Source organism: Stegodyphus dumicola, chromosome 1, assembly GCF_044657685.1.
Source record: "Stegodyphus dumicola isolate Sdum_Otavi_A_Nest chromosome 1, ASM4465768v1".
Lineage (NCBI taxonomy): Eukaryota > Metazoa > Arthropoda > Arachnida > Araneae > Eresidae > Stegodyphus > Stegodyphus dumicola.
The window spans coordinates 143,031,896-143,103,984 of NC_140768.1; the positions used below are offsets into that span (position 1 = coordinate 143,031,896).

Below are 72,089 nucleotides of genomic sequence, written 5' to 3' on the forward strand. Positions count from 1 at the left end.
TGAATTGGCCATTTCGCGCTGGCATGAAATTAATGTTATTATAATTACAACTTTTATTTTTCTTATTGTTAATATAAAATGTTATTGCCACTAGGACATTTTTCGGCATGCATTTAAATCTTCATGTATAAAATCTCCACCATCAAGTCTTCGAATATAGCTGTTATGGTTCTGCATTTCAGGGTTCAGCAAATATACCAAAATATCAAAGGAGAAGAATTATTCCGTTTAAAAAGAGCTGAGTTCGAGAAAGAACTGGGGACAGACGAAGGCCTCCGACTCTTCAATCAAATCGCATTGCAGAAGAACTTCTGTGGGGTACGTAACAGGGAAAATAGTTTCTGATTTCTTCAATTTCATTCCATTCAAAATAGCATTGTGCAAATTTAGCTGAGTTATTTTCGTAATATTGAAATCTTGCCACTTTACAAATATATTCAACGATTTTTACTTGATTGCAATTCATAATTAATGGCTAAATCAACAAATCCCAGATAAGGGTACCTTAGCAGTCTTTCATTTTCACCTTTATCTACTATCTCTCAAAGCAATCGAGCAATCCTCGATAAGGGACACCAACTTAACCACGGCTGGCTAAGTACCAACTCACGGCTCATGCCAAAGGAATCAGTTACCTTTATCCACCATATCTCAAAACAATCGAGTAATCCTGAATAAGGAACAACAACATAACCACTCCCGGCTAACGAGCAGCTTACGACTAATGACTAGTGAACCAATTTTAGGCTACAGCTATCTTAATATTAGATTGTTTTCATTAATGTCATCTTCCGCCTCTCAAATTAAACTAGCAAGTATTAGATAAGTAACAGCTTTTAGCTAAACAGCAGTCCAAAAATCCCAAGCTAATTGGCACCTCTTGGCTAGATCCCATTTAGACGCACCATGGAAGCAGACTTTCCTTACTGTTACTGTCCTCATCTACTATCAATAAAAGAAATCTACAAAATCCTGCAACAGTAGCTAACCGTTGTCAATCTATCAAATCTCGGATAAGGGGACCTTGGCAGTAGACTTCCCTTTATCATTGCTGCCCTAGTCCACCATGTCTCAAACTAATCTAACAACTCCTGGCCATTGCTCTTGGTTAAAAAGCAGCCCAGCAACTCCGACCTACTTAGCGAATCTTGGGAAACACTTTGCCTCAATTACTTGTTAAAGTCCCTTGGCAAGAGACTTTCCTTTTTTTTCTTGTCATCATCTCATGGATCAACAGCGACTCTCGATCAGCTAACCAAATTCCGGTTGAGAGTACCCCAAAAACAAACAATCCTTAGCATTCTTCTTCCACATCTCTTACCTCTCAGGGCTATACCACAATTTTTACTCAATTGAACAAATTCTGGTGAAGAGTATCATGGCAACAACTTTTCTTTATCATTTTTATCCTCATCTAATATAATTCGTTTTGCTTCTTAATAAGGTGTTGCTGAATATATGGATTGAGGTTGGGGACCTTGGAAGCCAAGCATGACAAAGTGGTGCATCAGCCTGCGATCCTTACCAAAAGATGTGCGCAACCTCAATCCATATATTTAGCAGCTCCTTATTAAGAAGCAAAACTTGGTGTGTTAGTTTGTTGTTGTCTGAAGCAAAATTAAACTAACAGTGGGAGCAGAAACTCTTGGTTAGCAGTCACTGTACTAAATCCTGCCTAAGAATACCTCAGACGTATAGAAGGTGCATACGTCCGAAATGTTAACATAAAAAATAAACACTGAAATTTCAAATGTTAACATTTAAGAAAATTAATAATTCACTGAATACTGCATGTAGAGGGATAAAGATTGGCACACGAGCATGAAATGCCACGACGTTTTATTGAAGCATTAAAAAATAATTATAAACTTTTGGATAACAGCCAGACTTCTAAATCCTGACCAAGAGTCTCTTTCAATAATAAACTTTCTTAATCCTTGTTGCCCTCATCCACCATCTTTGAAAGCAATCTAGACGCTCCTGGCAAAGTAAAAACTCTTTTTTAAGGGGTAATCCAATTACTCTGTCTAAGCAGCAACTTTTGACAATCGACTTTTCTTATCACTATTGTGTAGTTCTATCATTTTTCAGAGGCATCTTGCAACTCCTAGCTGAAGTATTTATAAAAAACTATCTTGTAACTCTTATTTAAGTTCATCACTTTTCTAAGAGGAAGTTCACCCAAATCCTGCTACGAGTAGGTTGGCAGCAAATTTTTTTTTATTATCCTTGTTCTCATCTTCCAGTCTTTCCAAGTAATCTAGATGCTCCTGGCTATGCAATGGCACTTGGTTGAGGAACAACCCAAACTGTTGCCTCAGTATTAATTCTTAGCTAACCGGCAGTCAATTAAATTCTCGCTAAATGCTTTTTGGGCAACAACCTTTTTTAATCAGAGTTATCCTTATTAACCATCTCTCAATGTAATCCATCAAAAGCTAGCTAAATGGAAGAGTTTGGTTAAAGATTTGCACAACATCTGTCGGCAAGTAGCAATTTTTGTTTAACATTCAGTATATCAGATCCGGTACCATAGAAATAGACTTTCTTTACCATTGCTGTTCACAACCTACCTCCACCAGCGGCTGAGCGGTAAAATTGCCGAACAGTTGTAGTTCTATCCGGGGTTCGAATCCCGTCGAAGGGGTTGGCTGCATGGGCGCTTTCGTGGTTGCCCCATATGTAACGTGCATACGAGCCAGTTTCCCTTAGAAAGTCCTCTACAAAGGTATCCTAAACTTAGGCAGATGGCCCTGGAGTGCTTTGCCGTAATTCAGTAAACCAAACCAAACCAGAACCTACAATCTTCCAAAACGTTCGAAGTCAGACCACTAATTCATGGCGAAAAGTTGGCAACAGACATTCCTTAGCATGGCTGCCCTCATTTATCATATCTCAAAACAATATAGGAATTCATGGCCGAGTAACAGATTTTGATTAAGGCGCAATCTAACATTTCATAGCTAAGTAGCATATCTTGTATAATAGCCAGTCCATCAACTACTGACTATGAGTACTTACGCAGCGGACTGTATTTAACGTTATTATCCACGTTCTTCATTGCTCAAGATAAGTAACAGCTCTTGATTAAAGGGAACCTTCGAATCCTGGCTAAGAAGCAGTTCTTAGCTAACTGTACTTAGCTAACAGTATTTCGGCAGAAGGCCTTTCTTAACGTTGTTGCTTTAATCTCCAGCTTTCAAATAGAACATGAAGACCTAGTTCAAAAACAGCTCTTGGTTAAAGAAAGAACAACCAGCCAGCCACACTTCATCAACCGTATTAGCTGGAGAGGATTGGCCGGCCAGTATCGCACCAACCCATGACTGGACGTTTTCAATGGGTGACAGATCTGTAGACGGTGCAGCCCAGGGCAGCAATTGAATACCCTGTGTATACTATAAGGTCAGAATACGGCGTGCAACTTGTAATCTTGCATATCTTGTTGGAAGATGGCGTTTGGCAGGCCTCAAAGGTGGGATACAGCAACTTGACGTAACATGTCAGAAATGTACCGATCTGTGTTTAAATTACCGTCGATCCGAACTACAGATGTGCTTCTCGTGCTCCCAATAGCTGTACAAATCATTACACCAGGTGCAGGGCCCCCTATGCCAATATCGAATGCAAACAAGCGACGTGCGGTCTCCTCAGAGCCTCCACACCCGCATACGGCCATCAAAATACTGCACGCAGAAGCGGAACTCTTCTGAAAGGGCGACATTGTGCCACTCTTGTATCCAGCTTTGTCGTTCAGCGCACCAGAATTGCCGTCTCTCTCTATGCTACATTGTCAAGGAAAGCGGAAGAAATGGTCGCTGTGCTGATGGTTCACGCTGCTACAAACGTCGACGCACCATACGAGCGGATACTGGGCGTGATGGAAACATGCTCATTTCCTGACTAATGGTCCGTGATGTGGTTATACGGTTTTGCAGGGCTGACCTTACAATATGTCTGCTCTCTCGGGTGTTCGTCATGGGAGGACATTGAGATCCTGCTTGCTGTTCAATATGACCCTCAGCAAGTCATTGATTTCATATTCGCCTGACAGTGATTTAAAATCGACCAGTACGATATCACTAAACGATAATCCATACTCTCGATAAGCAACTATCATGCGTCTATCGAATTCTGATACTTGCTGGTAAGCATTTCTTATTATTCGAGGTATAATAATATATTTTGAGCAAACTCGGACCTTACAAAGCGCTTTCCGAATGAGAAATCCACTATACAGCTTTTCTTTTATGCGTTCGTTTTCTCCTTCCTGTATTGTCTAAATACGCTGAAATACTAATCATTTGCATATCCCAACCTCTTCTTTATTTCATGTGATTTTGGCTTTCGTCAGATCATTCCTTCCTGGTGTTGCAATTTTAATGTCTAGCAAAGTACATTACCAGCACATTTTGATAATGCTTATTGGCCTGAATTATCATTTCTCAAAGCAATCAAATAACTATTGGCTATAAAGCAATTCTTGGCTAACAACCAGTTCATAAAATGTTAATTAACAGTGCTTTGACACTGAATGTCTTTGTTATGTTTTCTCATCTGTCAAAGACCCAGCAATTTTTGGCTAAATTATAATAACAATCTAGAAACTAAGGCCCAATCCATATTTTTTTATTTTGACTAGAGTTTTAGAATATCCTGGCTAGGAAGAATACCTGCCTTCAGGCTCAACACATGTTCATGGCTTTGATCACAGAAAAGTTCAAACCACCAAGATTTTAATTAAATGCATTGAAAACTATATATTGTTTACCTATCACAGCTTTATGACCAAGAGAAATAAAACTAAATATTAAAGTCATAAAGTTGCTAACAATGATGGATTTTACAAGGCCTGGATAAAAATGACTGAGAATATTTTTACAGTTTCGAAAAGACTTACCAAGTGTAAACACTGAATAATCCCTCGATATAATCGTCTACCATGTCTACCACATTCTGCCAAGTTATTAGTAGGAGCCGTACATTATCAACACTTCTGTTGGTGTCCCACAGCGACGTCCCTGTCGCAGGGAGGTCGCTGTGGTAGACTTTTGATTTGGCTAAGAGATCAGTCACATGAATTCATATGGGATGACAATGGCTTGTGTTCGAGTACCTACCATCGTCATCACCGCATGAGATCCGTAACAGCTCTCGCATTATGACAAGATGCCTTGTCATAGAAGATGACAGGATTCTTCAAGTGAGAAATCATATGCGTTCAGAACTTACAAGGAGAAAGAGACGACACTTGTGGTAATGTATACAAATCCTCCATGAAAATGCCTGGCGTAATACTGCGAGCGCCTTCACGTATTCCCTGCAATGTTGGCAATGGAAAATAAACCGAATGCATCCCATACGAATCCATGCAATTATGATCTCGCTAAAACGAAAGAACTACTACGAAGGCTCTATTACAACAGTAGAGAAGCTTTAAGGAGCCCGCTATAGGACCATCGACAAAAGTGGACATCCTGATAACATAAAATGGAAGTGCTTCCAGTAACTAGCAGAAAATGGTAGACATTTAGGCGATTATATTGAGGGATTCCAAATGTGTAACCAGTAACTTCACCGGTAATAAAATATTTTCGACACTATCGACGTGTTATTACTACTATTTATCCAATCCTTATGAATACAAATTATCAGAACCAAACTTAATCGAACTGCAGTCACTTCTATTATTTCTGCCTGAATGCTAATTTTTAGGTATAATAATTTTTAGGGTTTGGGCATGTTTCGTTGCCTTTAGAATTAGTGTTTATGGAAAATAATATGTATTACTATAAAAACATAAATATTCTTAATGAGGACCTGAATATATCTTTAGAAAACTTAGTATCAATTACACTCAAGTTCTAGCAAGATAACGATCCTCAACACAGCTCTTGTGATTATTATAAAAATTACCAAAATTCGTAAATATTCTTCTAATTTAATTCATACCGAACCTGCAAAGAGTTAATTGAAGAAAAGAATAAATAAGATAATTATTCGAAAGTTCTGCTAAAAGCAAATCTTACGTAGGAAACAAATGGAACATTCTTCATAAAAAAATTAGTTTAATCCATGCCAAAGCGGGTGAAAAGCATCATTTTAGCTAAAGGATACCCAATGAAATGTTTCATTTTCTGTTATTTTCATGTTTTTTTTTAATTATTTTTATTTATTTTTTTTTAATTATAGAGTCATGTATTCTTTGGTAACATAAACTAACGAGACCTAGAAGATTAAGCCAGGAATTATCCGAGGGTCTTAAGGACGACAAACTCCAAAGAAGGGTGTTACGAACCTTTTTATGAACTAAATATAATTTCACAGTTGGCCCAACTTAAGCGTACACTAAAGACGACACTTCTGGCTTAACTCAAGCAGGTAACGATGAACTTAAAAATCAAATGAAAGTTTAGCCTCACGGCTCACAGGATAACTTAACGCGCAGGAAGGCTCTGATTCGTAAAAGTCGGAATAAACAAATCTAATTGGCTAGAAGCTTTCAACGCCACGTAATCTAATTGCTGGTAATTCAAGTTAGCAACGTGGCCTTCAAGCAAGCATAACACGCTCTAGAATCACCTTCCAAAACATTCCCTTAAACACTTCTTCCTACCTTGTTTAAACACACGCAAGCTAACTTATTAACATTCTGCCAAGATAACGTGGGTTGGAAGCGAGAATCAAAGGAAAGTTGAAAATAAACTGTTAGATAAATTAAATGAATCCCCACAAAACATAAACTGTGTGTTTAAAGTTTCCGAATACTTAGTTCATTTTCAGAATTTTTTTAATAAACTTTAAAAAAAAAACGTTTTCAATAACTTCTTTCAAAAAAATCAGATTTTAAATTTGATGATCAATAGTATATAAGAAAAAAAATATAGTAATTTTTTTATAGCGATATTTTTAAATAAAACTGAAAAACGCAAGTGTCCAAAAAGAAAAGTGAGTCACTGCATTTGGTATCAATTCTAAAGTTCTTTCGCTATCCAAAAGGCAAACGTCACCAGGATTGCCCAAATAACGCTAATAATTGCCAAAGACAAAATCGTACCCTCGACCGAAGATTAACTTTTAAAAAATTGCAAGTTGAACTCTCATTTGAATTTTCTGATTTCAGTTCAAAACTCTCACTTCGAAGGAACTCAATTCCGTTCTGGAAGCTCGGAGGAAGAAAATTGATCCAGACGACGATTTTGCGGACAGACGAGATTCCGCTGACAGCTTTGCAACATCCATTGGATCCAACTAAATATCTTTTGCTTTTCTGGTGTTGGTTGCTGCGAAAGAGGACTTACCAGACAGACTCTATGAAGAAGAAACTGCTGCCATTTCTTGATGCATTACTTGAGTTATTTTTGACCCTTTTGTGATAAAGTATATGTAAACTAAAGCATGTATAAAGAAAAGGTATGTGTAAAGTAAAGTATGTATTTTGTATCAGTTCAAGACACTTGTGGTTTATATAAGTCAAATAAAAGTAAATTATTGAATGCCCTTTTTAAAAACGAAATTTCTAGCTTCACTTACATACTTTAAATTTTCTTAGGCTTTAATAACAGCAGTATTTTTTAATATAAGATAACGATTCTTCTATTTGTTCATTGATTTACAAAACACAAAGGTCATACATTAGAATACGTATACTTTGAAAAAAAAAAAATAAAAATATCTGAAGACTTTCAGATTAAAAACATAAAATCTGAAAGTAACATAAAATCTGAAGGCAGTAATATAAAATCTGAAAGCCTTCAGATTTTATGTTACGCCTAAAGGGGCTTTATTTAACGTTTTGTGCGCTACCTATATTTATTGAATATAATGTTCTTCGCACTTAAACCATAAAATTCAATTCAACAGCAATATCATAAAATAAATTAAAAACAGCATATCTTTAGATTTTCCGATACACAGTCTCGCGAGCAGGAGGTAAAAATATTTCTTCCTATTTTTTTTTTTTTTTTTTTTTTTTGTGCATACGGTGTTACCAATGCTCGCTTTGAAATCGTTGAGTTTGCTAATCTAAATTTACGTTTTACGAAATACATAATAGCATAAATACGAAATTCCAAATTTTGACTTCCAGATGCTTCCATTCGAATGGAGGACTATGATATTCAAAATTTCATGTCTCTAGGCATCGTTGTTTTTTCACAGTGCGAGAAACATACATACATTCATGCAGACTCTTCATTATTTAATTTCTTTAAATACACTCTTAGACAAAAAAAAAAAAAAAAAAAAAAATAATAATAATAATAATAATAATAATAATAACAACAACAAAATCTGAAATGTTTCTGATTTTTAAATTACGTCCAAAGGGGCGTTTTTTAACATTTTGTGTGTTACCTTTCTTTATTAAATATCATGTTCCTCGCACTTAAACCATAAGATCCAGTGCAACAGCAATATCGCAAAATAGTTTTAAAACGAGCATATCTTTAGAATTTCCGATACAGAGACTCACGCGCTGGAGATAAAAATGATTTTTCTGCACAACGTTGCCATTCCTCGCTTTGAAATCCTTGAGTTTGTTAATCAAAAATTCGTCAAAGTTTTAAAAAATAGGAAATCGATCATAAAACAAATTTCAAATTTCAAATTTGGTCTTCCACATGCTCATATTCGTTGGAGGATTACGTTATTTAAAATTCGATGACTCTATGTACCGTTGTTTTATCACAATACGAGAAATATACATACATTTATGCAGATTTTTCATTATTTAATTTCTTCAAATATAATGCAGGACTCTAACATTTTGTGGCAACAGTTTGAAAAGTGAACCGACATTTATGAGTCCGACGCAAAATGCCAAAACGAAACTAATAGTCCTTCGGGATTCAAATCCCTTTGGACTAAAAAAAAAAAAAAAAAAAAACGACGCATCACGACACACCGAGAAGCTATAAAGCAAATTACACACAAATTGATATGCATACAGGTTTCGACGGAAAATGCAAAACTTTACATTTTGGCTACCAATGAATGAACGATTGTCGCTATAGCGTATCTGATCCACGCAACTGGCAGGATATTTGAGAGGAGAAATTACGATTCCAGGTCATAAATTCTTCACGAATTTCATTCCCTGATTTCTGACAGACAGTAACTATGCCTCGCAAACAGGTGCGTGAACGATAAGCGCAGATGTCAGAATTTGAGAGAGGTCGTGTAGTTGGGCCAAAGAAGCCAGTTGGTCCTTATCGGCGAATAGCTCGACATTTGAGCAGGAGCGATGCCACTATTAGACGACGTTGGCAGGAATAGGTGAACCATAGCCGCACACAGCGTCAAGAAGGAGGCGGTGGGCCTAGAGAAACGACAGAACTTGAAGACCGAGCAATCGTCAGAGCGGCACTCACAGCCAAAGATGAATCATTATCATCGACTGTACATACAACTAGTGCTTCAGTGACTGTAAGGATCATTCATAGACGGCTCACAGAAAGGGGGCTGAGGTCACTGCGCCCCTTGCGCCGACTACCATTGACTTCTGTACAACGTCAAGCCCGCATGCAGTGGTGTCGGGCTCATTCGAACTGGAATGTCACTGACTGGAGTAGAATAGTCTTCAGTGATGAGTCCCACTTTGAGCTGAGCCCCGATGACCAGAGAAGGCGAGTCTGGAGACGCCCTGGACAGCGGTGTGATACCAACCTGACTGTCTTCCGGCAGAAAGGCCGACAACTAGGAGTGATGGTCTGGGGTGCCATTTCATTTTATAGTAGGACCCCTTTGGTTGTCATCCGTCGCAACATTACAGTGACAGCGGTACGTCGACGAAGTTCTAAGGCCCGTTGTGTTGCCCTTCATGTCACTCTACCCTGGGCTTACATTTCAGCAAGATAAAGCCCGCCCCCACACTGCACATGTTTCTATTGCTTGTCTTAGTGCTTGCCGAACATTACCTTGGCCAGCAAGGTCGCCGGATCTGTCTCCTATTGAGTACGTTTGGAGCATTATAGGCAGGGCCCTCCAACCAGCTCGGGATGTTAACGATCTAAAACGCCAGTTGGACAGAATTTGGCACGATATCTCTCAGGAGGACATCCGCAACCTCTATCAATTGATGCCAAGCCGAATAACTGCTTGCATAAGGGTCAGAGATGGACAAACGCGTTACTGACTTTTTCACTTTTTGAAGCTCTATCACTTCAATAAATCATCCAATTTTTTTCAAATTGTAATCATTTGTTTTTCTGTACATGTACATCACTTCTACCAATTTTCGTCCCATTCGGATAATTCCTTCTTGGTGCACCTTTTTTTTTTTTTTTTTCTTTAAAATTATATAATGCAGGGCTTTAATATTTGGTGGCAACATTTTGAAAAGTGAACCGATGCAAAATGTCGAAATGAAATTAACAGCCCTTCTGGGCAAATTGCCACAGTGGGCTAAAAAAAAAATATACCGTATATACCCGCGTATAAGTTGAGATATTTTGGAAAAAAAAAAAAAAAAAAAAAAAAAAAAAAAGACTTCATAGTGGGGGGTCAACTTATACTCGGGGCCATAAAAAATTAAAAGAATCGGAAGTTCAAAAATTTCTTTATATAATGCAGTTGTTTTCTTCCCGCACTCAAATTGGACGACTTATCAAATAAGTCACTTACTTGAAGTAATTTCATGACTTAAATTATGTGACGAACTAATCACAGAGTTTCATACTTTAACTAGAGTAAGTTTCACGCCAACACGCCAAGAAAAGAGAAATGCAGATAGTTTTTACGTACGTATAATAATTTTACGTACGTATAATAATAATAAGCCCTTCAAAGTAAATGTTAGAAAATATTGGGCAGAGTGGATTAGTTCCGGTCGACCAACATTTACAAAGGGAGGCAACATTAAAAAGCCCGATATTACATTAATTGCTCAGTGGGTTAAAGATGCTTGGAACGAAATACCCTCTGAAATGATTATAAAATCATTTAAAAAATGTTGTATTAGCAACAAACTAGACGGCACGGAAGATGATACTGTTTTTGAAAGTGAAAATGACGACGAAGGCTCTAGTAGTGATTGTAACAATACAGAGTTCGAGACTGAAAATATGTATGATGACGAGCCAATGACGGCAGAAGAGTTCTATGAAATGTTTGGCGAATCTGACCATGAATCGGACGTTGAAGGATTTTGATTTTGTTTATTTACCAAGTTTTTTTTATCGTATATTTACTTTTTTTTTCTCAGATGGTTTTGAATAAATGTAGTACTTAAAAAAATTTTTTCGAATTTTCTCGATCGATTTCGGAAGTGGGGGGTCGACTTATACGCGGGTTTCTTATTTTCTACGAATTCTTTATGTCGAAGTGGGGGGGGGTCGACTTATACGCGGTATCTACTTATACGCGGGTATATACGGTACTTTGCACTTCACTGTAGTGCCTCTGAATATGACCTGAAATTTTAAAAGTATTGTGTAAATATACAGTAATGTTTAACACAGCATAAGCATTAAATATTAATGATGGTACTACTTTTCCTCTAGAAGAGATACATATAGGCTCTTAAACAATGCAGGCTTGTATCACAACTCAGGTATCTTTAATGAACCTATTTAAAAATATTTTGGAGACTTAATGAAAAAAAAAATTATTTCTTTTATGGATAAAAACACATTGCATTAGATTACGGCAAAATGCTTATGTGGATGGATATTTCCAATGGCTCATATTCACACAGAAAAAAACACAAAAACTCCCATGTAATCAAGACTGAATCCACGATAAATTACCAGCATTCCGTAGTTTTTACCACTCACCTGCTGGTTGGCTCACTTGTTAAAACAGATCTACTTCATATTATTTTATAAATCAGGAAATTGTTTCAAATGCTTAGTTTCAAGATCTTCTAGGCATTATTAAAAAATATAAAACACAAATTTTAATAATATTCTATAATATTATTAATTTTAATACTATTCTTTCAATTTACATAATGTACTTTTCTTAGCTGTGAATACCTTTCACACTGTTAAATATTTGCATAATCGCCTGTAGTAACGGCAACCGCCGGCAATAAAAGGAGGTGCTTTCCTTTATGGCACCGCAGTTCATTTTAGTTCGAGCCAGAGTTGACCTGCCCGGAGGAGAAGCCAGGGGATGAGAGATTCCGGTTCCCGTCTGGTTCCAGTCCTGTTCCGGTCCTGATCCAGTCCTATTTCAGTTCCAGTCCGGCCGTTTAAGTCCAAAACACGTAGGAGCGGAAGTCTGAATCCAGTGAATGGAGATATATGCCGAAAGGGCTAGATGGATTCTGTCTTTTAAAGGAAAGTGTTCTTCACCGTGCCGGCATAGCTGTTACTTTAAAGCACTTTGAAAGTTTTCCGCCCAAGATGTTAAGTTTTCGTTTATGATGTTAAGTTTTCATCAGTGTTGAAGTTCCAGTTAAATAAATCTTTAAGTTTTAAACAAGGTTTTTGTGTTCTTCAGAAAATTTTAGATTCGAAGTCAGATATATCATATAGGATTTAGTGGAAAAATCAACACTTGGCGCCAAGCGACAGGATATTGTCTGCAAGGTAAGCGACTTTTTTATTTTGAATCATGGAAGCCTTAAAGTTAGCACGAACTCAATACAGAAGATTATTTAGTAAAGCGTGTAATGAATTTGACAATGAAGAAACTAAATTTAATCAAGAAGAAAAATTAATTAAAATAAAAGTTATTGCCGAGAAAGCTAAAGTTTTGTTTGATATTGAAATGAAAATACGAGAATTAATGTTTAAAGAAATTACAGATGAGACTTTACTTATTAAGGAAATGGATGAATCTGAATTATATTTTGATAGGTGGAGACTTATGGAAAGTAAGCTAAAAGATCTTAGTTCTGGTACCTCGAATGTAACTTTAATTGATCCATCCTTTGTTCAGAATAAAATGTTACATTATCCGAAGATTAAATTGCCTATCTTTGACGGCAACGTGAAGAAATGGCTAGGATTTTGGGGGCAATTCCAAAAGATTGATAAAGATCCTACATTAGATAATAATGATAAATTTGCTTATTTGGCACAGGCTATGGAGAAGAATTCTCCCGCAGAGGAAATAGTTAAAAGCTTTCCGCCAACTGGCGATAGTTACAAGAGCGCAATCGAAGCATTGCAAACGCGTTTTGGTAACAAAGAATTACTAACGGAGATTTATATTCGTGATTTGCTAGCCCTTGTTATTCAAAAACAAGGTACACACTCTTTGCGGAAACTATACGATGAACTCGAATCTAATCTAAGAGCCTTGGAGATATTGGGAATAAATAGAGGCAAATATTGCGCGATATTATATCCATTGGTAGAATCAGCATTGCCGAATAAAGTCTTAAAAACGTGGGAGAGATTTAGGTTTTCGCGTAGAGGATCAGAAAGTTTAATCGGCGAAAACGCCGAGTTAAGAGAAAGGGAATCTGACCTTGAGCGTCTTTTATGTTTCTTGCGCGGTGAAGTTGAAAGTGAGGAAAAAATTTCTTTAGCAGCTAAATCTTTCAATGTTTTCGATCGATTGGCTCACGGTAATAAGAAAGGAAATTCGGGTTTAAAGATAAGAGAACCTCACTTAAAACATACGGCCGCTGAACTGTTTACTTCTTCTCATGAAGCTAGAAAAGGCTGCATATTTTGTTCCAGTATAAATCATGGTTCTGCGGAATGTTTTCAGGCGCGTAACTTATCGTTGTCGGAAAGAGAAGTTTTGGTCCAAAGGACACGCTCTTGTTATCTGTGTCTGAAATCTGGACATTCTGTCAGGAGGTGTAGATTAAAAACAGTTTGTTTTACATGCGGCAAAAGGCATCATATTTTTCTATGTAAGGGCCATTCACAAATGAGTGAGACAAGGGCAACGGAACAGCCTCCAAATCAGGCTGAAACACTCGCCAACATTTCTTCTAGGTCTCCTAAAGTTTTGCTGCAAACAATAAGAGTAATAATTAAAGGAGATAAAAAATCTCGTTCGGCTCGAGCTGTAATTGATACTGGTTCTCAAAGCGCAGCTCAAGATATGGGTTATAGGTATACGGTAAAGGAATACCTTAGCCACGCATTATTTGGCGGTACGACGACCAGTTTGTGTGAACATAAAGTTTACAAAATTCATTTATCTAGTACGTCTGGCTCGTACAGTTGTAATTTTGATACGTTGAGTCAGCCTGTTATTTGTAATAATATACCTTCTATTGGACAAGGAATATGGCTTAAAGAGCTTGCTGACTGTGGAATAAGTCTAACAGATCGTTTAGAAGGACCTATAGAAATTTTAATAGGAGCCGATGTTGCAGGACGATTATTAACGGGGAATCGTAAACAAGTTTCAAACGGTCTTGTAGCTATTGAAACAAAGTTAGGATGGACGGTTATGGGAAAAACCGGGGAGTTGAATAGTGAAGGTTCAACATTCTTAGTTACTTCAATGTTGAATAAAGAGGCTTGTATTTCTAATTTATGGGCCCTCGACTCGCTTGGTATTACGGACCCATCCGAACAAAAGAGTAAATTGGAATTGTATGAGGCTACCAGGCAACATTTTCTTGATACTGTAAAAATAGAAGATGACCGCTTTGTAGTGTCTTTGCCTTGGTTGGAAGGGCACCCTCCCCTGTCGGATAATTTTGAGTTATCCCTTAAAAGGTTGCACGGTACGATTAGGCAACTTGAAGTGGATAATCTTCGCCAAGAGTATGAAAATATATTCCAAGAATGGCTCAAAGAGGGCATAATAGAGGAAGTACCCGTAAATGAATTGGATTTACCCAATCATTATTTGCCACATAGACATGTTGTTAAGGAACATAGTACTACGAAGTTACGGCCAGTATTTGACGCTTCGTCTAAAGCAAAGGGTTCTCCGAGTCTCAACGATTGTCTTGAAAAGGGATTAAACCTTATTGTATTTATTCCTACAATCTTAAATAGATTTCGCCAAGAAAAAATAGGGGTGATTTCTGATATTCGTAAGGCCTTTCTACAAATTGGCCTGAATTCTAGTGACAGAAACTTCCTCCGATTTCTTTGGATAAAGGGTGAAGATGGCTTGAAGCATTTTCGTCATTGTCGAGTCGTATTTGGTGTAACCAGTCATTATTTCCATTTCATGTAAGTCCATTTTTACTTGGAGCTGTTATTCAATATCACCTAAATTCAATTTTGGAGAAAAATAATGCAGATGTAAAATATCCTTCCAACATTATTGTTAAATTAATGAATAGTTTCTATGTTGATAACTGTGTAACAAGTGTCGGAAGTGAAGATGAATTACAACGCTTCATGAAAGTATCTTCAGATGTTATGGCAGAACAAAAATTTGAATTGCGGGGTTGGGAATATACCGACTGTAGTTTAGAAACAGAAACTATTGCGAATGTATTAGGTTTGTTATGGGAAAGACAAGGCGATACTCTTCAAATAAATGTTGCTAATTTACAAAATCTTTGTTTCGAGAAAATTACGAAAAGAAGTATTTTGGCAATGGCCCATAAAGTATTTGATCCCATCGGTATAACATGTCCAGTCCTTATATTACCTAAGATGTTATTACAGCGTACATGGGAAACAAAAGTAAAATGGGACGAAGAAGTTAACACTGAAATTAAAAGTAAATTTTTGAAATGGGTAAAAGACATTTTTCTTTCGAAAAACATTAAAATTCCAAGGTGGATACGATATCAGCCAAAACAGTGTTCAATCCATGTTTTTTGTGACGCCAGTCAAGCAGCGTATGCGGCAGTAGTTTTTATTCGTGTAGAAGAACCTGAATCAGTTAAAGTCCAGTTGCTTCAGGCTAGGTCTAGAGTTTCCCCTTGGGGTAAAAAGGAAACGACTATTGTAAGATTAGAATTGTTAGCAGCAACTATTGCATCTCGTCTTGCTGCAGACGTTCTAAAAGACTTTGAGGCCAGAAGTACATTTTTCTGGACAGATTCAACTACTGTCCTTGCATGGATAAAAAGGGAAGAATTATGGGGGACATTTGTACAAAATAGAGTACAGGAAATAAGGTTTTTGACACGTGTGGAGGATGGGAGGCATATACCTGGTCACATTAACCCTGCAGATCTTCCAAGTAGAGGGTGTTCAGTTCGCCAACTCTCCCGGTCAAAATGGTGGGAGGGTCCGAGCTGGCTTTTAAAATCCCAAGAAAATTGGCCGAGTGCCGAATTTATAACTGATGAAGCGGAAATAGCCAGCGAGAAAAAAGAGGCAGTGGTTTCATCTCTAGTGTCTACTGAAAGGTTTAAATTGAGTGGGCGATTTTCTAGCTATCGAAAAACAGTTAGAGTTGTTTGTTGGATTCAACGATTTTTCTTTAATTGCAGAAATAAGAAAAAAAGGAAAGGTGAACTCACTGTTGATGAAATTGATTTTGCAGAAAAGGTTGTTATTCGCTTGATTTAATCGGAATCGTCTCAGGATATAGAAGACGCACCTTACGAACTCTTAGTCCATTTTATGATGCGGGAATTCTAAGAATTAAAACTGGTGCGTTTCGAAGAGATGACACGTTAGAGTTTAGAACACCTATAGTATTACCAGGAGAACATCCATTAGTTAGGAATTTAATTATGGAAGAACATAAAAAGAAAGGACATGCAGGTGTACAATATATACTGAATACTTTAAGGGAAAGGTTTTGGTTGTTATCTGGCAGAAGAACTGTGCGTTCTGTTTTGAGTAAATGCATTACTTGCAAGAGATATTCTGCTGTACCTGTTGACCATATATCAGCCCCACCGCAAATAGAGCGAGTAAATGATTCAGCAGTATTTCAAGTAACGGGTATAGACCTTTGTGGTCCTTTATTGCTGAGAAACAAAGGAAAGGCATGGATTTGTGTTTTTACATGCGCCGTTTATAGAGCGGTTCATTTGGAGTTGCTGACTTCTCTATCTACAGAAGTGTTTCTTCAGGCTTTTCATCGGTTCGTGTCGCAAAATGATGTACCCGTGAAGCTGCAGAATGAAAAACAAGATTCGTTGTCTGAACTTAAACTCAACATAGATGATAAATCTGTCAGGCCTGTAACACGATCTGGTAGAACTGTAACTCCGCCGGACAGACTGGCATTTTAAAGCTCTTTGGCATTGTTTTACTTTGATGTGAAAGTTCACTTTTTTTTTTCCTTAGGTGGAAGGATGTTAAATATTTGCATAATCGCCTGTAGTAACGGCAACCGCCGGCAATAAAAGGAGGTGCTTTCCTTAGTGGCACCGCAGTTCATTTTAGTTCGAGCCAGAGTTAACCTGCCCGGAGGAGAAGCCAGGGGATGAGAGATTCCGGTTCCCGTCTGGTTCCAGTCCTGTTCCGGTCCTGATCCAGTCCTATTTCAGTTCCAGTCCGGCCGTTTAAGTCCAAAACACGTAGGAGCGGAAGTCTGAATCCAGCGAATGGAGATATATGCCGAAAGGGCTAGATGGATTATGTCTTTTAAAGGAAAGTGTTCTTCACCGTGCCGGTATAGCTGTTTGAATGTTTTCCGCCCAAGATGTTAAGTTTTCGTTTATGATGTTAAGTTTTCATCAGTGTTGAAGTTCCAGTTAAATAAACCTTTAAGTTTTAGACAAGGTTTTTGTGTTCTTCAGAAAATTTTAGATTCGAAGTCAGATGTATCACATAGGATTTAGTGGAAAAATCAACACACACTGTTAGCGTAAACTAAATACTGAAAAAGCTAAGAAGAAAGGCATATGCGAAAGAAACAAATCTGCAATAAAACACATAATCTTCACAACACTATAAGGTATTTTCTCTCTCCTTTCTCGATGCCATTGTGGTGTAACTGCAGCACACTCAGCACATATTCGGAGGTCCAGTTTCGAGACCCGGCAAAGGCATTGCTTATTTTTTACATTTCCTCCAATCAAAAATCCTATTGATTCTCCACATAAATTACATGTTACTCAATATTTATGTTGCGGAAAAAACTGGTGGTAAAAAAAAAAGACTTTTCTGCACTTAAATTTTTGGGAAAGTCAAAATTTATATAGCTAAGTCTATTTTTACATGAATTTAACACAAAATCAAAATAAATACTTCATTGTCTTTTTATGACTATCATTTTTATTTAACAGGCGTGCACCAAGCCAATTTCGAAGACCCTTTTCTTTCCGCTCTGAATTCTAAGAAAAGCAATTTTTACCCTTAAGCATACCTGCCAACCTCTAAAGATAAAAATTCAGAAGATTTCTCCAAAATTCAGAAGAACACGAAGAATTAATATCATGCTTTGATATTAAAAAAATAACGATTTATACAAATAGAAAAAAGAAAATTTTACTTATATCAGTAAATCTCAATTAAGTAGTAACTAAAAAATTTATTAGGAAACATAAAACGAGAACTTAATGTTACACAAAAAAGTTATTGCAATGAATTTAGAGTGCATTTTTTGGCCTTAGCCAAAAATTCTTTGGAAAATTTCTGGTCATAACAATTAGTTTCCTCATAACATTTAGCAATTAAAATGTTTTCTAGAGTTTTTGGTGAATTTGAAGATCGAAACATAGTTTTGTTTTTCTTCACAACACTGAAGACTCTCTCGCACTCAGCATTACTGTGTGGAATTACGAGAATAGCACATAAAACTCTTGCTAGTCTATCATATTTTGGTGTTACATCAGCTCTTTTTATTCTTTTTAAGGTACCAACGAGGACATCAAGTCTATCTTCTCCAGAACTGGCAAAGTCTTCAAACTGTGCAGCAGAAAATTGGTTCTGTAGTTCATCTAAAGCATTATTATGGCATTCATTTTCTTTAATTGTTAACAAAAATGGAAATTTATCAATAAAAAAAGAATCTTTTCAAACGATGAATTTTCAATTTGTTTCAAATTTGCCACTTCAGCATTTAAAAGCTTTTTCTGCTGCCAAATTAATTAAGTGGCATAGGCATCCAATAACAGTTAATTCATTTTGTTCTTTTTTGAGGAAAGAGGCTACACCCTTTTTGTCACCCACCATGACATGAGCATTATCTGCACCAAATGGAATGCAGTTTGATATTGGGATGTTAAGTTGTTTAAACTCATAAATTACCAAGGAGGCAACATTTTCCCCCGTAGTGTCTCCATTTAACAATAGAAGACGCAAAAGATGAGTTTTCATTTCATCAGAAACATCACAGAAATATGTGACAACGATGGGGTAAAGCTACCAATCGCTGTCGTTGCTGCCATCGATTGACACCGAAAATGCTGAATTCTGGAGTGCAGCTATCGTTTTACTTTGTGCATCGCAAGCAATTTCGTTCACAATAGAAGATGTTTTCGTGCGAGCACAAGCATATTTCTGAGGAATCTTGGAGTCGGGAAACATCCGACTGAAAAGTTGGGTGCTACTTTGGTAGACGGTTGCACGGATTTTGGCGATTTTTCTTTTGGCGAGTAATACAACTTATGGTAAACCCATTGCTGGATAAGTTATTTATAGTAACCGATATTTTGTTGTCATTTTATTAAAAAAATAATGTGTTTTATTATGCATAACTTCCGTGTTTTAAATATTATTTATGGCTTCTAAATATTAAAAATCAATTTAATTTTACATTTTTATTTGAAATAAAAATTTTGTTATTCATAATATTTTATATAATTTTATGTTGTGGATGATGTAATCAATGACATCACCTTACAAAAGTAATTGGTTTTATTAATATCTATAAATTTAATCTTTTGTTTTAAACATTATTTATGGCTGTTAAATATTAAAATACAATTTAATTTTGCATTTGTCTTAAAAATGATTTTATTATGAAGGATTGTTTAAATAATTTTAATTCTATGCGTGATGTAATCAGCTCCCTGATTGGTTACTGAATATTTGTGCATTACCGCGCCATTTTAAAATTTTATTATTCATCTCTTCGAATTCCTCAGATTTCAAATGGAATGGATACCTCCGTTTCGAAGGAGAGATATTGTCATTGGTAATTACCAAGAATTATTGGTATTGGAATAAAAAAATTGCCCTTTGAGACCTTATTTTGGCCAACCTGTCTTTCCTAATCAAAGATTTATTTATAAATTGTTAATAGCGTCAGAGGAAATTTATTTTAAATTTTTGACGGAAACCTCGCTAATTGCTTCTTCAATGAAGTGCGAGATATGTGGATAACAGATGAAGATGGTTAAAAGAGCCGATTATTTCGATTTTTTTGTGGTACTTATCAATAAATAAGAGATTAAATTACTCAAAAAAATGTAAGTACATATTTTTCTTTTATTTTATAATTGTATACTTCAATTTGTGTTAAAAAATAAATACACTATTTTCAAAAATTGCTGAGATAATTATTGTCACACATGTTTTAATGTTAATTATATTTTATATAACGTATTTTGGTCTAATCCTAGTATCCGGTGCACACGGGATTTGGCTACTTTATGATAAGCAGCAAAAACGGGACATACACGATTTATTTTTTGTTTTAATTTTAGAGCGGTTGTGAGTGGATTATAGAACACGATGATGTAATAATACAAAAACACTATTTCTATATATTACATTAATCAGTACGAAACGCATTTTGGTTTAATCCTAGTATCCGGTGCATACGGGATTTGGCGACTTTATGATGAGCAGTAAAAACGAAATATATAGGATGAGTAGTAAACGGGTGATTCAAAGAATGTATATAGTTATACATAGTTACCGTATTTACGCGAATCTAATGCGCATCGTTTTTGGCCAAATGTAGTATTCAAAATTAGGGTACGCATTAGATTCGATGGCGCATTAGATTCGAGTGCAAAGTTCGCCGATGACGTCAACCAAATTTCTCGACTGCATTTACCGTTACATTTATCGTTGACACATTATTGCATAGAGGATACAAACTGCAGAGTACGTAGTCACGAAATGGAGGGCAAACAGAGAAGAATGTCATATGACGGTACTTTCAAACGTAAAGTAAATCTTTATGCTGAAAAAAATGGCAATAGAAAGGCAGGGAGAGAGTTCTCCCTGAGCTGAGAGCAATGTTCGCTTGTGGCGGCAACAGAAATTGGCACTGTTTGCAACTAAAGCTAGTAGAAAGAAATTCACTGGCCCTCGCAAAGGAAGACACCCTAAAATTAAAGAGAAAGTTTTGGAATTTGTACGTGAAAGGAGGAAGAATGGACAACCTGTGACTAGTGACACCATAAGAAATAAAGCAAAAGAGGAGGCTGAAGTTCTTGGAATACCGAAACAAGAGTTTAAGGCCAGCCGTGGATGGGTGGAACGGTTTATGAAGCGGATGGGTTTATCTTTAAGACGCCGTACAACAATATGCCAAAAGCTTCCTGCAGATTTTGAGGGAAAACTACTAACATTTCAGCGGTATGTCATCACACTTCGGAAGGAAAAGAATTTTTCAATGGGGCAAATTGGCAACGCTGACGAGACGGCAATTTGGTTTGATATGCCTCGTAACTAAACCATTACGGAGAAGGGGACTAAGGAAGTTATCATCAAAAGTTCGGGATGTGAAAAACAACGCGTAACAGTGATTCTGGCAATAACAGCAGACGGGTGCAAACTTCCCCCTTTCTTAATCTTCAAACGGAAAACATGCCCTAAAACCCCTAAGAATGAAAAGCTGTTCCTAGATGATGTCCTGATTCGAAACCAAGAGAAGGGGTGGATGACGGAATCATTAATGCTTGATTGGCTCCGAAATGTATGGAAACGCCGTCCCGGTGGGCTCTCTAATCCACCATCAATGCTATGTCTGGACGCATTTCGTGGTCATCTCACCGACGACGTAAAAAAGACGATGCACAGCCTAAGCAGTGATCTTGTTATCATTCCTGGAGGGATGACGTCAGTGTTACAACCCCTGGACGTTAGTATAAATAAACCTTTTAAAGGGTACGTTCAGGCGGAGTACGAAAAATGGTTTTGTGAGCCAAACTGTGTATTGACCCCGAAAGGAAAAATTAAGCGTGCTGCATCGCACATTGTTGCACACTGGGTTTCTGCTGCCTGGAAAAGCATCGAAGCACCAATGATTGTGAAATCTTTCAAGAAATGCTGCATTTCAAATTCATTGAATGGCAGTGACGATGACGTGCTCTGGAACGCCGAGGATGACGATGAGGAAAGAAGAAATGAATCTGCTTCTGACGAAGAGAGCTGCGAGGATTCCAGTGATGAAAACATTAGTGAATAAAGACGTTTACTATTAATCACTGATTGTAGAAACTGTTAGCTAGATAGAAATGTTACGATTTATTTCATGTTCATATTTTACGATAGGTACCGTATATACGGTAGTGCTAATTAACAATGATTGTTTCACATGACACTAGCCCACTAATAGGTTAATTCTATGTTCTGCTACTTTATGTATAAATCCATTGTTGTATAAAATATGGTATCTAAATTTAAATAAAATTATCATACCATTAATTGATAGTTTATATACAAATCCATTGTTGCATAAAATAAGATTCAATAAATTCCTCATATCATTGATGCGCATTACATTCGCCGACAAACAATTTTTTTATTATTTAAAGTTTTAAAATGGGGATGCGCATTAGATTCGCATAAATACGGTATATAGTATGTATGTAGTGATAGTATATAGTTTATACATAGACGTTCTTTGGGTCATTTTTGGTGTTGGCGATAATTTTCAAAATCGCGCCAAGGCTCACCGTATACTAGGATTTTACCCGTATTTTAAAGTATTTGAATTTAATAATATTCTAATTCTTTTAAATGTTGGTAGGATGGTTTTAATTCGATATTCAATTTCAGTAATATTTTAATCTAATTAAACGTTGGCACAATGTTTTCATAGCGGTGTTTTTATTCTCTTTTTTGCTATATGAAAGTAATAATAGCCTTACTTTAGTACTTTATACTCATAGTAAATGTATTTATTTACACTTGCCTGCCATCTTACGACATTTTCAACAAAAAATTAATCCATTACTTTTAACGATATTTATTTTATTTTAAGTTTCGAATACTTTACCATGCGTAAAAACAGCGTTTTTCAAGATGGCTGACGATTGTAAAAATCACGCTTAGCGGCACGTTGTGTTCGATGAGGAATGCAGTAAACAAACACTCTGCCAAAATGACATCGGCATCCGAATTCGTAGCCGAATTAAAAAAAAAAAAATCATCCACTTTCTTTGACGTTGTTGAAGCCGAAGCATTAACTTCATGCTTTTCAGACTTAACGTGCTTCACAATGTCGCTTCTTTCACCATGACTTATTATGAAGTCACACACGCACACGTTGCAAAATGCATAGTTATTTCCTTTGAAGGATTCTTTAATTGTTGGCAATTGTAGGCTGGCGGAAAATATTGAGAATACGGTTTTTTGAACTCATTTCGTAACAACGACGTATTAAGAAAAATCGTAGCGCGTGCAAACACACATACACACACAAAAAAAAAAAAACAATGCGACAATCCACGCTCGCTCAGTCCGAGCTGAGTAATTCCCTTGCTGCTGAAGCGAACGCGAAAGAAATAATCTGGCGCCCACAAAAAAAAAAAAAAAAAAAAAGAGAGAGAGGGAGAAACAAGTTTAGCGCATTGGATTGGCTGGTTAAGCGGCGAGTTGTGAGAAACCGCAGGTTACTGGATTTGAAGTAGTCGGTAGTTGGCGGTAAAACACGACGCAATTGGCAAAAATCGCTGAAATGGCGAAAAATTCTAAAATTTCGACAAAAATCACTGAAAACACTTGAAAAAGGAAAAAAATCGTAAAAAATGGATTACGATCGTAAAATCGTAAAGACAAACGCATTTTCGTAAAAGTTGGCAGGTATGCCCTTAAGACTTGTAATATCGTAGAACATGATGATAACGCAGGAAGTTATTCTGTTCATAATTTATATTTAATAAAAGATCGGATGTTGACAGAAAGTTGAGTAATCATTTTGTCGAATTCTGGGAAGTTTTAACGCGAGCTGAAATGCTGACAATCTCTTAAAGAGAATTATAATGGCTTAACCAAAACAAGATCACAACAATTAACAACTAAATTTAGTCATAAAACTAGTAAAACTTCAAAGCAGACGCATGATGATTTTATTCAACAGATTTCATTAAAATGGGAAGAATATATGTCCATAACATTTCTAACGATAGCACTGATATTTCAGTCATATGCAAACATATGTGCCATATTTTAACAGAACGTGAAAATGATTAAATTCTTGCTATGTGTAAAACAGATTTTTTTTTTTTTCTTGTTCATGAAGAATTTGTTTTATTTCAATTACAGATTTACTTTAATATACTGTCATATGTCATTACATATACATTTCATTGAAATAAAATAATAAACTTAAAACGGATATTTTCAAATTTCTTTTAAATTATTTTTGCTGATTTTTTAAATCCAGAACAAATCTTCTTTTCTTCTATAGACACAATATCTTTTATTTTTATATATATTCCCCAGAAACGTATCTATTGCCCAATTAGGTGCACATACATTTTGAGCACTTTATGGATGACAACACTGAACCCCACATTATGCAAGAGTCAACTGTTTGAGTCTTTTAATGCTGAGATATTGATGTGTCCTCTACATTAATGACGAGTTCTAAAATTATGCTATTTTGACCTAACAACATTCCAAAGTTAATCACCAGTCCACCATTATGATAAACATGAAATATGATAATAAAATTTTTAACAAAGAATACTTTTATTATACTTACTAGACTCAGCATTTTATTAAAAATTTCATTACAATAATTACTTTATTAAAATAATTGCTGTAATGTAATTACTCTATTAATAAAAATTATACTACAATATTAAAAATATTTAATATAATAATATATTATAGTATTAAAATGATTACTGTATTAATTTATTATATTGCAGTAACTACTTTATTAAAAAAATCTGAATCGGACACCACATGACTTTCTTGTACGGAAACATAGCAATCATATTCCGTACAAGAAAGTCATATGGCTGCATTCATGTGGCTGTCATTTTTTGCTGCATTTCACATTAACTTATTTCCTCGAATTTCATTAGAGACAGATTTCTCATTCAATGAATTCAATTCTCACTTTGCGGCAAGGCAAAAATACATAAAACTTCAAAATATCTTCATTAAAAATTGAAAAATATAGAAAAACATAAACATCAAATACAGTTAAAAAGAATGATTTTTTTTTTTTACAATTAAAAGTAGAGTTTTTGAGCAAACGCAAGCAATTTGGCCCACAGGCAAGAAGGCAGTTTTACGGTGTGCAAAATTCAAAGTTTACTTTTGGTCCCGCTTGATAAAAAGATACTGAAGGTCAGAAGCTGACTTAATTCACTATTCTGCAAGGTTTAAAATGTAAACGAATATTGCAGATATGGTAAAAAAATTAGGCTTAACCGCACTTAAACAATTTTTAAATTGTTGATAATTCTAAAACTATTCCATGCAGATTAACTAAAGGCATAAAAATATTAACTGGAAGATAATTCAATCATTTTAAAGCAAAAAATGCAGAATTCACTAACATATAAGAATTAAAAAAAAAAAAAAAACTGAACTCACTGAGTCGAGTAACAGAGTGGGTCTATATATCTATTTATATACTTTTTTGCAGCCGAATGCAACCAAAGAGGATGGTGCACAACTACATATTTTAGCAATCCTATACACAAAATTTCAACGTTCTGAGGCTACTTATTTTTGGGTTGGATGAGATACATACCTACATACAGACATTACAAAAAATATCTTCTGAATCCATTTTTAAACAATTTTACAATACTTGTGGAGAAAAAAATACTTACGTAGAGATGTCATGCAAAAAAAATTATTAAATTGTATTCAATAGCGGTCAAAATGGATATTTGTGTTGAAATATATGATACCCAAAATTTTTCGTGATTACAATTCTTCCTTTACTTCAAACAAGGAAGTAAAAAAAAAAAAAAAAAAAAAAAAAAAAAGGAAAAGAAAGGGAAAAAAATAAACAATAGTTTCTATGAAGAAACATTTTCTTTGATGCTGATATTACATGCCTTGGCTGGGCATAGTGAAGAGAGAGAAAAGGAAAAATCAAAGTTTCTAACCACATCATAAAATAAAGAACAGCCAAAATATATATAGTTTTTTTACCAGTCTTCAAAACTGAAACCAAAATTTCTGTTTATAACTTACACAAAATGATTTTCTTCTGGGAAACAGACATACTTGCATGTTTCAATAAATGCAATAAACTATTTATAGTGTCTTCTGTCACTGGCACAATTTGGGCTTGTTGCCAAATTTTTTAAATATTCACAAAAACAAAACTGTCTATGGAACAGTTAAATTAGCAATTAATTCAGTATCTGCGCAACAAGTTATTTAATATACATATATAGAAGGATTTTGATATAAATTTGTATTTATAACAGTGCAGTACAGAGTTCAAAATGACCTAAAATCCAAACCTCTGGATCACCTGCAAATCTTTTTTTTTTTTTTTTCAGAAACACTTTTAATGCTTTACATTTGTAAATTTCATATTATTATTATAGTGCAACATGTGGAGAGTCCTGATTCCTAATTTCACTTCGGCACTGATACCTACCTGGTGAATCATTATTATTACATTGCTTTCATCACCTTAGGACTATCAATAAACTGCAGCTGGAGAAATAACTCACGCAGTGATGTCTAAACATTTTTTTTTTTTAAATTTTAATAACTGAATGTCAAAGAGCATGGTAACCTTTTAAAGTGATATCATGCTTGGGAATGATTACACACTTCAGCTAATTTCCCTACGAAGTGTAGAGTGTTTTGACGATGAGAAATTTAACAGAAATTGTTTTACAATTGCGAAAAATAAGATTTTGTAAATGAAACTTCTACAAAATATTAAATTTAGTGCTGTGTGAATTGAGAATAACTGATTTGGCGTTCAGATAAGCCTAGACCCAGAGTTAAAGCTGGTGCAGTGGGTAAAATTTTTAGAATTTACAGAAGCACTGAGCAACGAAATTAGAGGATGGCAAAATCTTTAGAATTAAAGAAAGGCACTGAGATGAATTTTTTTTTTATTTATTTATTTAGGTAGGCGTTTGGCAGCAGAATTCCGATCCACAGAGACTGCACCCGGGCTGCAAAACATCTAGAACTGGACTTGAATAAACCTTAAATATAGGTGTCAATTTATTTATTCAGGACTCAGATAAGCTTTAAGCATGTGCAGGAAATTGGCTCAAGTATAATAAATAATTAATACAATTCAAGCTTAACTTCATCAGCAAGCAACAGAAGTAAGATAAAATTAAGTGGAATAACATATCTTTAGTCGCCTATCTCATGATACATAAGCAACAGTGGATAGTGAATGCTAGAAGCTTTATGGTGATAACCGTGAATAAGGAGGTGTTCAAATAACGCAAACAAAAAAATTAAATTTTCCAATTAATGGAAATTTTAAAGAAATATGGAGAGCTGTTAATAAATGAAGATGACATAACAGGAGTTTTTTATTGTGGTGACAATGTTCCAATGATCAGTTAACTAATGGATAGCGAAATCTGTACTATGGTACTGAATCCAGAAAATTCATACGGATAGTGAATAAAGCGACAGAGAGGCTTTTGAGAACAAGAAAAGATTTCGAATGACAATTTAGTGCGAATTCTTGACACAGCAATTACATGATTTGAACAATGAAAATTTATAACTGAACAAGATATTATGTTTATCTATATAATTAAAGAGAAACAATTAGCACAAAATTGAAGCAAATTAAACAACATATATTGAAAGAAATGTTTAATAAAGCAAACAAATAAGCTTTTTTTTTCTTATTTATTTTTTTGTAAATTTTTATTAGGTCATAAATGCTTCATTATGCCATAAAATACTATTTCATATTTTTTCTTTAATTTTTGAGAAAAATATATTTTAGGGTACCCCTTGGTGAAAATTGGTGCTATTCCTGTTGACGTGCAGTGCCTTCTTAAGTAAAACAGCATCCAAAACATAATGCCATAAAATATAATTAAAACATAAAAAATATAATCTCAATAAACAATGTTTTATATAAAAAGCAAAGAGGGAAATAACACAAAAATGGAAATTAATGTTACCTTATTTAGAAAATTCTGTGTCTTCAATGTGTATTACATAGAATGCCTTAACCTTTAACTGCTGAGATAATTTTTTCAGCATAATTATTGTGAGCAGTCTCACAGACCGCTTTAAAGAAACGTGTAAAAATACATACCTTTATGCCTTTTTAAGGAATGTTATAGATACTTTATGTATATTTACGGAATTCTAATTCATTTAAATCAATATATTTTAAATATTTATTTTTACGCAGTTAAATTCATATAAAAAAATGACTGTTTCTTCTTTTTAAGGAATAAAACTTTAAAAGAAGAAAGATTTTATTAATCATGCATGAAAATATGTGACTTTATTAAGTAGTACTGCCAATTATTTACAAGGTGGGCACACCTTGTAAGAAGAGATTGGTTGTAATCTCTTCTTCTAATTGTTCTTCTTGATTTGATAAATCCATTACCTTAATTTCCAAGGATTCTTCTAATTGTTACCTTCAGTTCCCTTGGCAAAAAAGCGGAAGTTATCCCAGCTTTCATGTGCGGTTTAATAAGTTGATTAGCAGTGGCGTGCGGTCCATATGTGCAAGGTGTGCACTGCACACCCTGGCAAAATTATGAAACAATAATTTTCTGCACTTATCTTTATATGGTATATAATTAATATTATTAATAATATATTCAAATACTATGTTGATTTGCTTGCTTGTATTCCCGCAGTGCGTGCGGTACTAGGTGCTGCACCACGTAGTACGTTCAAACGCAAACGAACATAGGAAGTTTTGATGTGTATGCACTGCGCACTAACAGAAAATCACGCTTTATATGTATGGGCTACTGGAGAAGCACAGCATACTATAGCAATGAGGGAAGTGCAGCTATTTTTCCTGCACTTGGCATTCAGAATCATCCGAAGGTAAGGTTTATTAAGAATTGTATTACAGCAGGGACTTACGTGCTGAAGCACTTTTGGCTTTTTAACTGATTAACTGGCCATATGATTTTGCAGATGGTTAATGTTTAAATTTATATATCATAAGATTTTGTTTTTATAGAAATATAAAAGAAGTATTTCATCAATATAAAGGAAAATGTTTTAGTGTGGTAAAGTAATTTCGGCGATGTATTTTATTTATACGAATAATTCGCTGAAAAACAATTTTGTTTTGTTAGACAAAAAAGAAACGAATTTTAACAGAACAGTCTAAATTTTAACATTCATTGCGTCTTACAGACAGTATATAAGTTATATCTGTCTAACACTATATCCCTAGTTTTGTTTTTAAAAATTGTCGAGATGTTTTTCGCAGAATATATGATTTCCAAATGTTAAAAACAATTAATAAATACAATTTAATCCACTGATCAAACGAGAAACAGCTCGTTCTATTGTGCCAGCGTGCAGTGAAATCCTCTGAACGTGGAATAAACGTTCGGTTTGTCGGCACCAATGAGCATCTTGATGACTCATCCTGATGTCATTAGGATCCTCATCAGGCTGATGATGAGCCACCGCAGCGGCGGGCGCCGTGTGGTGCTACGTTTGCTGAAAATATAAGTTTTCCGTGGAAGCCCGAAACGTTGCTTTTTCGCTGCCGATATGACACCATACAACACAAGACATGATTTTTTTCTTCAGTGCTAGTAGAATTCTCGTAAGTTTAGCTGTTTTTATAGTTATACCTCGACTACTCGTAGGTAAATATTTTATTTATTATATTCTTTAAATTTATATCCATAATGAATAACCCATTTCAGAATGGAGAACTCAGATGTCTCAATAATTAAAGATTTATTGGAAAATCCATTTTCGAGACGAGACGTTACTACAAAAAACGAAATAGTTAAATTAAGTAGACCGATGCCGGATATTATTCTATCGCAAATCATTAAGATTAACGGACAACAATGTGTACGACATTTTCTAAAATCTATGTATGAAAAGTTTAAATGGTTAATCGGTTGTAGTGAATTGAATAAGTTGTACTGTTGGCAATGTTTACTTTTTGTTGTAATTGAAAAGGACAAGAATATTTGGACAAAACAAGGCTACAGTGATTTAAATCATCTCCCCGAAGCTGCAAAGAAACATGAAAAAACACAATCTCACATAAATGCTGTAATACTATTAAAAACATCTGGTACTGCCAGGATAGATTTAATCTTAGATCAATAAAAGGCTTCATCGATTGTTCAACACAATGAAAAAGTAACAAGAAAAAGAAATATTCTTAAGAGATTAATAGATGTAGTTTGTTACTTAGTAAAACAAGAAGATGCATTTCGTGGACACAATGAGAATATAAATTCCCTTAATTGAGGAAATTATATAGAATTAATAACTTTAATTAGTAAACATGATGACCTTTTAGCAACCCATCTAAGAACTGCAACTGTATTTTCTGGAACCTCTAATAGAATACAAAATGATATTATTGCATTGATAAAAAATATTGTAATTTCAGAAATTAAAAATGAGGTAAAAGAAACGCCATTCATTGCTATTATGCTGGATGAAATATCTGACATATCTCACAAATCGCGATTATTGGTTGTCCTACGATATGTTAATAATTGTAGTGCACAAGTGGAAAGACTTTTGTTTTTTTAAGATGTTAGTGGTGAACTTTCAGCGGAAGCTTTGTGCAAGAAACGATTTTGAGATGGGGGTGTGAGAATAAACTGATTGCTCAAACGCACAATGGGATGGCAGTCATGGCAGGAGCGTTGAATGGGACGCAGTAAAAAGTAAAAGAAATTTTCCCAGAAGCTATGTTTGTGCACTGTACTTAATTTAGTTCTGTCGCAATCTGTATTGTTTATAAAAAATTGTAAATTATTTTTTGCAACATTTTCTGACATAGCCTCATTTCTTTCGGTGTCTACAAAAAGAAATCATGTTTTAAATGAAATTATTAAAAGAAAATTTCCAAAATTATCTACAACACGTTGGAACTATTCACCTCATTTGGTAAATACCATAAAAAGCGAAAAGTCTATCTGATTTATTTGAAAATATTATTGAGAATCCAGAAGGCTGGGATAACGATACAATTAATATTCCATAGAGTTATCATGTTTTTTGAAGAATTTAACGGTAATTTTCTACTAAATATTTTTGCCAAAGTGTTTAATTATACTGATGTTTTATTTGACATTTTACAAAAAAAACTAACTTAGATATAGCATATTCTAGTCAAAAAGTAGAGGAAGTAAAAGATGCAATTCAAAATATGCAAACTTCTGTTGCATTTGATGAAGTTTATGAAGAGACTATTTCTGTAGTGGGTCCCCCAAATTTAAAAAAATGTTGTGTAAATTTACAAAACTCAAGTGTAGACCGAGACCAACATTTTTAAAGTTTGATCTTTGGATTATGGTAACTTGGCGATTTTTTGGCGACGAACTCTGCTACAGCAACCCTCTATTTTTTTTTCACCGCCATTTCGTCTTCACGAAGTAAAGACATGTTTCTTTTCTTTTTATTTACTCAACACATTTTCCAACAATCTACTAGCCGAATTACACTTATGCTAGAAATTTTACGTAACAAAACTGCTTAATCATGACAAATATTAACTGTAAAATTGGGAAAAAGTGCAGAATCGCAAACTCCTTGCACGTTTTTCAGAATAGCACGTACACATAAACTATTTACACGTCGACTTATTTTTACGTATAAAAACATCCCAGAATTGCACAAAAATGGCATTGCACACACTCTTAACTTTATCCATCTACACTGCTATTTTCTCATAAATTACGAAAATTTGCACGAAAATCCGGGAAAATTTTCTTAATCTTTAAACTCGGTAAAAGCACATATATGAAATTACCTGATCGCAAAAAAGTATATACCCTTTCCAAGGATGAACATTTCCACATATAAAATAAATAAAATATCCAAAAGCTTTTACCTCTAAATTATCTATTATATTATAAATGTCACCAACGAATTTATACGCAAACATTAAAAATAGTTACAAATACTTAGTGTCAAATATTTAAATTATTTCCATACACGTTTACTTCAACTGAAACGTATACCAAATTCCTAAAACATAAAATTCACAAAATAACTATCATTTAATTAAAATATCTCTAAACCATGTACACGTTGACTTATTTTTACTTAAAAAAACATCCAAAAATGGCATTGCACACACTCTTCATTATATCCATGTACACTGCTTTTTTGTCATAAATTAGATAACTTTCACGAAAATGCATGAAAATTTTGTGAATCTTTAAATCCTGTAAAAAGAACATATATGAAATTACCTGATCGCGAAAAAGTATGTACCCTTTCCAAGGATGAACATTTCCACGTATAAAATAAATAAAATATCCAAAAACTTTTACCTCTAAATTATCTATTATATTATAAACGTCAGCAACGAATTTCTACCGCAAACGTTAAAAATGGTTACAAATACTTAGTGTCAAATATTTAAATTATTTCCATGCCCGTTTACTTCAACTGAAACGTATACCAAATTGCTACAAACATAAAATTCACAAAATAACTATCATTTAATTAAAATATAACTAAACCATGTACACGTCGACTTAATTTTTACTTAAAAAAACATCCCAGAATTGCACAAAAATGACATTGCGCACACTCTTCACTATATCCATGTACACTGCTTTTTTCTCATAAATAAGAAAAATTTCACGAAAATGCATGAAAATACTCAACGTATACTACTCAAACATATTCCAAAATACTACAAACATATAACTCACAAAATCACAATCATTAAATTAAAATATAATTAAATTAAAAAACACTTGTTAAAATATAAATAAGCACATACATTAAATTAATAAAAATTAGATTACTATCCTAATTACTAATAACAATTTTCCAATAATACCATATTAATTTATTTACTCCTTACATTTACAACAATGCATAAAAATAATATCCTCAAATGATTAAAAATATTAACTTACCTAATCTTCTTCAGAATCTTCATTACGTGGCACGCACACTTCCCTACAGAAAGAGTTCCAATCGGCTGCAGTACTACTGCTAATTTCTAAATCCGAAATCCAGTAGTCAACTGGCAGTCTATTCACCAAGTAATAAGAAATTAATAAAATTTCACCCATAGTCAAACTACTTTCAGCAAACCACGTAGCTTTCCTTACACTCCGTTTCACAAAATGTCCATTTTCACCAGATTTCTTGCACCGCCATTCAAACTTATCCTTCCTTTCACACAATCTCAACTTATTATTATTATCAGATAAACGCATTAAAAATTTAGAATTCACTTTACATAGCGCCATGCAATCCGAAAATTAATCAACACTATTTCACACAACACTCAATGAAACTTAATACAAAATAATTTTTCCAAATTTTCCCCCTTTTCCGATTAAAGAACTGTAATTCGTCCATTAATGTCACATGACATATCTCATGATCTCTCATTTCCCTCACACAAAATAATGCGTAATCGGAATTGAGTACTTCTCATGTTATTACCAAAGTCCTAGGTAGTAACCTTTATCGCCTCCAAAATGTCGCCAAACTACCTGTTACCATATTCCAAAGATCAGCCTTTTAAAAATTTATATTATGAAATAATGGACACTATTTATTGTCAGTTAGATGTCTATTTTAAAAAAATTAATTCGCTCAAATTTTTTGAACTATTGAATTTCAGTTTTTTAAAGAAATATCAAAGTAAATTTCCGGATGAATGCCTTAATTCATTAAAGAACGCTTATTCAAAACATTTTGATTTTGTAAAGCTAAGCAATGAATTATGCGTTCTTTATCGTAGTGAGTCATACCACGAAATGAATTTATTGAAACTTATTCAGCATATAATGCTGAATGATTTGACAGATGCCCTAAGCGAAGTAAATAAATTGGCACATTTAATTTGTACAATTCCATTTTCAACTGCTTCAGTGGAGAGATCATTTTCAGCATTGAAAAGAGTAAAAAATTATGCATGCAATACAATCAGGCAGGATAGATTAAGCAATTTATCTCTAATAACAATAGAAAAGAAATGTTACACTTATTACAGTCAAAACCAGAGTTTTATGATCATGTAATTGATGATTTTGTTAGTAATACACATAGACCTATGAATTTTGTGTACAAATGAATAATAAAAAGTTAAAGAAGTGTTTAATGTACATTTTTATGGTTTTATTATTATTATTGTTGTTCTCTGCACACCCTGCATAAAAAACCTACCACATGCCACTGTTGATTAGCTAATAAAAGCATAAATTCTTTTCTTTTCAGTTTTGTAGCATCAGGATATGACTGGAACAATATGTATGAACACAAATTCCAAGTACCGTAATTTCCGGAAGAAAGGCCACATTAGCGTAAACGCCGCAATAGATTAAATTGCGCGTGACATCGTCGTGGGCCGTATAGATGCAAAAACTCAACCTAAGTCCTGATATATGACATACCAGTTAAGAAAAATGCATGAAATGAAACCATAACTCAAAAATAAATTAAAGGTAAGAAATGTATAGCTTCTGTGCCATTTAGAGACATTTTCAAAAATTTTCCGCTCCCTAATTAAAAACTATCCAACAAGTACTTGTACCCTAACTGATGGGATCTGTATTTGGCAGAATGCCAAGAAAAATCCATTCATGCTGAAGGGGAAATACGTCAGAGTTCGTTATTGCGAGGCAGGTGGAGTCGTGCCCGCCTTTGAAAAAAATTGCAGAAAAGGCAGGGGTGGAAAGAGGATGGGTCCTGGAAGATTCATTGAATGGCAGAGGAGAGAGACTATTCAAACTGATGAGAATGTTGATTTGAAAGAGGGAAGAATGTTATTGTTCTGAGATCTCGTTTAGGATGAATAAGGCATGTAGGTCCGTTCAAGGGAAAGAACGTAAACAAAATAACGTTCGCAAAAAGCAACTGAGTGGTCTTTTGTGTGGGAACAGCACCAATCTATGCACAATGACAAGGCCATCCAAACTATGTACAATGACCATCATAGGAAATATTTTATTTTTAGTGCACCTAAACGCCGCACCCGCTGAAAATTTCAGTTTTAAACACGTAAACGCCGCGGCGTTTCTTCCGGAAATTACGGTATCTTTGGGCTCTGCTGTAGAGCCTATTTTTGCAGCATGTTTCAGACCAAGGAGCTGAATTATTGTGTTATGCTTTGGTGTTTGTACCGCCCGATTTGGTTCCTTTCTGCACCATTTGAAATGCGTTTTTTCACTAAAAATTATCATTCTCCATTTTTTAGGGGTGGAAACGACAGCTAAAAAATCTTCAGCGGTCTCTCAGACCGCTCACAACAGTTAAAGGTTAAAAGCACGTAAAAATTGTTTAAAATTATCTGAACTAGAACCTGCACACTGCCCTCGCACACATAAATTTACAAAAGTAAATATTAAAAATACCCTCCATACTGCCAGTGACATTTCTTTAGAAAATTCCATTTTATTACATCCCACATACTTTCCATAGTGTTGATATGAGCTCCAGTTTCTGACTTCTTGATGGTCACTGCATAATTTACTGAGAGTTGAATGAAGCTATTTAAATCTTCATTTATATGCCAGTCAATCAATGTTTTCTTTCCCATGTATTTTAAAATGTACAGAAATTTCAGGTTAATCTTACAACCGGGAGCCATTTTCTGATGTACAGCACAAAATAATTAACATACTTCCTAACCAACATCCAATGCAGAAATAAGCCGAGAAATATTTTCCCAACAATCAAAATCACCGCAGTCCTGCATTACAACCAATCACGCCATAAGGTTTCCAAAACATTAGGGCTGTCTACATGGGCATTTTCATGTTTTTCCCTTTATATAATGTACATACAAGCTAGTTTTCCTTAGAAAATCCTTCAAATGTATGCCTCGAGTGCTTTGCTACATTATATAAACCAAACTAAAACTAGCACAATAATGAAGTTTTCCAACTATAAACTCATATACAAGTTAACAACATGACTGCACGAAAATTACTGAAAGTACTTTTTTTCACTTTTTGTACTGAAAGTAATATGTAATAACAACCTTAATTTTATTCCATAATTACATAATGCTTCTATTGCCAGTGCTGAAAACGAACCTTGAACACTTAATGATATCAAACTATAGTCATATATTTTGTAAAGAATTAATTAATATATGAGAATAAAAATAACCCATTCCAAAATGAATATGTAAATGGAAATATGAAAACAACAAAACAATTATGTAATAAACACAGGCACATCAGAAATGCTTACCAAAAGAACAAAATATCTTCCCTCACAGCAAATTAAACAACTTTTATTGAAATAACAATAAGAAAAATGCATTGAAAACTTACTTACAATGGACTTAATTGCATGAAAAGCATTATGTCCATTAACAGCATATTTTAACTTAATGGAAATAGCCTGACCTGAATTTAAAATAAGAAACAATAGTAGGACTTGGAAGTGCTCAAGTAATAACACTTCTTACCCTTTTATGATTAGTTTTCATCATGTCTAATATCATTAAACTTCTTATGAACTGTTATTAAATTCTTTCATTATTCAAAATCATAAATTATATGTAACTGCAATAATGCAATATTATCTGTATTTTTCAGGAACCAGAAAACTATGATATATGGGAAATACTTATCCATAATTATAGTTTATACATCAAATTTCATCAAAGAAGTTTTAATTAAAGAGTTGTATTTACAATGTATACAAAACATAAGCACAAAAATTAGCTCAATTGTCTGATCTTTCATCAAAATTATTACTAAACAAATATACACATAAAATAATCATAATTAACAATGATAAATTAAGTAACAAATACAAAACATATGTAAACATATCAAACAAAAATGAATTGGACACTAATAAAACAAAATGAAAACCTTAATTGAGAAATGAATGTGTCAACCATTTAAATCAAAAATAAACGAAGATACATGTAAATGAAATTAAATTTATGTTTATCATCACTAATGTTTAATAATATATAATTGTTACCAAGCCAAAACTTGAATATGCATTTATGGCTGTTTGTATGTAAATATATTTTTCAGATTGATTTTCGAGAACTTTACACTAGTCCAAAAAGACGGACTCAAAAAGATGAATATAAGAAAGTTTTGATGTCCAAAACACACTTCTTCCTCTCCCCCCAAGTTAAAAAAAACTTTCCATATTTAAATATATTTTTCTTGAAGGAACAAATCTGCAGCTTAGTTGTTTGGATTTACAGATTAATTATCAATAATATGTACAGCAAGAAATCTGATAAATTAATTAATATTTCTAAGAAAGTTCTTCTTTTATATCAGACACTTCTACTGGCCATGGATCATGATCTATGATTTCTGCTGCAGAGTCATCAGGACAGGGAAGATCATTCGGCACTACGGCATTCGCATCCGACCATTCAACGAGCATATGTGTTTGAAAATGTTTTTCAAGATGACTTTTTTGTTTAAATGTTCGGTGACACATGCTACAGGAATACGGTCTCAGCCCAGAATGCACGAAATAATGTTGATCTAGAGCACCTTTAGTTTTGAACCGCTTGCAGCAAATGTCGCAGCCAAACCGTCTGTAGCCAGTATGGGTTAGGTAATGCTTGTGTAAGTTTGTTTTTAGAGTAAAAGCCTTGAAGCAAACACCACAAACATGCGGTCGCTCTCCTACGTGAATTAGATGATGCTTCTCCAAGTAGGCTTTGGAAGAAAAACCTTTATTACAAACATTACAAACAAAATACAATTTATCCGAAGAATGAATAAGGTAATGTTTATTCAGATTTGTCTTCAGAGTGAATGCTTTTTGACAAACAGTACACACATGAGGCTTTTCCCCTCGGTGAATAAGTTCATGTTTTTGGAGGTACTGCTTTGATGTGAAACCTTTACCACATTCCGTACAAAAGAATCTCTGTTTCAGCGGATCGTGGATACGATAATGTTTCTGTAGGTTATCTCGCAATGCAAAACTTTTATTGCACACAGTGCAAGCATGTGGTTTCTCTCCACCATGCAAAAGAATATGTTTCTGTAAATAAGCTTTCGAAGAAAAACTGCGATCACATATATCGCAGGAATATTTCTTATCTCCTTTGATTTCTACGGCGTTTTCTGCATCAATAGACAAATCATTGTTGTTCTCAACTGGTTCATCTCCTGATGCGTGGGTCTGAAGATGTTCCGCTAAGGTGACTTCTTGAAGAAAAGCTTTATTACATATGTTGCAAACGTGCGGAATGACCGTTAGACGTGTTGTTCCGTTCTGGATTTTCGTAGCATTTACAACATACATCGCAAAAAAGGGTAACAAATCACAAAATCAAGGAGCAATATTGATAATTACGTGAATAAATGTGCACAATAAGGTTTCTAATTCGAATAAAAAGTTTCTTTCATTCATCCCTAAACGCAATAAACACACAATTAGGAATTCGTTGTTAACAGGTTATCTTCACGAGAAAAAAGGGGGAAGAAATGGGAGGAGTTACGAGATTGTCTTGGGTTGCATGAAGATCTACTAATAACTTTCTCGCCAAGTAATTTGGCGTCATCGGCTCATTCTTAGTTCTGGAACTGTGGTTGACGAATGTCTGTTTTTCATCCGTAAGTATGCTAAAATTCTACCATAAATTTTTAATACCTTGTTTTCCAAATTTACACATTTTGCTTGATTAATATGAAGCTTTGTGTTTTTAGATGTGCGCAATGGCAAATTTCAGGTTATTCGTCAAATAACCAAGGTTTCTATTTCTCTGGTAAGTGTTTGCTTTATATCTTACATTTATTATTAAATATGAAAAGTAATTTTTGCATGCGTATATTTTTTCATGTTCATTTTCTGTTTTATGTGCTGGTAGATATCTGGCCGATTACCATGTTTTTAGATAAATGCGCCATTTTCATTTAGGTCGTGTAGAGATTACTGTTTCCATTTTTTTTTAAGTAACCACGAAAATTCTTATACATGTAATAGTAAACTTTTGATTGAGGATATTTCAAGTAAATGTGCCATTTTTACTGAATTTGTGTAGAAGTGCTCTTCGTTATGCCTTTTTTGAGCCAATATGTTAATTACTTGTATTATTTTAATGCCTTGTTTTGCAGTTTATTTGACAGATGTGTAATGCTGTTTGTTGAAAAATGCATTAGAACCAATGATGGGATCTTGGGCTAGCAAATTGGTAAAATATTACCTGCTCTTAATTACTGAATCATATTGTAGGATAAAATCTGCTGTTTATGTATGAAAATTTTTACATTATCTCTGATTATGTGGTATAAGCCCAGAATTTCATTATTAATGATCGATTCATTAAAATTACTATTTTTAATTGTCTACTATGTTTTGTGTTGCTACTGTTCATTCCGCATTTTTTTGAGTAGATATAAAAATTATTTCTTTATTTTTTTCTCCCCCCCTCCGTGTCTCTTTTTATTGTGCTGGTAAATTTCTGACTGAACTCATTTCAAGTTGAATGCGGTATTTTCATTTAGCTCATGTAGAGATTCATCAAGTTTTTTAAGAACCATGAAAATTTATTCTTTTGTGTATAAAGGCTTTGCTGGTAAATTTTTGAGAAAATTTCAAGTAAATGTGCCGTTTTTACTTATCCTGCGTAAAGATTGTTCTTCTTTATGCATCTTTTGAATAAATATGTCAATTCTTGTTTGTATTATTTAATATCTTGGGTAAAAGCGCAGAATAGGCTGCATCAACAAAGTTCAGTATGAGGAGCTGCGTGATGTCATTAAATGGGTGGGACTAAGCTTATGACGTCACAATGTAGTCTCGCATTTACACTACGTGTACTTTCTATTTTCTCTTAAAAATAATAAATTGTTTATTATTGTAAATTAATATCAAATTCTTTACTTTTAATTTACATTTATAACATTTAAGCTTAAGCGTTACTGATAATAAGTATAATAAATTGTTTATATTTAAAATTACCATGATACAGTGAGCGAATTCTACCAATTATTAAAACGATAAACAACGTCGCAGTCTCTAATAGTTGTAGAGCTTCAATATTAAATTATTATTTTTTTTATTAATTTTTTTTATTTATACAAACAAACTATTTTTTTAAAATTTAAATTCATATTGTGGAACATTTCAATTTTATCATTTTTACAAATTACCTTCTTGCTATGTAACGACATAATTCCTTACATACCAATAATTAGACAATTTTCATTATTTCTAAAAATTTTAAACTTTACGTTAATAAAAAAAGAATATTTTTTATTGCATATGAACATCATTACACAGCTTTCATATCAGTTTCTAAAATTCCTAAATCACGCTATATTCTGTGCAGGCATGCTAGAATTCTACGCATTAATAAATAAAAAAGTCTTAATTTCTCAGAATGAAAGAAAATAATATAATAAAATAAATACTACAAACTTGGAACACTAAGCAATGCTTCATATACGCACACACACACACACACATATTATTTGCAATTACGATACCAAACACTACGTATTAAAATATGAGGTGAACATTACTTCAAGGGTTAAAGTTTACAGTTTTGCTACTGTTGAGTCGATCGTCGGACTATTGATGTGTATCGTAAATCGGAAAGCGTTATAAACATATCAAAAAACAAAAAATTAAAAATACAATTTAAATGAAAAATTATGTCTTAAATATAATTCACAATTAAAACAACAATACAAATTTAAAATACACAAACGATATGTTAAACATTGCACATAAATAAAGTTACATTACTCCTCGACATCACGCACAACCTCGTTTTCCCTTTTACACAACAATCAGTATTCGCTCGAAAAACATTAAAGAATTCCACAAACTCGGTGTTCATGTGCTCATTTATCTATTTTCACTTAAAGAAAAATCAGAGAATTGCTCAAACTCGGCATTGAACACCACATTGGCTTTGCCCATGTGCACATCGATCTATTTTCACTTAAAAAACATCCCAGAATTTCACAAACTCGGCATTGCACACCACATTGGCTTTTCCCATGTGCACATCGATCTATTTTCACTTAAAAAAAATCCCAGAGTTGCACAAACTCGGCATTGCGCACCACATTGGCTTTTCCCATGTGCACATCGATCTATTTTCACTTAAAAAAACATCCCAGAGTTGCACAAACTCGGCATTGCGCACCACATTGGATTTGCCCATGTGCACATCGACCTATTTTCATTTAAAAAAAATCCCAGAATTGCACAAACTCGGCATCGTGCACCACATTGGCTTTGCCCATGTGCACGTCGATCTATTTTCACTTAAAAAAAATCCCAGAATTGCACAAACTCGGCATTGCGCACCACATTGGCTTTTCCCATGTGCACATCGATCTATTTTCACTTAGAAAAACATCCCAGAGTTGCACAAACTCGGCATTGCGCACCACATTGAATTTGCCCATGTGCACATCGACCTGTTTTCACTTAAAAAAACATCCCAGAATTGCACAAACTCTGCATCGTGCACCACATTGGCTTTGCCCATGTGCACATCGATCTATTTTCACTTAAAAAACATCCCAGAATTTCACAAACTCGGCATTGTGCACCACATTGGCTTTGTCCATGTGCACATCAACCTATTTTCACTTAGAAAAACATCCCAGAATTGCACAAACTCGGCATTGCGCACCACATTGGCTTTGCCCATGTGCACATAAACCTATTTTCACTTAAGAAAAACATCCCAGAATTGCACAAACTCGGCATTGCGCACCACATTGGCTTTGCCCATGTGAACATCGATCTATTTTACTTAAAAAAATCAGACATCAAATAAATTCTCCATTGTTCATATACTCAGAAATTTGCTTTCACTTAAAGAAATGAGAGAAGTTTGCAAAAAATGTGTCCAGAAAAATGATACAAAAGAAAAATAAAGCTGCCAGAATAAAGCAACTACCAAACATCCAAACTGCCATATTAAGAAAAGCACCCAATATTTTACTTAAGTCAATAATAATAAATGAAACTTACCTTCAGTCCTCTCCTTTTGCAGAATATATGGCTGTGATCTCACTGAGAAGTATACGCATCAGTTGGCTGGCGTCGGATTTCTTGTGCTTCCTTCTCCAAATATATTCTGCAAGATAGGAATCAAACTGTCCTTTTGCCTTACTAGAGCCACGGAAACTTCTTTTGATTGCCGCCCAAGTTCCTTCAATACTACTTCAATACTAGATCTTTAAAACTCAAACTATGATTGACTTTCAGGTGCGCATACCCTTCGAACTCGAGACAGTCGTACGCTTTCCAACAATCGGATATAATAATCGATCCTGGTAGAACATTCTCTTTAATGATTTCTAGCAATGTTTCGGCACCTCTGTTTTCAACAACTCTAAAGACGCATTTATCTGTTCCTCTCTCAACCAAACCAAAAACCCATTTTCCTTCGACTCTTTTCCCTCTATGATACTTTTGCTTGCCGAACTTGCTTTCGTCGATTTCGATAATGACACCTTCCCCATCCAACTTAACATTCTCCTTCAAACATAACTCCATGCATACTTCTCTACAAAAACTTTTCCAATCTGTCACCGTGTTTTTAGCAATACGTAATTCCGTTCGTATAAAATCATTCCCGCACTTACCCAACCACACATAGGTAACTCGCAAAACATCACACATGCTCAATTTACTCTTCGCAAACCAGGAGTTCTTTCGAACTGATCTTGAAATTCGATGCCTACATTCGCCTCCAGTAACTCTGTACATCCACTCAAAACCGTCTATACGGTTTTTTCGCTCTACTAGTTTCATATTTGTTCCACAAATCGGGCACTTATACGATATTGCAATCAAATCTTTCTTCATACACCACTCAATAACAAATTTTTTATCTCTTCGCTCCAACTGATAAAAGAAATCCAGATTCAAATACTCATCCATTCTGCAGTAAGCACCGAATTAAACACACTCATGAATAATCAAAACATTCTTTAAGCAAAAGAATTCTTTTCTGTATTTTCAGAAGTTATGGTTATAATTTTTAATTCATGCATTCAATATTTTCAATCGTTTGCTAATGATCGTTTCCAATCGTTTGGTATCTTAATAATACATTTGTGAGAGATAATTCGTTGCATTAAATGCTAACAATACCACACAACACACAAAAGTAGATTTACAATTTAAAAAATCTCGCACAGAACATTATAAACCTACCATTTCAACTCAGTTAAAATATAAGTTTTCTTTAAATACGAAGCTATAGCACGCTTATAACGTGTTTTGAAGAAGAGGCATAACCAATATTACGTCATAAAAAGGCGTGTCCAAGCATAAGAGAAGTAAACACAGCATCGACTGATGCAGCCTATTCTGCGATTTAGACATATCTTGTTTTGCATATTAACACAATTTATTTGACAGATTGAGATGCAATTTGTTGAGAATATTCATTAAAACTGATGCGAGTAAGTTCTTGGCCTAACATATTGGTAAAAGATTTTCTGATCTTAATTATTGAATTTTTTATTATATTCTAGGATAAAAGTCTGCTTTTTACGTGTGAAAATTTTTATTTTATCTCTGATTATGTGCCAAATTTAATAATTCAAGAAAAATGCCATTTCTGTGTGTAGCTATTTTGTTGTTGCTGTTTGTCATGCAGTTCTTTTGAATATGTATCAGTTTGAAAATTTATTCTTACATGTGTATTTTTCTCATCCATTTTTGCTGTGCACTTTTCCTGTGAATATTTTTTTTTATCTAGTCTATATAGAACTTGCTCTTTGTACCTTTTTTGAATAAGTATGATAATTAGTTCTTGTTTGTGTTATTTTTAATGCCCAACAATTCACTTTCGAATATTAATTATAGAAGCTAATTTTACTTTTTGCTTGCAGTTTTTAACTCTATACCTTTTATCCAGACATAAATAACATCTGCCTTTTCATTTCTCAACTTAAAATATCGCAGTCGAGAAAAGGTTTCGATTTGAAACGTAGTGGCTTTTCTAATTGCAAGAATTTCTTGGTTGATCTTTGGATTATGGTAACTTGGCGAAAATTTGGCGACCAACTCTGCTATAGCAACCTTCTACTTTTTTTTTTCGGCCCCATTTTGTCTTCACGAAGTAAAGACATGTTTCTTTTCTTTTTATTTACTCAACACTTTTTCCAACAATCTGCTAGCCGAATTACACTTATGCTAGAAATTTTATGGAACAAAACTGCTTAATCATGAGAAATATTAACTGCAAAATTGGGAAAAAGTGCAAACTCCTTGCACGTTTTTCAGAATCACACATACACACGTCAATTTATTTTTACTTAAAAAAAATCCCAGAATTGCACAAAAATGGCATTGCGCACACTCTTGACTTTATCCATATACACTGCTTTTTTCTCATAAATTAGAAAAATTTCATGAAAATGCAGGAAAATTTTGTGAATCTTTAAATTCGGTAAAAAGGACATACATGAAATTACCTGATCGCAAAAAAGTATATACCCTTTCCAAAGATAAATATTTGCACGTATAAAATAAATAAAATATCCAAAAACTTTTCCCTCTAAATTATCTATTATAAACATCACCTGCAAATTTATAACGCAAACATTAAAAATTGTTCCAAATACTTAGTGTCAAATATTTAAATTCTTTCCATGCACATTTACTTCTACTCAAACGTATTCCAAAATACTACAAACATATAACTCAGAAAATCACGATCGTTAAATTAAAAAACACTACTTAAAATATAAATAAGCACATACATTAAATTAATAAAAGTTAGCTTACAATCCTAATTACTTTAAACTAATTCATTGCTAATAACAATTTTCCAATAATACCATATTAATTTATTTTTTCCTTACACGCATAAAAATAATATCCTCAAATGATTAAAAATACTAACTTTACCTTATCTTCTTCAGAATCTTGATTGCATGGCGGATAAACTTTTTTTATAGATTCAATAATCCAGTAGTCAACTGGCAGTCTATTCACCCACTAATAAGAAATTAATAAAATTTCACCCATACTCAAACGACTTTCAGCAAACCACGTACCCTTCCTTACACTCCGTTTCACAAAATGTCCATTTTCACCAGATTTCTTGCACCGCCATTCAAACTTATTTGTAATATCCTTCCTTTCACACAATCTCATTTCATTCCCACATGTTGGACATTCATACTTATCCGCAATTAATCCTACACTCATACACCATTCAAGCAATTCTTTTGGATTATCAGATAAACACAATAAAAATTTAGAATTCACTTTAGATAGCGCCATGGGATCCAAAAATTAATCAACACTCTTTCACACAACACACAATGAAGCTAAATACAAAATGCGATAAACTACTGCAGATATTTTTCCAAATTTCCCCCCTTTTCCGATTAAAGAACTGTAATTCGTCCATAAATGTCACATGACATATCTCATGATCTCTCATTTCCCTCACACAAAATAATGCGTAATCGCAACTGAGTACCTCTCACATTATTCCCAAAGTCCTAGCTAGTGACCTTTATCACCTACCAAAATGTCACCAAACTATCTGTTACCATATTCTAAAGATTAGCCAATTTCTCTTCAGAATTATAATTAACATAAGCTGTGCATTCTCTGCTGAGTATTTCGTTTCTCGAAAAGTCTAGTAGACCTTTTAAATCGCAATTTTAAGCTTTAGTTTTTTGGGTATAATTAACAACGAATTCATTTGGAAGCAATTTAAAAAAATAAGGCATTAAAATATTTCTGTATAAATCAGTATATTTTTAATGTTGCCACGCAGTGTAAAAGCATCTCTACTTTCTCCCAGAAGTCTTGCTATTTTTCAAATTTCAAGGTTCACTTCTGTGCCTTGTTTTGCAGGTTAACATGTTTTATTTGATTGCATAGAAGTTAATGTTTTGTAAAAACGCCTTAATTATAGTATCATTATTGGTAAATCCAAGGCTTAAACAGATTGACGAAATGTTTGACCTTAACTACTGAATTCTGCTAATTATATGGGATATGTCCATAATTTAAGTTTTATCCTAATAAATCGATCAATTGGAACAAAATGTGAAATAAATTTATTAAAGAGTATGTCATTTGCTGTATTCATAAATTTCCAGCCATGCATATTATTTAATAATTATTTGTTTTTAGGATAAAAAAATAGTATCAGATGGTCCTACCAATTTGAATAAGTATGAAATTTAGTTTTTAATAGTTTTATTTATTTCATGTAATTTATGATATTAAAGTATAAAGGCTATGCTCGTGGATTTTTCTAGTAAAGACAAGTTTCCAGTCGATAGCAATTTTTATTTGAGTATGGTGGTTAAGCTATTTATCCAGCATTTTTTTAGTATGAAGACTGATCTTACTAAAAAAGTTTTAGCAATTTGAGCATTTCTTTCAAGTAAAAATCAGTGTGTTATAGGTGTGACGGTATCATTCTGCATTATGACAAGAGTTCATTAAATATGTTAGTGACATTTAAGTGTTGGTTTTGATTATCATGCAATACTGAAACTAAATTCAGAATTTCATTATTGACAAAAAAAAAAAAAAAAAAAAAAAAAAATTAATTCTGGGTATGAATGTCTGAGCATGTGTGTAAATTTTAAGTCATTCTGGATTTTGTTTCATTTGATTAATTCGTTAAACTTGCTGTTATCTGTGAAAAATTTTCCTATTGAATTTTACCTTTCGTTTTAGTGGCACAGGTGATAATAGATTTTTAACCCCCCAAAAATGAAAATGTCCAAGTGTGGCTATAGAGAGTATGCTCAAGTTCATAAAATAACTTAATTTTTCTTTATCATCACCTTTCTGTTCGAGAAGCTTTTCTGCAGCATAGAGTGACCACCCCTTTTCTATTATAAGAATACAGTCAAAAGTCTTTAATCTGGACGTCCATAATCCGGAATGATCTATAATCTGGACCTCGAAGCTACAAACTTTCTAGCTAAAATTATCTATTTCAGTTAATAATGCAGATTGCGTTGTTCCTTAATCTTCTAATTGGATCCGACTTATTTTTTTTTGCAGACTGTTTGAGCAATTTTATAAAAGTAAGCATGAACTTTCGATTATGTCAAAAAGAATTTCCGATTCTGGAGCTTTGTAGAAACTTAAATTAGCAAGTTCCATTCCCTCAATCTCTAATGATGTTCGGAATTTTTAAATTCTATTTCATTTTGAATTGTACTTTTTTCTTGTGACATTTTATTGATGTTATTAAATTTCATTTAGTTCGAGTTGTCTTAAACTGCAGTCATTTCTAGATTTTTACAGAAGATTTAAAAAGTGTGTGAAAATTAAAAAATGGAATTAGCCAAAGAATATGAGAATTAAATGTTAATATATTTTACAACAGAATTGAATTTCAAATAGTTCAATAGTCTAGTCCATGTAAATTTGAACTGAATTTTAATTTGATTTTTCTATTAATTCATTATATTTATTTAGGCACCTAGAATCTGAACATGGTAAATAAAATGGTAAGTACCCATTCCTGAGTATATTTTGGTGGGGAAAAACTTCTGAAATTTATGTTCAGTTTGTAGTAATATTATTCAGTTAACTTCATATTTGTGTAGGAATTTCACAGGGTGGGTGATCTTCTGTGCAAGATACTGAGAAAATTTTGATATTCTTTATGCTAATAGTTTTAGAATTAATAAATTTCAGTTTTTTTTAATATGATAAGACTGATTATTCAAGGTGATATACACCAAGGTCACCTTGGATGATCAAGAGCTTGTATCATACATGCATATTAACTGTTATAGGATAGCTATGGACTTTGGTCCTTCAAATTGTTTTATTAATATATATATAATGTTGTATGATCTTAAATTCATTTAGTGCAAAAACAAGTTACTACTACTTGTACAATTGCTGCTAAGTAAGTTAATGATAATTTATTTACTAAATAATATTGATTAATTGATTATATTATCTCCTAAGTTTAATTATAGCAGGATTATCTTAAAAGAGTGAATCCATACTAGTAAGTTATATTTTGAAAGATGTTTTGAAGTAACTTGAAAGCAAAATGTTAAAAATGTTTTAACGGGGACTGGAATTAAATCATGAATAACAAAATTTTAATTGTAAAAGGAATAAATTAAATGCATGTAATCATTGTCATTTTTTACAAATAATATTGAACTCAAATGCATAAACACGAGGGTGTCGGGGACGGTTAATCGAGCTTTTTCGAAATTTACTGCTGAAATTGCTTTTCACTGAAAAATTGGCTAAAATGCTCAATATGAATAAGTTCTTTGAATATCAGCATTGATTTATAATCCCTTCTATTCACGGAAATATTTGGCCTGATTTGACTTGCCGGCTTGGCTTAGCTTTATTGCTCGAGTAAAGACGAAACACCTTCGTATTTATTTATTAATTATTGTTCATTGAACAAGAGTTGGTTTGTTCCCCTTGAAAAGTCAGCTAATTTCTGATCAATGACAATGATTACATGCATTTAATTTAATTCTTACCTTTAATTTATTCCTTTTACAATTAAAATTTTGTTATTCATGATTTAATTCCAGTCCCCGTTAAAACATTTTTAACATTTTACTTTCAAGTTACTTCAAAACATCTTTCAAAATATAACTAACTAGTATGGATTCACTCTTTTAAGATAATCCTACTATAATTAAACTTAAGAGATAATATAATCAATTAATCAATATTACAGTCAAAAGTCGTTGGACTCGTCGGGACTTCGGCGATTCCGGATTATAGATCATCAGTTTAAATCTCGTAAGACGGCATGCAGAAATACTAAAATTCAAAATATGAAACCGTAATTTATGAAATAAAGAACAATTATGATCTAAAGGGTATCAAAATGTACAAAAAAAAAAAAAAAAAAAGCTTAATATTTATTTGTTTACAATATTAAACATTTCTTTCAATGTAAGTTGTTTTAAGTTGCCTCGTTTTATGTGATAATACTTTCTCTTTAATTCTATAAACAGACATAATTTCTTGTTCAGTTACAAAGTTCCGCTGTTCAAGTCTCGTTAATTGCTGTGCCGAGAATACCGACTAACTTGTCAATCGAAATTTTTTCGTTTTCACTAACCTCTCTGTCACATTCTTCATGTCTTTATCCATTTTTTGCAACAATTCCACTTTTTGTTTGTTGGACATCGAAACATACTTTCGTTTTGTAGATCCTTTGTAAGTTCCAGCATCGGAAATTCTATTTGACATAATCGAAAGTTCAAGTTTACTTTTATAGTACAGTCAAAAGTCGTTAATTCGGACTCGTCGGGACTTCGGCGATTCCGGATTATCGATTTTCCCGGATTATAGATCATCAGTTTAAATCTCGTAAGAGGGCATGCAGAAATTCTAAAATTAAAAATATGAAACCGTAATTTATGAAATAAAGAACAATTATGATCTAAAGGGTATCAAAATTTGCAAAAAGAAAAAGCTTAATATTTATTTGTTTACTTTATTAAACATTTCTTTCAATGTAAGTTGTTTAAGTTTTGCTTCGTTTCATGTGCTAATACTTTCTCTATAATTCTATTAAACAGACATAATTTCTTGTTCGGTTACAAAGTTCCGCCGTTCAAGTCCTATAATTGCTGTGTCAAGAACACCGACTAATTTGTCAATCGAAATTTTTTTGTTTTCAATAACCTCTGTCACTTTTTTTCGCTATCGGAAGCGAATTATAATGACGAGGAACTTGTTTTAAATCATATCAAAGACGGAGCATATCGAGATGAAATACTACATTTGGTAAGGAATTATAAGGCAAATAAAATAAAAACATCTGCGCTGAAGATAGGATAGTGCTGACAAATCAACTTCCAATTCATTAGGCGCCCGCCGCCGAGCATCGTGAAATTGATAAACAGATTTCGGATTTCAAAACATACTTTCGCTTTAGATTCTTTACATATTAACAAATATATATCGGAAATTCTATTTGATATAATCGAAAGTTTAAGCTTACTTTTATAAAATTGCTCTTACAGTCTGCAAAAAATAATAAGCCGGATGCAATTCGAAAATTAAGGAACAACGCAATCATCAACATTAACTGAAATAGATAATTAGATAATTTTAGCTTATACGTCCATTATACATAAAATGCGCACGCGAAAACGTATTCTGCACTTGCGCACACTCATATGTGCAGTCGTAAAAGGTCTTACGCGCATGCGTGAACGCCTCTGCGCATGTGTCAACGTGGCGCATGCGCAGAAAGTTTTTAGTTTTGATGTCCGAATTATGGGTGTCCAAATTAACGACTTTTGAATGTATTGCTCTTACAGTCTGCAAAAAATAATAAGCCGGATCCAATTCGAAAATTAAGGTACAACGCAATCATCAGCATTAACTGAAATAGATAATTTTAGCTTATACCGTCCGTTATATATAAAACGCGCACGCGAAAACGTATCCTGTGCATGTGTCAACGCGGCGCATGCGCAGTAAGTTTTTAGCTTTGAGGTCCGGATTATAGATCATTCCGGATTATGGGTGTCCGAATTAACGACTTTTGACTGTATTTAGTAAATAAATTATTTATATATATATACAGTATTCAAAGAACTACAAAAGGGTGGAATGTAGTGAATAAAACATTTTTGCTTCTGATAGAAGTGTACAACTGACTAAAAAATGTAACAGCCATCGTTAAATTTCAACATCATGCGAGACATCTTTCTTAAATATAGTACATATTTTTAAAAAATGAAACTGTATATATGAATTTTTGGAATAATGTAACATATTAAAAGAAGATAAATTATGTATTGAAGTGAATTATGCATTCAGTATTCCAATAAATTTTCCATTTTATATATTCTTAAATCAATATAAGAATTATCAGTATTTTTAAAATCATTAGTGTAGGAGTTCTAGGAAAACTTTGGTTTAAATTCAGGCTTAGATACAGTCAAAAGTCGTTAATTCGGACACCCATAATCTGGAATGATCTCTAATCCGGACCTCAAAGCTAAAATCTTTCTGCGCATGCGCCGCTTTGATGCATGCGCATAGGCATTTACGCGTGCGCCCAAGACTTTTACGACTGCGAATATGTGTCTGCGCAAGCGCAGAATATGTTTTCACGTGGGCGTTTAATGTATAATGCACGGTATAAGCTAAAATTATCTAATTATCTATTTCAGTTAATGTTGATGATTGCGTTGTTCCTTAATCTTCGAATTGGATCTGGCTTATTATTTTTTGCAGACTGTAAGAGCAATTTTATAAAAGTAAGCTTGAACTTTCGATTATGTCAAATAGAATTTCCGATGCTGGAGCTCCCAAAGGATCTAGAAAACGAAAATATGTTTCGATGTCCATCAAACAAAAAAATGAATTGCTACGAAAAATGGATAAAGGCATATCCTTTGTTTATCTAACCGTTCCAAAATCTGTTTATCAATTTCACGCTGCACTGCGCCGGGGGGGGGACGTCGCGGCGTGCAATGAACTGGAAGTTGATCTGTCAGCACTATCGTTATCTTTAGGGCAGATGTTTTTATTTTATTCGGCTTATAATTCCTTACTAAAAGTAGTATTTAATCTCGATGTACTCGATCTTTGATATGATTTAAATCAAATTCCTCGTCATTATAAATATCACGAATACAAATCAAATAATTTTCTGGTTGCAATTTTCTAATTTCGGCTATGCGTAAGGTATGCTTTAAGCAAGCGTGCGTTGAAAGAAATGTTTAATAAAGTAAACAAATAAATATTAAGCTTCTTTTTTTGTAAATTTTGATACTCTTTAGATTATAATTGCTCATTATTTTATAAATTATGGTTTCATATTTTTAATTTTATAATTTCTGCATGCCATCTTACCAGATTTAAACTGATGATCTATAATCCGGAAAAATCGATAATCCGGAATCGCCAAAGTCTCGACGAGTCCGAATTAAAGACTTTTGACTGTACTAGGAGTTCTGTTTTATGAAGCATAAGTATCTAATATTTGTTTTGCAATTAAGTTGAGCTCAAATCATTAAATGTGAATGACATAATAGAAAAAAAATCAGAGTTATTTTAATGACTGTGATGATGATATGTTATCTCTTATCACAGAAAAATACTTGGTATTTTATTTCAAGGAAGAAAAAAAAAAAAAAAAAACAGCTGGGATGTTCTGTGGAGCAAGGTTTTTAAATTTTTAAATTCTGTTCCTAGAGCAGACTTGCTAGTTCTTGGTTGTAGGTAAAGTTCAAATGGTATTTTAAGAACCTGAGGCTTAAATAAAGGGGGGAATAAATAAAGGTTTAATTTTTATAGAAAAATTCATTTATATTTCAGTAGTAGTTATTATATTTTGTGGCTATTCAATTTCTTCACTAAAACATTCTGCAGTACTTACGTATTATCTCGTCAACTGTGAAAGTTAGGGAGATGCTACCAAATTTCTGTTAGTTGTTCCTGTGGAACTCTGAAAACTTGACACATCTTTATTTAACAAAAAATCAGTGTTCAACCTGCTTTGTAAAAAAGCTTTCATCAATTTCTATTAGTTTGTTTTGCTTTCCTAATTTTACCTGAAGCTCTGTTTAGAATGCTATGAGTGCAGACTTTCTGCAGGTAGTTTACTGGTTTGTTGAACATATTGTATAGATTAATCTACACTTTTTTATGTCAGATTTCATAACTTTGAAAGCAATCTGCTGCTTGCTGTTCTGTAGAAGTGTTTCCTAATTTAAATTTTTTTAACCTAAAATCTTACTGCATACTGTCAGGGTCGGATTTATGTATAAGCTACACGAGCTATAGCTGAGGCCCCCCACTTTCTTGGGGGCCCCAAAAATTAAGATATAGTATAAATAATATTAAAATATATTACAGTACAAAGTCCGTAATCCGGACGTCCATTATCCGGAATGATCTATAATCCGGACCTCAAAGCCACAAACTTACGCATGCGCTTAAAGCCAGTGAAGCGTTTACCCATGCGCACTTCCAATAGCGAAGAAAGTAACATAGAACGTTATTGAAAACAAAAAAATTTCGATTGCCAAGTTAGTCGGTATTCCCGACACAGCAATTACAGGACTTGAACAGTGGAACTTTGTAACTGAACAAGAAATTATGTCTGTTTATAGAATTATAGAGAAAGTATTAGCACAAAAAACGAAGCAACTTAAACAACTTACATTGAAAGAAATGTTTACTAAAGTAAAACAAATAAATATTAAGCTTTTTTCTTTTGTAAATTTTGATACGCATTAGATCATAATTGCTCTATTTCATAAATTACGGTTTCATATTTTTAATTGTATAATTTCTGCATGCCATCTTACCAGTTTTAAATTGATGATCTATAATACGGAATCGCCAAAGTCCCAACGAGTCCGGATTACGGACTTTGTACTGTATAACAGACTTATAAAGGGCCCCATATCTCAAATAGCTTAGGACCTTATTAAGTCTAAATATGGTTCTGCATACTATTAAGCACGAAGTTGGAAGCAAAATGGTTTGTATATATCTCACTCCTGGAATGGAAAATTTACCTGTGTAGGTTTTTTTTTTTTTTTTTAAATTTTAAACAGCTTTCATGTATTTTCTTGTTTCTCACCTACAACTCCCTACCAAAATGAATTTTCAAAATCCCGTTTTATATAAACGAGGTGGAACCAGTATTTAATAAGAAGTCTTAGGGAAAAATAATGACCATGTCAATTTTTTTTCTTCTACGGAAGTTATTTCCGTGGAAGAGCTTAGTAATGCGTCTTCCTTTCTGGCCACGTCATTGCTTTAAGCCAAATCTTACTACGTTCAGCCGTATTGTTACGTGCCTGTTAGTATTCGCCAGTGAGGTTTAATTAAGGGCCAACTCTGTTAGTTATTTCTGTACAGCTTTTTCTAGTTTTTAGTTAGTTAGCATTAGTTTCTTATTTTCTATCTTAAGTTAAAGCCCAAGTGGAGATTTCACATAAGCCCAGGATTGGCCAACTGTAAATGGTCTCAAGTTAAGGATATTTAAACCCTACTTTGGACTTGTCGCTCTAGCCCTTTAGAAATCAATGAATAGTCGCTACACAATTCTCAAGTATTCTAGATACCAAAGGCAACAAGTTTTACTAGAATCTTGTATCATTTATAGTGGAAAATTATATAGATCAGTATATAACTATTATGAAAATTTGAAAGCATCTGCAAGAAAATTGGAATGCAAAATACATTCATGTTTTATCAGGATAATGATTCTAAACGTGCATCCCTAAATGTTCACATGTGGTTCTTATACAACTATCCGGAAGTTATCATAACTTCTTCCTTCATTTAGTCTTCAGACTTAAATCAAATTGAACATGTATTGAGTGAGTTGGAGAAAAGAATAAGTAAATGTAACATTTCTTCTAAATTTCTATTTAGTTATACTTGTGAAGGAAATAACAACAGTTACTCAAAAAATATATATATATATGCATGTGAAAAGTGTAATTTTCGCTAAAAGATATCTAACCATTATGAGTATTGAATGTCCTGTTATTTTATTAATTTATTTTATTTATTTATTTTTATTGACTCTTTCTTCAAAGTATTCGAATACTTAGTTCATTTTCAAAACATTTTGAATATCTTTTTTTAACCAAAAACGCTTAGACTTTTTTTTTTTTTTTTTTTCAAAATAATGAACAATAGTACATGTGAAAGAAAAGTCATTTTACTGATTATTATTAACTGATATTTGGAAATAAAATCAAAGAATGCAAATGTTACAAAATTAATTTCACAGGTTTTATAATTTCATGAGTTAAAACTGATATTTTAAATTTAAAAATACAAAAACATGAATATTTGTTTTATTCAAAACATGTTTGTAAGTGCAAGTATATATGTCTAACTGTCTGGCAGTTACATAAGGCATAAGAACTTTTAAAGACATACGATATGTTAGACTTCATATCTTAAAATAATTTACATTAATGTCATAGTAGAAAGACAATTTGACTGCACTATATGTGATTTCTTTAGAGTAATTAAAGAAAATTACACTACATGTGCTCTTTCCCACCTTTCCATCCTTTATTTTGCAAATAAATTGAGCAGAACGTAATTTTTTTGGCCATATGATACCTTCGGCATGACATACCAGGCTCTGTCTAGTAATGCTGAAGTGGCACTTGTAGTTCATTCAGGAGAAGGAAAATCTCGTAGAAGATTGAAGGGGAAAAATTTATCGCAATCAGGCATACTGGTGGTCCTGGTACATACGATGAGACAACAGTTCAGTGATTCTTAACACAAGTTGATTTTTATGTTATAATGTAACCTGCTTGTAAACAAGATTTTTCTGGAGCACAAAATAAAATAAATATAACAGCACAGAAGGGCTATTAAGTCCCAGAAGTATGTTGATAAGTATGTTTTTCATTCAATCTTAGCTATTTGGTTAGGTGAACGGATCAACAGATTATCATGGAGAAAGAGGAGGCTTTCAGAAGGACCGAACAATGGTGTTTAAATCATACTATAGAATTACATCCATCTAATCTTATGCTTATTATGCAAGAACTAGAGGAAGAATATTACTCACTTAGAGATGTTCCCAATCAGTCCGAGGAACAAATAGCTTATCTTAATGATCTCAAAAATCAAATCGCAGCACTAAACCAGTTCGTTATTGAACTCAAACTGAGGATGAACCCACTAATTACTCCCAGCTACCATGGAAACTAATCAATCTACTGAATCTACTAACGCTAAAATTAAGCATAAGAAAAACATAACGGATAAAGAAGGTTTTACTAACCTCGCATAACACGTAAACTCACTCTTTCAAACGCAGAGGTTAATGAGCCAGCACAGAAAAACAAATTCCAGGAATTAAATCTCGAAGACAATATGGATTCTACTAACGAGCAGGGTGATTTTATAGCCCCAACAAAAACGGCAGGGCATATCCCCCTCCCACTGTCCTAGCCCACTTTGCAGGCGACTGGGACAAATTAAAAGATGCTATTGAAGAAAAGTTACAAATCAAAAAATTCCGCGGAAATACATCCGGTGGAACTCTTACCATCAGAGTTTACGACTCTGAACATTACAGAATGCTCACTGATTTTTTAGATAACTTGAACTCCCCTACCACACTTTTAAAATGAACATCGAGAAACCGATTAAAGCTATAATCGAGAAACTGCCAAAGACTGCTAATATTGAACGTATCAAATCTGAAATAAAAGAAATGGGAATACCCATCCAAAAAAACCGGCGAATCACTCATGTTATTGAGGGGGAAATTATCCATTTACCTGTATACTTAGCTGAATGCACCCGCAATAAAGAAGGTAAAGCTTATATATGACATAAAGAAATTAAGAGGACTCGACGTGTTCGTGGAAGCCTTACAAATCTCGCCCTGGCCCCATGCAATGCCATAAGTGCCAGCGGTACGGGCAATACACGGGATCGCTGCAAATACAAAGCATGCTGTTTAAATTGTGCAAAACCTCACGAGACCTATACTTGCTCCCAAACAAAAAATAATAAAGATAAACCTCCAGTCTGTGCGGAGCAGATCACATTTCTTCTTTTAAAGGTTGCCCTAAGCACCCATTTAATATACAGAAAGAGATTGAAGAAATTAAAGCCAAAATAGAAGCGGCGAAGAATCAATTCCATTACGACAAAAATGAATTCCCGGCGCTCAATCCGAAGGAGATCCCTAAACGTAATCTTGCCTGGCAACAGCCATCCAGAGATGAAAACCAACCGAAACAGACAGACAGACAAAGTAGACACGGTTCTTTCCAAAAAATCTCTAAGGAGAGAGATTCTTTCGTTCTTTCTATGGACCTTGGACAGATGTCTTGTTTTGCACCCGCTAAGTCTTCCTGCACCGATGGGCGAAAAATTAAGCATAGGTGCGAAGGAAAGGTATATAGAAAGGGGGGGCAATTTCATATTTGAGGAGAGTAAAAAGGAACTTCGTACATTTTGTACGAGTTCAAAAGGCCAGGAAGAAAAGATGGGACAAAATAAAATTTTAAATAAATGGCCCAAAAATAATAGAGGGGGGAAAAAGGGCCTATAGAAAGAAAAGGAAAAGAAGTAGAAAATATCCTAAAATACGATTGTGTCCATGAGTGTAGTTAAAAGGAGAAGAATCTGTTTTCATTTACAATAAATTGTGTCTCACAGTAGTGAGTGTGTTTGGTAATGGTGAATAGATGTGTTACTGGGAAAAAAAAATATTGACGCTGTTAAAATGCTTCGTATCAAGGTATTTAGCATGGAATATAAAGTAATATGTATGCTTGCATCCTGAGATATCAACAAAAGTATATATTAATTTAACTAAAGTAACTTATGCTATTTTCGTTCCCAACATTTTCATACATTTTTCAAAAAACAGCAGCAGACAACATAGAACCATATACAATACAAGACCACAACCACACACACCAAAAAAAAATATATATATATGTGTGTGTGTGTGTGCGTGTAAATTACTGAGTATATGTATTAAAAACACAAATTAAACATAGTATTTATTAATTTAACTATCATAATTTATTACAAGATTAATTATTTTATTATCATAATTTATTACTAGTTAATTAATGCTAGTATAAGACAATGAGGCACACAGTTATTTATATAAGCTCATAGTTCTAAGAATTCATTTAAGGCGGTGAAGAATAAACCAAATGAAGAATAATTCCTTACATATGGACATTTAACAGATAGCAAGGAACAGTATGAGAAAAAATCGTTGAGGTATAATATTATTTAAAGGCTAAAATATATTTAAGCGATCTGAAAAAAACAGAATCCAGAAGATCTGAGAGGCGTGATACCCCGAATCCCCAAATTTTCTCTCTCACGAGATTCCTCAAAACAAGATAAGGGGCTTTGTAAGTGGTGACAGACGTGAACTGATAACGTTGCCGTCTGTTTGGAATTGATTCACAAAGGAAGCCACAAGCAATGAGCAATTTCAAGTATTTTTTAATGCTAAAAACTGATGAAAAATTAAAATTTATTCATTTAAAGGCACTTATTTATAAAAATTTGATTTAGTTTAGATGAAAGAAAAGTACTTATCTTAAAATTCCAGGCTTTCGTAGTATATCCTCACATTGTCCGCTGTTTTATTCTCGTCAACATCGGAGCAGAAATTCTTTGCAAAGATATAGGTTTTGTAGAAAAAACACTATTTCAAAGTAATTTAATTGATAATCACCAAGGGGAAGGAATTTTTTTCACTTTTTACGGAGCGCTGCGAACTTGCAGCCGCTTGCCTCGGTGATCGCAGAGCCTCAAAGGATGAGACAGACAGACAAAGTAGACATATGTCTTGTTTTGCACCCGCTAAGTCTTTCTGCACCGATGGGCGAAAAATCAAGCATAGGTGCGGAGGAAAGGTATATAGAAAGAGGGGCAATTTCGTATTTGAGGAGAGTAAAAAGGAACTTCGTACATTTTTTACGAGTTCAAAAGGCCAGAAAGAAAAGATGGGACAAAATAAAATTTAAAATAAATGTCCCAAAAATAAGGGGGGGGGGAAAGGGCCTATAGAAAGAAAAGGAAAAGAAGTAGAAAATATCCTAAAATACGATTGTGTCCATGAGTGTAGTTAAGGAGTTCATCTGCAAAAATTAGTGTCTTTAAGAAGCAAACTTTAGCTAAGTTTAATAAAAAAAAAAATGAATGAATTCCTACATGGTAATGTGTATGCCCTTATCTTGAGACCTAACTAGAAAAGACATATATCATCACAGAGATGTACATAATATTTTAACTAAAGTAACATTAAATATTACAGTTCCCAAAAAGTTCATGTATATTTCAGAAAAACAGTAATTGACAAAATCATAAATCCATACACAGTGTGAGAGCATTTCAGCAAAAATAAATTATACAGTTTATTTTTCTTAAATATTAGTTAAATATAAAATTAATTTAACCGTTGTAATTTATTATAGCACAAGTTTAACAAATTCCGTCACACTGTATTTTTATTTGCTCATAATTCTAAGTTTGAGACCTGAAAAAAAAAGTCGGGGATCTTAGTTACAGAAATATTGTATAATGCTAGAATCTTATGAAAAATAATAAAGAAAGAAATTTAATGGCACTCTAGTGATAGAGAAACAGATATTGTATAGAGAACAGAATGTTACTTGTCTGAATATTCCATGTCAGGGCCTCTTTTGGATTTCTCGTGTTGATAGTGAACAGCTAACAAAACACCTGAAGTTTTGAAGAAGCGAAGTTTCCTTTTTCCAATTTGATGAATGAGACATTGCATAGGAAAGGTGCATTAAACTTTTTTAGAGAGTTGAAAACATTTACTTAAACACTTATTTAAAAAAATTCGGAGCTATGTTTAGACACTGCCTCCAGCTTTCGTGATCGCAGCGCCAGTCCGCCATTAATCTTTGAAATGAAAAGCCTCAAAGGATCAAAAACTAGCCAATAAGGATTTTATGAGAGGTTAAAGTTACAAACTAAAGATTTCTTCTAAAAATTTAAAAATGTTAAAGGAATATTTGAAAAATTAGAGGTTGGCATGGCCGTTTTTGATTATCTGTCAAATATTGATTATGAATTTTAAGCCGATTCATAATACTCGTAATCTTATTTCAGCTACCAAAAGCTTTTTAAAAATTAATTTCTTCAATGCTAACGGTATCCGTAAGCAACAACTTCAGCTCATCTCTTACCTCCAAAAATAGCTTTTACAGGTCCTTAGGGGATGGATAAACATGTAGTGGTAAAGGCCTTCGGGTCGAACATGTCGCCTTGGCTACTAATGTTTAAAATTAATTTATGACTAGTAACAGCATGAATTATAAACAAATAGCTAAGTTATTGCATTTTATTTTCCAGCTATCGAAATGCGACGCTACGAGCAACGTTTTGAAACCAAAACCTCGCAATCATGAATCAGAACTAGAACTAGTTGCCATTCAGCATAAAGAAATTTAAATATAAATATGAACTACTTATTGCCATTCAGCATAAAAGAAATATAAATATGAATATTAACAAAATGTTAAAGTTAATTTTATAAAATAATTAAACACATGAACAAATATATGAAATAAAAAATAATTATTTCTCATGCAATAACTGGGCCACTACACTACTCCCCCACCAGTAACTAAGTTACGTTACGAAGATGGAGAAATAGGTAGTAACTAGTATTGCAGTGTTAACGACTATCAAAATAATTTAGTCAGTCCTTGAATCTAACAGGTAAACGTATAGTTCTGCCTGTGCGAGAATGTTTTTGATTCACATCCGAATTTGAGTCCGGTCTCTGCAAATTAGTGTAGTCAGGTTGTATCAACTGAGAATTTTCCTCAGCTAAAATATATGCTGGTTTCAAGCGATCCAGGGATACATTAACATGTTTTCCTTTTATGCTAATAGTAAAATATTTGTCCTTGCGATCAATAACAGGAAATGGTCCTTCATAAGGAGGTTCCAAAGGTTTTTTTACCCGATCTATTCGCTGAAACACATGAGAACAAGTTTTTAAGTCTTTATGGACAAATATCTGTTCAGATGAATTTTTACGAATTAGTCTCGGTCCAACAACTTCCATCTGTTTCTGGAGTTTATTGGCAAAAGTCTCCGATGCTGTCTGGATACTTGGTTCGCTGAAAAACTCTCCAGGAAGTCTGAGACTCTGGCCATAAACTACTTGTGCAATAGAATGATTGGTATCTTCTTGAATAGCAGTACGCAAACCCAAAAGTACTGTTGGTAACATGTCCGTCCAAGATATGTTGTTGTGGGCTTTTAATGCTGTTTTTAATGTTCGATGAAGGCGCTTAACTTTGCCATTACACGAGGGGTGGTAGGCAGTAGTGTGTTGTAAATTGATGCCACAGATTTTGGACAAAGCTCGTAATGTATCACTTTTAAATTGGGATCCACGATCACTAATGAGTTTACTTGGCGTTCCGAAACGCGCAATCCAGTTGCTATAAAAGGCTCTTGCGACGTTCTCAGCGGAAATATTTTCTAAAGGAATTGCTTCCATCCAATTCGAAAATCTATCTATGCAAGTAAGACAATAAATATTCCCTTTAGATGGTGGAAGTGGTCCTATGAGATCGATATGGATGACAGAAAATCTTCCTGGTGGTACTTCAAACTCACCTAATTTTGTTTTGGTGTGCCGACTGATTTTAGCTTTTTGGCAAGGAATGCAGATTCTTGTCCACAACTGTACATCTTTTTTTATGTTAGGCCAAATGAATTTTGATGTCATTAATTTCATAGTCGATTTTATTCCTGGATGTGATAAACCATGAATTCGTTGAAAGACGTGTTGTCTGAAAGCCTGAGGAATATACGGCCGAACATGTTTAGTTGATGTATCACACCACAAATATTTCCCCGAAGGTGGAGAACATTGCTTGAAATTCAAGGAAGTAGTGGTTTGCAAACTCTTAAGTTCTTCATCTTGAGTTTGTTCATCAGCTATTTTATCATAATCTATCGATGAAATTTCATTAACTCTAGATAATGTATCCGCCACAATATTATTCTCACCTTTTACATATTTGATATCAGTCGAAAACTGGGAGATGTATTGAAGTTGGCGAGCCTGTCTAGGTGTTGCTTTGTCAAGTTTTTGACGAAAGGCGAATATTAAGGGCTTGTGATCTGTATAAATTGTAAATACTCTTCCTTCTAGATAATGCTTAAAGTGTCTAACTGAAAGATATATGCTTAATAGTTCTCTATCATAGGTGCTATATTTTTGCTGAGTATCACTTAATTTTTTAGAAAAAAATGCTATTGGCTTCCACGAGGAGTTTTCATATTGTTGCAACACTGAGCCAATCGCCATATCTGAAGCATCTGTAAATAACGCCAGAGGTAATTCAGAATTGGGAAAAGACAACAGTGCCGTGTTCACCAGGTCATTCTTGCACGTTTCAAACTGTTTTTCAGCTTCTTCAGTCCATTCGATTTTACGTTTGTCCCTCTTTTTAGCTCCCTTGAGATACGCATGTAACAATGCTTGATTCTTCGCTGCGTCCTTTATATAACGACGATAAAAGTTAAGTATTCCAAGAAAAGTTCTAAGTCAATGAATTGTTTCTGGTCGTTTGTAGTTAGTAATAGCTTGAACTCTTTCTGGCAAAGGACGGGAACCCTTAGGTGTAATTAGGTAGCCTAGAAACTCGATTTGGGGAACAGCAAAGACAGATTTTGAAACATTAATTCTTAACCCAAATGTATGTAATCTTTCGAAAACTAATTTAAGGTGATTTTTGTGTTCTTCATGGGTACTGGATGCAATGAGTATATCGTCTAAATAGGGAAAAACGAATTCTAATCCTCTAAAGACTTCGTGAATAAATCTTTGGAACGTTGCAGGAGCATTTCTTAAACCGAAACTCATTACATTAAATTCGTATAAACCGAAAGGAGTAATGATAGCCGTTTTACATTTGTCTTCTTCTGCAATGGGAATTTGAAAATAAGCTTTGAATAAATCAATTTTAGAAAAAATATTTGTACCTCTTAAAATATGATGAAAATCTTCAATGCGAGGAATTGGGTATCGATCAGGTATAGTCTGAGCATTCAATCGTCGGTAGTCTCCGCAAGGACGATATGAACCATCCTTTTTCGTAACAAGGTGCAAGGGGCTTGACCACTGGGAGTTTGATGGACGAATTATTCCATTGTCAAGCATAAATTTAAATTCCTCTTTAGCTATAGCTAAGCGTTTTGGATCGAGCTGTCGTGCCTTTGAATAAACGGGTTGACCATCAGTCGTAATAAAATGTGTAACACCATGTTTAATTTGTGTAGGAAAAAGGTTAGGTTTAGAAATTTCGGGATATTTCGACAGTAAATCGAAAATTTTTATGGATTTATTTAATGTGGTTACTGAGTAATCACTGGAAATAGCAGCGACATCACACTGGACACAAAGCTGTGTTACGCCATCAATTAATTTTTTCTTATTTATATCGACAAGCAATTTATATTTGTGAAGAAAGTCAGCTCCTAAAATACCTTTTGTGACATCAGCAATTATGAATGGAAACTGAAAATCACGACGTAATCCCAAATCAAGAGTTAGCGTTTTTATGCCATAAGTGGAAATATGTGTGCCATTAGCTGCATACAGTTTATATTCAGTTTTACATTTATTCTGTGAAGTAGCAGGAATTATGCTTACGTCAGCTCCGCTATCAATAAGAAAGTGCAAATTTGATCTTCGGTCACGAACGAATAAACGAAATTTGCGACAATCCTTCATATTTTCTGCAGCAGCGTTTGCCGCTGAACCTACTGCACATTCGAGTTTTCCTGGTTTTTGAAATCGTTTTTTACCCAAGCACACGGAGGCTTGCATTTCTCTGAAATGCATTTTGCTCCAAAACGAAAGTGATAAAAACAAAATTTGCCAGTAGGGTCATATCGTTTACGAGATCGGCTTCGAGATCGTGAATTACGTAAATCCGAGTCCCTTCGCCTTGAGCGAATGGTTATTTGATCAATTTTTTGTTCAAGAAAGGTAATTCTTTGCAACAAATCATTTGCGGGAACGGAAGGAGCATTAGTACTAAATACTTCTGGTTTCCGATTCATATCACTAATTTTATCTGCCATAGACGCTAACTTGGTTACATCTTCATCACTAACTAATAATATATTTTTTATGGAGTCAGGTAGCTTCTCCAGCCATAAAGTTTTGATTAGATTTTCAGACACATCTGTAGTAGCAACTGATCTCAACTTCTGCAAAAGTTAGCTTGGTTTCATGTCTCCAAGTTCGATACCAGTAATCAAACGTTTAATCCGTACATTTTCACTTTCTTTGAATAAATGTAATAACCTAATTTTAGCATTCGAATATTTTGTGGCACTATCGTTCGTTACAATGTCCCAAATATTTTCGACGAACTTAGGTTCAAGCTGTGAAACTAAATAATTAAATTTCGTTTCTTCTGAAACGATATTACTAATTTTGAAATGAGCTTCAACTTGAAAAAACCATATTTCCGGTTTATCAATCCAAAAAGGAGGTATTTTTACACTCACCTTATGAAGCTCCGGTGACTGTATCGTATCTTTCATAGCAGTTTCAGAAGAGTCATTTGTTGACATTTCAAAAATTAATCAGGGTCACCACGATGTAGCCTTGGCTACTAATGTTTAAAATTAATTTATGACTAGTAACAGCATGAATTATAAACAAATAGCTAAGTTATTGCATTTTATTTTCCAGCTATCGAAATGCGACGCTACGAGCAACGTTTTGAAACCAAAACCTCGCAATCATGAATCAGAACTAGAACTAGTTGCCATTCAGCATAAAGAAATTTAAATATAAATATGAACTACTTATTACCATTCAGCATAAAAGAAATATAAATATGAATATTAACAAAATATTAAAGTTAATTTTATAAAATAATTAAACACATAAACAAATATATGAAATAAAAAATAATTATTTCTCATGCAATAACTGGGCTACTACAAACACCACTTAAGGAATGATGATCTGCGATCTCCAACCTTCAAAACCATGACACTGATGTCATGTTAGTCAATGAAACACATCTTCGAGCTTGTGACAGATTCAGAATTCATGGCTATCATATCGTCATAGAGGATGGACCCCACAACAGAGGAGGCGAAAATGCTATCATAATTAAAAGCCATAATAAAGCCACTAAATTTAAAAAAACGTAAAGCCAAGGCTTTGACAATATCTCAAATGAAGCGCTACAAGCACTGCCTAACAGATGTATAGTACTTATCACCAATATTTTCAACGAATGCATTCGTCACTGCTATTTTCCCTCTCAGTGGAAGCATTCAATAATTATTAACATCTTGAAACCTGGAAAAACCTTAAATATGCCAAAAATTATAGACCCATCAGCCTGTTACCGGCTGTCTGCAAAGTTTTTGAACGTGTCATCAGTACAAGACTTACTAACCACCTAGAGAAAATGGATCTCATTGATAGGAACCAATTTGGTTTCCTAAAGGGACACTGTACTACTCATCAGATACTCCACCTGGTAGAATTTATCGCCCAAGAATTTAGAAAAAAGAATGGAGTAGCAGCATGCTTTCTCAATTTCGAGAAGGCATTTGACCGAGTCTGGCATGCTTGGCTTACTCCACAAATTGTCAAATTTCCTTCTGCCTAATAGCTTCATTAAACTTACCTAATCTTATCTCTACCATCGCACGTTTCGAGTAAAGATGTGGGGAAATTCTCTCATCAAGAAAGAGATTTTCCAAGGCGTCCCTCAAGAGTCTGTTTTAGGACGGAAATATTTTAATATTTTTATAAATGACATGCCTGTCCCACTACACTCAAGTATTTATAAATATGCGGACAATACAGTTATCTTAACCAGCTCTAGAAATCCACAAAATGGTCTTGACAAACTCCAAATGCAAGCTAATCTAATCAACAAATACTGTGAAAATTGGAAAATTAAACTTAACGCAGATAAATGTTGTGTTGTTTTATATCGCAGATACAGAACAAAATTTTCCAGTTAATTCCAATATTAAAATAGATAATTCACCTGTTCCAGTTGCAAGCTCATATAAATACCTAGGAGTGTAAGACGACAAAGCCTTAAATTTCAAGGACCATATCCAGTATACCATCAATAAAGCTAATGCAGCATTTGTCTCTTTACTCCCTGCTTGGTAGGAAATCTAAATTAAATCTGAATACTAAGAGAAATCTTTATAGCACCCTCATCAGACCAATCCTACTCTATGCAGTTCCTGCATGGGCAACTGTTGGATAAACTGAACACTAGAACATAAAAGTCTTACAGAATAAGATTCTCCGTAGCATAACAAATGCACCTTGGTTTGTGCGGAACGGGCAAATACATAAGGATTTAAAGATTCTCCCGATTCATGATCAAATACTAACTACAGCATACAACTTCTTTGAAAAACTGAAAACTCACAATACCTAGTTATTAAAGAACCCACAGATAAAGACCGCGAACTATCCATCATAATGCATTATGGTGGTAGTATACGTATCTTATTACTATTCATTACTCAAGATCAGTTTACGTTATGGACTATGCTCTGACAAAGCTTATGGACTTTGATTGCAACTTATATTTCTTACTTATTATTTTTGTTTAACCAAGAATTTATTTAGTACTGTGTAGTGTTTTAAAGCAAAGACTTTGCTTTCAGTGAAAATTTTAGTTTGCGGTCTTATGACTCCTTCACTTGCTATTGGCCTCCTCACATCACGTGGTGTTTACTGTGCAACTTTAAAGAAATTAATTTTCTAGCATGATCATTTAATTTTACTGTACCCAAATTGTGTTTCTGAAGAATAAGGACATTATTAACTCTTCAAATTCACCTTTTCTTTTCTTTTCTTTTTTTTTTTTTTTTAACTCTACAGACTTATTTGGGCTACAATGAACCTCTGGTTGAGGCAATACCCCCATTTTAATGCATAATAAAGAGCGAAATAATGAAATATATCATTATTTCGCTCTTGGGGACTCGCATGCCATGGCTGAAGCCATAGCGGTATTATAAATAGAACAAACTTGCTAATACTTCACGGACATAATTGATGTTTCCTAAAATCAAAGTTTTTAGGGTACTTGAAAAGAATCTTTATTTAACACGTGGGTTTGTAATCTTTATTTAACACAGTGCCACAGCAAAATCCGGTAAAACAGTCTGTCGGATCATTTTTTTAATTCTAGTGCTTTCGTGTCTCCTTTATCCTAAAAATCAGTTCAGTACCTAATCTGAATATATTTTTATGAATATTTAATAAATAGATAAACAAATAACAGGTTTAATTAAACAATAAATTTATTACATTTCAGTTCATTGTAAATTAACACAAGAGTTCTACAGGGGTTGGACAAAAATATGGAAACACCTTTAAAAAAACATGTTTCTTTGCTTAATATGGTGTAGGAAACCCGTTGGCATCCAAAACAGCTTGCAGTCTTCTCGGAATGGATAAATACAGTTCCTGTATGATTGTCAAGGGAATATTATACCATTCTTCCTGCAAAACGGTGGCAAGTTCAGATAACGATGTTGGCGGTGGATAACGAGAACACACTTTCCTTTCCAGTGTAGACCACAAAGGTTCGATTATATTCAGGTCTGGTGACTGTGGTGGCCAGGGGAGATGGGACAACTCATCCTCGTGCTCAGAAAACCAGTCCTGGACAATGTGAGCTGTGTGAACAGGGGCTTTGTTGTCTTGGAAGACACCATCACCATCGGGGAACAAAGTTTGTACCATGGGATGAACTTGATCGGCCAAAATGTTCACATAAGTCTTGGCAGTCATGTGCCCTGACACAGTTATCATGGGACTAGCAGAGAACCACGATATGGCTGCCCAAACCATAACAGAACCCCCGCCATGTTTCACTCTTGGCAACAAGCAGTCTGTATTATAGGCTTGAGATGGCGTTCTCCAGACGTAAACTCGGCCAGAAGTGGGAAACAATGTGAAAGAAGACTCGTCAGACCATATTACTCGCTTCCACTGCTCTATAGTCCAGGCTTTATGACTTAAACACCAACTTTTCCTGTTACGGGCATTAGCATCACTGATGAGTGGCTTCTCAATTGCAGTACGGCCAGCAATTCCTGTTTATGAAGCTCCCTTCTAATTGTTTTGGTACTCACAGGGTTCGGTAACACAACATTCATTTCAGCAGTAACTTTTGCAGCTGTGGTCTTCTTTTTTTCCGTCACAATTGCCCTTAACGATCGTCTGTCACGATCACTCAGGACACACTTTCGTCCGCGCTGTGATTTAGCAGATGATGTTTTTCCGCTTTTCAAATATGCGGAATAAATTTTCGATACAGTACCTCTTGAAACACTAAACACCTCGGCTACCTTGCTTACGGAAGCACCTACCATACGTGCTCCAACAATTTGCCCACGTTCGAAGTCTGTTAACTCTGATATAATGCAATGACAACCTCACATAACAGTACTCCGACAAACAACTGAACTGTTTAGCACATTTACGAAGTTGTATAGGTGGCGTCAGTAGTCAAAAATGCCAGCGCCACCTACATATTTCATTAAAATCAATCTTTTTTTTTCAAACATGCATTTCACAAGGTGTTTCCATATTTTTTTCCATCCACTGTATGTCTCAATAGGACAAATTAGTAAAATTAGACAAATACTGTATTACAATACAAATAATAAAACATAATACATAACCAAAAATAAATAACTTAGTGAATGTGTAAACATCTTTAAAAATATCACTAGTCTTGTATTCTTTCAATAAACAACACAATCCCATTGTTTTGCACAGGCACTACAGTATAATTCAATAAACTCAGGAATAATGGACTGTATTATATCTCACTTTTATTCTCATTAATTTACATCGTTCATGGCCACTCGAAGCCACGAATTCTCTCTCACACTCTTCGCTCACCATCTCATGTCACAAACTCCAAAAGCTCAAGGCGCATGCGCCGACGCTAGTAATGAAATGCGCGTGCAGGCGCAACATACCGCCCACCTTGACATGATGTAATCATTCAAAATTAAATCTTACAATAAAATTACAGAGTGACAATACGAAATACGGGTAAATAATTATAAACAGCAAATAATAACATTAACAAAATCAAACTACTATAATAATAAAATACAATAATACATTACAAACATACTTTTTGTTTAATTTGGCATAGGTAAAAGACAAATTTTATTAATTGATCTATTAAAAATACCTCTTTTCGTTTTCACTGAAACTACTCTAACCTTATTGTCTTTACCTAAGAATATCTCTACGATTCTGCCAAGATGCCAGTTACATACAGGAACATTATCAGTCTTTAAAATTACCATAGTTGCAACCTTGACATTGTCTTTTTCAAAGAACCATTTAGTTCTTCCTTGCACTGCACTCAAATAGTTATTTCTCCAATACTTCCAAATTCTTTGTACTATTTTAGTCAATTTTTGCCAGCTCTTTAATCTATTATCGTTAACGTTTAAAATATTAGGTTCTGCAATAGCCGTGATAGGTCTGCCTATCAGAAAGTGGCCTGGTGTCAAGATATCAAAATCCTCTGGTTCAGATGATAAAGGTTGCAAGGGCCTAGAATTCAAAATGCCTTCAATTTGAGCAATTACTGTAAGAAACTCCTCATAGGTTAGTTTTAAATTGCCTACTACACGTTTCAAATGAAACTTAACAGATTTGACACCTGCCTCCCAAAGACCTCCATGATTGGGAGCTCTAGGGGAAATGAACGACTAATCAATACTCTCTCTCGATAAATAATTACCTAATTCATCATCTGGTTTGCTGACTAGCCTATTCAATTTCTTTAATTCTGCGTTACTACCAACAAAATTGGTTGCGTTATCTGAAAATATGTGTGCACACTTTCCTCTCCTGCTGAAAAAACGCTTTAAGGTTGCAATAAATGCTTGACTAGACAGGTCTGTTACCAACTCAAGATGCAAGCTTTGGTAACAAAACAAACGAAAATGCACACATACACCTTGTTAAGGCGACCTTTTCTCTGATGTGGGTATTTTATAAAATAAGGACCAAAAAAATCAACTCCAACACAATTGAATGGAAAATTCGGGCTGACTCTTTCTTGAGGGAGTTGACCATAAGTTGTTGACAGGGCACTGGTTTTGCTTTGAAACATACGACACACTCATGTACTATTTTTCTACAAGTGTTGTGCCCGTTTAAGGGCCAAAACCCTTGTCTAACAATAGACAGTAAGCCTTGTGAACCAATATGCATGTATTTCTTATGAAACATCACAATAATTAGATTAGTCAACTTATGATTCTTTGGGAATATAGGAAATTATAGGAAATTTTCTATCAAAATTCAACTTAATTAGCTAATCTGCCTCCAACTCGTAAAATTCCATATTGATCTAAAAATGGAAAAACACTTCTTACCTTGCTATCTGGAGGTACCTTACCCTCCTTTTAAAGGCTTGAGATTTCTTTTTTAAATTCACTATCTTGAATTAGCTTAATCAGTTTAAGTTCAGCTAATTTTAATTCTGAGCTCTGAAGAGGACCTGAAACCTTGTCCTTCCCCTTGCAGTTGTTTACAAACCTAAAAATAAAACTTAAAACACGAATAATTTTAGTGTAATTGTTACTTAAATTTAAAAAATCCTCAATGAAAGGGTTAGCTTTCACATTAAGAAAAGTCACTAAGGATTTTAAGTTCATCTGGAAAGTCCTTCACAATGACTTCTCTATTTGGGTAGTTGTCGTATCTCAGGAACAGAGGGCCTTTCCACCACATCTCCTTTTGTAGAAGTTTACTGGGATCCAAGCCTCGGGATATAAGATCACTCAGATTCTCCTTTGATGACCATTAGTCAACTCTTGAATTGTTGCCACTCGATTTGCAACAAATGTCTTCAACTGGTAAGGCTCCTTTGTATCCATGAAAGCATGATCATGGAGTCACTCCACAGATACACTTTGTTCACATGAATCTCTAATGCAGATATTGCTCTAACCACCAACCTTGCAAGTAGGACTGCTGCACATAGGTCCAGTCTCGGAATAGTAACTCGTTTAATAGGCGAGACTCTGCATTTACTCGTCACTAGCCTTGTCTTCACTTCTCCATCTCTCGAACGGCACTTGCAATATATGGTTGCTCCATATGCTACGTCAGAGACATCTGCAAATCCATGAAGTTCCACATAGTCTACTTCTGCAATAAGAATAAACCTTTCAATTTCTATTTTACTTAAAACTTCCAGTTCAGTAGAGAACTTCTTCCATTCACCAGCTTCCTTTTTTATAAGTGATTCATCCCAATTCAGCTTTAATAACCACAACCGTTGGAGGAATATTTTGGCTTTACTTATGATTGGCCCTAGTAAACTAATCGGGTCAAACAATCTTGCAATTGTGGACAATATTTGTCGTTTGGTAACAACTAACAACTATGTCATTATCGAGTTTCACTCAAAAAAAAAAAAAAAAAAAAAAAAAAAAAAACAGTCTCTTTTAGACCTCCAAGACACTCCAAGTGTTGTAGATTCTGCTTCATTAGGAAAGGAATAGGAGTGATCTTCTTCCGCAAGTTCAGCATGATTACTGCACCACTTGTGCAGTGTCATTCCTGCACACTTCAGTATTGCAGTTAACTGAGATTTAAGCTCCTTAGTTGTACTCAAAGATTCCGCTCCACTAAGCACATCATCCATAGAAAAATTTTTAAGTAAGACTGGCGCAGCTAATGGAAATTTTGGACCTTCATCAATCGACAATTGTTTAAGAGTTCTCATAGCTAAGTATGGAGCACTAACTGTACCGTAAGTCGCAGTATTAAGCTCGTAGATTTTCACAGGTGCATCATTTTCTTTTTTCCACAGGATTCGCTGCAAGCATCTCTGTTTAGGGTTAATTTTAATCATTCTATACATTCTTCTAATATCCGCCGTAAATGCGAATGGGTACTTTCTAAATCTAAGCATGGTTGAAAAGAGATCATCTTGAATAACCCCTCCATTACGTTGTAAAGAATTTAGCGAAATTCCATTTGATGTTAAACATGATGCATTAAACACTGTTCTCAATTTAGTTGTTGTTTTTTGAGGTTGGTATATCCCATGATGTGGCATATAGTACACTAACCTAGGCTCATTTTGCTCATTAACCTCAGTCATATGCCCTAGCTCTTCATACTCCTTTAAAAAAATCCTGATACAGACTCAAATATTCAGGGTCTTTAACTAATCTTTTCCATAGGGAATTTAATCTCTCAAGGGCAAAATCTTTTGAATTTCCTAAGCAAATAGGATCTTCCTTTAGTGGCATTGTTACAATGTAACTCCCTTCTTCGTTCCGCTTATGAGTTTGGACATAATGTTCTTCACATATTGCTGTTTCTTTATTTTTTGGAATGGCTATTTCAACATTCTCTATTTCCCAAAATTTTCTCATTGTTTGTTCTAAGTCATTAGATGTTTTCATTAACCCACAATGTACGCGGCTCTGTTGTTCTGATGTAGCGCTTCCTGACACTAAAAACCCGAACACGCTGTT

The 72,089-nt window shown here is 34.0% G+C and overlaps 2 protein-coding genes across 2 annotated transcripts in view; one reads left to right on the top strand and one right to left on the bottom strand.

The window, feature by feature from the left end:
- LOC118180413 (epidermal growth factor receptor kinase substrate 8-like) overlaps positions 1-7,503 on the top strand; it is a 22,420-nt gene extending 14,917 nt beyond the window's left edge. The window contains exons 4-5 of the mRNA XM_085817790.1: positions 183-318; positions 7,124-7,503. Coding sequence (XP_085673916.1) covers positions 183-318; positions 7,124-7,255 — 268 coding nt within the window. The 3' untranslated portion in view covers positions 7,256-7,503. The remainder of the gene's footprint in view (positions 1-182; positions 319-7,123) is intronic.
- A 26,521-nt stretch (positions 7,504-34,024) lies between these two features.
- LOC118180412 (uncharacterized) lies at positions 34,025-38,515 on the bottom strand. The gene has a single exon (XM_035349522.2). It carries the CDS (start codon positions 38,334-38,336, stop codon positions 37,326-37,328), a length of 1,011 nt encoding a protein of 336 aa, XP_035205413.1. The 5' UTR covers positions 38,337-38,515; the 3' UTR covers positions 34,025-37,325.
- Between the last annotated feature and the right edge of the window lie 33,574 nt (positions 38,516-72,089).

What these genes read in the sequence shown, in the direction of transcription:
- LOC118180412 (XM_035349522.2), bottom strand. Translation starts at nt 38,336, where the DNA reads ATGTATGTTGTAAATGCTACGAAAATCCAGAACGGAACAACACGTCTA.